The sequence below is a fragment of the Meleagris gallopavo genome, chromosome 2 (genome assembly GCF_000146605.3).
Source record: "Meleagris gallopavo isolate NT-WF06-2002-E0010 breed Aviagen turkey brand Nicholas breeding stock chromosome 2, Turkey_5.1, whole genome shotgun sequence".
Lineage (NCBI taxonomy): Eukaryota > Metazoa > Chordata > Aves > Galliformes > Phasianidae > Meleagris > Meleagris gallopavo.
This window is the reverse complement of record NC_015012.2, coordinates 17,124,715-17,196,803: the sequence shown is the minus strand read 5'-3', so window position 1 is coordinate 17,196,803 and position 72,089 is coordinate 17,124,715. Positions and strand designations below refer to the sequence as shown.

The 72,089-nt window shown below is 40.3% G+C and overlaps 1 long non-coding RNA gene across 1 annotated transcript; it reads right to left on the bottom strand.

Moving 5' to 3' along the window:
• Window positions 1-21,087: 21,087 nt before the first annotated feature.
• Window positions 21,088-69,007, bottom strand: LOC104909566. Its single transcript, XR_004159039.1, has 3 exons — window positions 68,892-69,007; window positions 28,255-28,313; window positions 21,088-24,059 (listed from the first exon to the last, which is right to left on the bottom strand). It is a non-coding gene; the product is annotated as an uncharacterized LOC104909566 (long non-coding RNA).
• Window positions 69,008-72,089: the final 3,082 nt, after the last annotated feature.

Genomic DNA, 72,089 nt, shown 5'->3' with positions numbered 1-72,089 from the left:
CATTATGAACTTTCAGTACAGGTCCAGATCAACTTGCATTGCAGTTGACTGAACATTGTTACCAGAACCATCACTGAGCAAAGAGAGAAGAAATTGAAATGTTGGTACAGATGTGACTTCTGAGATTTGCTCCGATTCTTTTCAGTCATCCTGGAAACAGGGAAATGAGACAGAGTTGCTGCCTTGCTTGCTCTGGTGTTCATAGTCATGATAACTAAATAAAGCCAGCTAGAAACCTGGGAAGGAGAACATTCCTACAGGTTATGCTGCTCAGCTGGAGGCTACCAAGACTTGATCGTGACTATCAGGCTCAATAATGTAACTGAAACTAATTATTTTTCTTTGAATCCCTGGGCCCCTGTAAAAACAGAGTTTGCACTGACCTCCTACCGCAGATTTTGTCAAAGATAACCAAGGGATTTATAAGTGTTGGTGTCACAATTTCCAAACTAAAGGAAGGATAAGAAGCTACATGCAAGTTAACTGATTAGCTAGGTTCACCTACTGAGTCAGTGGAAAACCCTATGAAAACCAGTTCTCCTCACTTGCAGTAAGCTGTTCTGGTCATTGGTTTACCGTTACAAACAAGGAATTAGTGGCTTACAGGTGTACATGCAGCCACCTGTAATAGTCATGTCACAACAAAATGGACTGCATTAATATCTGACACAAAACCCACACTGCCTACATTAACAGGAAGTAAAAATCTTAGTAACTTATTTAGATATGACACAGGACAGTTCTTGATTATGCAATCTTTCTACTCAGGGCTGCTACTGAAATATTATTTCACATCATTCACTCCTGCTAGGTGGCCTGGAAATAACTGGCTGGAAGAGGCTGGCTTAATGTTTCTTTCCTAGGGAGCGAGCACTTCTTTTGAAAGAGTGGTAGCCCCAGATTTAGACTGAGTCAAAAAGAGAGTTATATTAAAGTCAGTATCAATATACGTGCTTTCAAGAGATAGCTTTTAGATTTCTTTAGGATTTAGGCAGTACCCCCATGGACCTGCTCTAAATCTAAACAGAGTAGTGTGCATTACTGCAATGCATGATGCAGAATGAATGGTAACACAAACTTTCTCATCTTCTGCAACCCCCAAAGCAACATAGAAAATGGGAAAGCAGAAGATCATTATAACATCACCTCAGCCTTATGAAAAAATGCCATACTTCTCAGAGGCACTCTAATTCATGCCAGCTATGAAAGCCACCAGATTACTAGTTAGCTATAAGCTGAATATAGCAGATTCTTGCTACCATGACATGGGATTTGTGGGAGATTGTTGGATGGGGCAGAGTAAAGACTCATCATTGAATCAGGCAATTACAAAGCAATGTAGTGATTAGTAGCAGCAGAATAAACAACCTAAGTAAGTCTTAACAGCCCAATAATCTTTTGGTTATTCTTGACTTCCTATTCTTCTCCTACCTCATATTAGCCTCATGCTTATCTTCATTTCATGCTCACTATCATCATCAGAGACTGTAAGGTATGGACTACAGACACATGGAAAAGTCTATCCCACAACCTGTTTCCACCAGAATATTTACTAGAAGTTCTTTCTGTAATGAGCTGTTGAATATAACTACCAGAGTACTTTGGAAAGGCAAAGCTGGAGACCAACAGCAGCAGGAGAATGGGGAAGCCAAACCCCAGCTTTATATTTCACTCCAATCAAGAAGCTGCTTACAATCCCAAAGGGATGCCCACAACATCTGTAGTCTTGCCTTGCCCCAGCTAGGACACGCACTCAGACGAGCAGTGCAGAGAGGGAGCGGCTCCCTTGTGACTTGAACCCACATCCATTTCCAGACCAGAGCATGGCATCACCCCGTCAGAATTTACATTGCTGTTATCCATCCCATTAAGCTACATTTTATCAGATTAACTAACAGTGGCCTCTGTTTGCCAGTGAATACCAGTATTAACTGTAACACAAAAGGAACACGGGCCTAAGCCCTTTTTTTTTCCCCCCCCGCAGATAGCAAACTTGTCAGCAGAGTGGGAGTGTTGATGTCATTTTCTGACTCAGTGGCAGTGCCTGTTATGGGGTCACCCTACATTCCACCACCATCAGCAACCCCTATCCAAATCTCACCTATTATTTGCTCATTGTCATTAGATTTGCCTGGAGAAAGAAAGGAGGAACAAGTTGACATCACCTTCTTACTAACAAATGAGTAGAGGAGAACAATCTCCAATAAAGTGTCGGGTGAGGAGGGAGCTGATGTTCTCTCAGGATGCACTCAAGAGGACAACGTGACAGTGAGCAGTAACACTTGTAACCTTTCAGGGGAGCAGCTGCCTACCCAGAGGCTGTTTCTGAACCCTTGAACTGAAGTTTGCTGGTCTTTTAAAGGCAGGGTCACAGCAAAAATTAGCACCGAGGACAATCTGTAAGAGAAGAGTTTGTATGGAAAGTCATTTGTGCCTGTAAAGGAAAACAACATGAATCCTTAGGGGCATGTTGTGACTGGAGCTGCAGAGCAGTGTCTCCCCCCACTGTCCCCAAAGCCATCCGTGACAGCAGCTGAGGGATCAGCATGGAGCCTCTCATCCAGCTCCTGGTGATGACTCCTTCCAGCCTCCTGACAGAGGCCTGCAGCTGGATGTACACTGCAGCAGGCGAAAAACTCATGCAATCAGCTGACCTCCTCCTCTCTGCGTGAACATTTCCTGATGTGGTTTCCAACTGTTATCAGAAGCATTTGTTACTGATTTTTTTGCGCGTGTTAAAAAACCTTTGATGAAGAATTCTTTACTGCAGCTCAGTGTTAGAGGCGATTACTTCAAAGTCACATGAGGGTTTCTTCCTATTTAAGTAGTTATGCGTGACTCTTGCTCTTAAGCTTCCACAGCAAGATTCCACAGTGTTATAAGCTCAAATTAACTTGCTACAGATCAACTGCTACATTAAGTTCACATACATCTTTCCAGCAAGTTTCCCTGACAGGATGCTAATAGCAAAAAGCAAATTCAAAGCAGCAATAATTGGAGGCCACGCAAATTCATTAGAGGATGTAAATACACATTCGTACCTTTTGTTATTTCTCCTAGCTGATGGGAGGAACTGTTAAACAAGTTTAAGTTAGTCAAAAAAAGATTCTTTTTCATATTTCTAAGGCTTCTTTAAGACATCTCCATACAAATTTGTTACAGTTCATGTTACAGCTGGAAAGATTATCATGGTGAAAATGGGAAAAGAAACAAACAGGGAAGGAATATTCACCTGTATCCAAACATCTAGGTTTGCAGGAAAGACTCCACCAAGGAGGGATCTCCAACCAGAGGTCCTTCCCTAGTGGCAGTCAGGCCTTAAATGGGTCTAAGAGAGGTGCAGCCAGGCTCCACCCCTTCCAGTCACACAGCTGAATTGCCTTCACCTCTGCACCCACGGCGGACTCAGTCCTTGCCTCAGAAAATCAATCAGTGGTTCAGGCCATGACTCAACAGTTCCCATACAACATTTTTTCCCATTTTCCCATTTCCATGACATGGAGATTCCAGTACAGGGCATCATAGAATCACAAGGTTGGAAAGGACCTACAAGATCATCTAGTCCAACTGTCCTCTGCACCCTCCCAGCAGCACCGTTGTACTATGAAAGATGTGCTCGTTTTTCTCAGAAAAGGCCAGCATATTTCAGTGTTACTTCCCAAAGGAACAGACTGATTTACCCATGCATGGCCACATCAGCCATTCTTCATAAATTACCAGTACAAAAATTAAGCAGAGGACAAAGACCAGACCTTATGGCTCTGTGGTACAGTGGAAGTCTTGCACTCAGTAGCACCGATCACATCAGTGCTTCTGATACAGCACAGAGCAGTGCAGCTCCTTTAGAATAACCACACACTCTAAAGCACACACTAAAACTAGAGGCTCTCAGCAGCACTGAATCAGCAGGTTTTTTTCTATTTCATTCTTAAAGTACCATAGATTGAGTGGTGTAGTGAGGAGGAACACTTACTAAGAAAAGAGCTTGCTTTTCTTCCATCTTCCTCAGAGGGATGACAACTGCCCAGAAAGCACTTACAGAACATCCCTTCTATTTACCCTTCCCACTGTTGACTGCAGTCCCAAGCAGCAGCCTCCTATTCACTGACATGATACTCTGTTCCACATTTTCCTTGGGTACCCATTGCTGGCAAGCCTGCTGCTGCCTCTGCTTCCAGGTCTGGCACATGATTTGTATAGCTTAAGTCTTCCAGAAAGTCATTTTCCTTTTGCTAGCTGATTAATTTGCTTGCTTGCATCTATTTTCCTTGCTTAAAATCCTCCCTGGGATTTCTACCAGCCACGGTGGGGGGTGGGATGCCTTTTTCCAGTACAATGAATTCTGACCTTCACAGTGCTGCTATGCTGAGAGAGCTGGGCCATTTCCACACTGTAAGCAGACAGAACTGCACAGAAGCGACAGTGCTACCTCACACCTCAGTCATCCTTTCTGCAGGCACCACTCACACCTCGTGCAGTGGGAGAGGACAAAAGCCACACTACGTCACGCTGTATGCACAGGGAATGAAAATTCTTTTTCTCTACTGCAAAGAGGGACTGTTTATATCCCCCCAAAATGGGATCTGTCTCTCTCATCCTTGGTGTGTATAGCTACAAACATTACCATGGGTCATAAAATCACACATTTTCAGCTACGGTGCTCATCTCAGTAAAAAAAAATAATAATGAAATCAAATATCAACAGAGACGGCCATGTTTGTATGGCTGCATCTCTACACTGAGTATATGAAACAGGCAGCATTCTCTTCTGTCATCCATGCTGCTGCAGAAACCTGGATACAAAATGGGAAACCTTGAGATTAGCAACTCATACATCAGGCAAGGTGCCACAGGAAGACATGGGATGCGGGTGACAGGTTTCCCTCACGTTCTCATTATATACAGTCCAGTAAGGATGGATGGGAACTCAAGAGGGAAGACACAATAAATGATCATTCTTACCATTTGTTCACCATGGCCCCATCAGAGATACCGGTGTTTTACAAGGAACAGTAATAAAAATAGCAAAATAAATTCCTTTCGGTTTTCATACTGCTGGTGCAATACCATCTACTACACACTGGTAGTACCCAACCATAACAGAAGATCCGAATTTGCAGACTTTGGAGATTTCATATCTAAAACTAAATTCAGAGCTGAGCCAAGGCCATATCAAAAAAAACAAATCTGACAGATCCCTGCTCTTTGCTTCCTTGTGAATTTTTACATGGAGCAAATCTTACATAAAACGTTCTCATCATATAGCTTTTCACAGCTTTATTTTTAAGCTGGTAAAGTTTTATTCCACTCTAAAAGAAGCACACTGAGTGACAAGCTATCTGTTGCTTTCACTTTCCCTGAGGCATGGCTCAATTTAAACTCAGCAGTATCTACAGTGACCACCACTTGCTTGGACAGCCTCACTGACACCCAGAGCCAGGCTCCTGACTCAAACTTTGCTGCTAGCTCTTCTCTCTTACAGTGGCATACATCAAATCCTAGGGTCTGAGTATCTGCAACTGTGGAGGGCTTAGATCAGGAATTATATTTGAACCTGTTATCCAGATTCACCTTTTATCAGTACTAATTTTGAAAATGAGAGTCCTCAAAGTACATTACCCTACTCAGTAATGATAGTGCTGCTGGTTTTGGAAGAATGGAAGAAATAGGCGTTTTGAATTGGAGGTGAACTTAGGTAGGCAGAAAGGAAGTTTGGGTTTAGCCACTGCTACCCAAACATGACCATTTCAGTGTCTCAGCCTGCCCAACTCTCTGTCCCAGCCCACATCCATTTAGCAATGGACTCAGCTGCACCATGACAGTGGGAACATCCCATTGGGAAAAGTTAAAGAAAAAAAAAGATGATGTGAACAGCAGCCACATGAAGATTTCCTTCTGCTCCTGTGGAAGACATGACGGCTACAAAATTCAGATCAAGATTTGAATTTTCTGGTTGGAAAATCTGGTTGGAAAATATTAAGGAATTTCTTCTGCCTGTTGCTCAACTCAGCTAATGGATATATTACTGGTTTATAAGTCAGATGTCTTCATTTTGAATGTGCTGTCAAACAGCCACTAAGCTATTCCTTTCTTATTTATTGGGCTAAGGAACTGTTTACAGAGTTGTTCATATACTTTCGTGTACATTCATTTGCTCAAAGAAGCTTTGAAATTGGCCAGAGGCCAAGTGTTTGCAGATGAGTTTTATAACACAGAATAGTTCAGAGCCCGGATGGATACAGTTCTGTCCGCAAACACAGCCTCCTTGGGGTTCCAGTTTTGAAAAGAAGAGTATAATGGAGGGAAAAAGAGTACAAAGAAAAGAGCCTCACTGTCAAGCCTGTCATGCGCTCAGCGCTGTCCTTGCCTCTCGGCAAACCTGCCCCCTTCCATCCTTGTTTGCTTATTAGTAGACAATTCAATTTTCAAGAAAATGGAAAACTATCAAATATAAACTTCCATTTAGTCACTACACTGCCCCCAAAAAACAAAGATCGAGGATGCCTATTCAACAGAATTTAAACAGAGCATTAAATTGAATGCAGAGCTCAGTTTGGTCCTATAAAGCAATGCTCCATTCGCCTGCAGGATTTTCTATTTCTGTTCTGTTTAGGATAACAACAGATGGGACCCCTAATTCAAACGAAGATCTCAAGGCTTGAGGCAACAAAACTGGTCAAGAATGCAACAAAATAAGGTTGTTCCAAATGTAAGGGAAAATATGTATTCACAACTGAAAAAAGGGATGGAGTCCAGATGGCAGGAGAAGGTACCCTGCATTTCTGGAACATCAAGATCCCATTCTTTGCTTCCCCTAGAACATCAAGAAGTCCAAGTTATACTGAAATTCACAAAGGGGTCTTCTCTAGAAGACCAAAAACTGAGCATAGTAACCAGCTCAGAGAAAGAATACTCACTTCCGTGCTACAGTACAGAGATTTGAGAATTAGATGCCAATGCCTTCCAAAAAAAACCAGTACTTTTTCTTTCTAATCAGAAAATCAAAATGAAAGATTTTTTTTCTATGTCTTCTTGACCCAATTGAAACACTTCAGCTGACCCATTTGAAAACACTTCTTTTTAGGTCAATTTCCCATTAATTTCTCTCTCCCTCAGCTACCACACTGTCTCAGAGAAGCGATAGCTCACATTCTTCTTTCTTTTTATTTCTACCTCCTTCCTCCCTCTGTGTTCTCTGATCAGATTTCATCTGCGAATATGCCATGGGACATTGTGCCTAGCTGAAAGACTGCTGTGTGCCACAGAGATTAATCCAACCACAAATTGGCAGAGAGGCCTAAGGCACTGCTATTGATCCTCCGGATGTGGTCAATAGGAGCTGAAACAAAATGCTTTGACTTTCAGAATGAAAAGATAAATGATAAATTCATGACAAAATTAAGCATCTTCACTCTTTGCTGAACCACTAGACCAAAACCATCCACTGAAACATCCATTTCCCACAGCACTAGGATTCCAGTCTGTGAAAAAGCCTCACATGACCACCCCAGTTACCATGCCACTCAAGACCTCTCAGCTGCTTTCTTTACTGCTTGTCCTGGCTGCAGTGCTCTCTCCTGCTGCTGAACTAGTTCACCTGCCCACGGTTGCTATTCTTTTGGAGCCAGGCAATTCCTTCACCAACAGACATGGGCAGCTGACAGGCACACTTGAGTATGCAGAGTGAGGCAATTCCAGCCAAGGGTCTTTGCTGGATGGGCAGATCTCCCAGCTCAGCTAGACCAGGGGGATGAGACCAGCAGCAAGCAGCCATAAAAAGGATTTCTGCCCTGCAAGTTACAAGGAACAGGGCCAGCAGAAGAGCAGCAGGCAGCTTCTTGCCTCATGGTGATGTGGTTCCTCAGGCTGCTGTGCTCTCCCACAGCCATTTTAACCTGGGTACATTAAGAAAAAACCATCACGGACGCTTATGAGAGAAGTGGCACACTGAAACACATCAATTCATTAGCATGAAATTAGCATCCCTGCCACAGGCTTCCTGCATGGCCTTACAAGCAACACAAAAGAGTGGCACTTTCTCTGTGTTATAGGGGCTGGAAACAAACAAACAAGCAAACAAACAAACAAACAAAACACTTTCTCACTTTCTTCATTCCTCAGTTCCCTTTCCAAATGCTTGCCCACTGCAGACACCACTTAGGGAACATCAAGAGAGTCTTTCAGCAGGGTTAGAAAGTGGTTTGTCACAGTGTCTGTAAGGACTACTGTATCACTCCTCAGCATTCTAGTTTTGCATATTTTTACTTTATGAATATTTGCTTGCACTGTGTCTGTTCAACTGCGAATTACTGGAGAGGCAAGAGCACCCATAAGTGATATTTATTAACTGATATATTCTCATCAACGACTTAGATCTGTTCCTTCGCTGCTTGTATGTTTCTCACATTATCATCACGAGCACAATTATCACTTGTCAATAAAAGACAGCTGCCTCAGTGAATTTTTTAGTTCCAAGCGCATATGAAATGCATCCAGAAACACGTGCTTTACAACCGAAGTGATCGGCAAAATATTACGTATTTTGATGTTCCCGAATGGCAATAAAATGCCCACTGAACCACTGGCCGTCACAGAACGCGAGCTGGTGACCATCGGCACAGCAAGTTTGCAGTGCCCTCTGGAGGCGAGTCCCGGGCTTTTGGGGGGAGAGAAAACAGAGCGCTGCTCTTGAGATAGGCTTGGGAAAGGGCAGGGAGGGCATTTTAGGAAATGGTCTAGAAACACGATGAGCTTTTGATGTCAGGGTTCACAGTGGCATCCAAGAGGGCAGAATTTCTTGTACGTGTACAAATTTCAATTACTTGAAGAAATCCGTACAGAAAGTCATAGCTTTGTTTGACCTGAATTTGCTTTATTTTTTACATACTTGGATCTTCCAATACAATTCTGAGAGAAACCTGGGGAAAAATATTTGAAAAAGTCTAGAGCCCTCTGGACACCAGCACTGCACTACAGACACATTTCATCCACGATGTAACGGAATTCCTACGTGAAGGCTGTTTGCTTCACTGACATTTTTCAGTTTTAAGGACAATTTCAATTCCTGGGTTCTGGTTGGTACTGGAAGCAGAAGCTCTGAAATGCTGAGAGAAATATTAAACAGTTACTGTAAGAACCCTGCTTTCAGCTTTAAGGGATTTGGCCTAGAAAAAGTCTGAACAAGAGCATCACAGGCTTTCCATCTCAGATTTGCACTGTTTGAAAATGCTTCCATCCTTGAGAGTATCCCTAGCTCTCACAAGTCAAGAGAAGCAGAAAAAGGTTCAATATACTTCAGATACAAATAGCACTGAGATTTCCAAAGGATATCTGCCAGCATCCCAAATTAAAAGCCTTCCAAGCCTAGAAAGTAACGTGACTGAAATTAAGCAGAATATAAATAAAAGCAGTTCAACAGCTGGTATTGAATCTTTCGTTTGGCTAAGAACACTGCAAGCAGTACATTTTATTCCTTGCTCCTTGGAATTTCAGAAGAGAATTCTTGCTCTCTGTAACCTCACATCAGCTTTGTTGCTAGAGATGAACATTTAACTGGGAGCAGGAAACCAACCTCTAGCCAGGAGCTGTGATTCATATTTCTGGTGACTGTTCTTCACAGACACAAATTGTATTACAGCCTTCGGAAAACTGTGGGACAAAATCTCATATACAACCCTTGTTCTCTCTGACACATCCAAGACATCGTTTGTATAATCTTTAGCTTACTATATATACCACATCTCTCTAATTACTATCAGATTAATGTAATACATAAAAGGCTAAAGTAGGGATTGCTGCTGTCATAACAAGAATAGTCTATAATATAATGCCCACACTATTCAATCATTATATTTATAAAATCATAATAATGCTGTTTGTTTTTTTCCCCATCTTGGGCTATCCTGTCCACATGTGCTCTTTTCTGCATTTTGGGCTCTCACTGTGGATCTGGAATAAGAAATACAGAAATTGAGCTGGCACCTCTAGACTTCTTGCACAAATGTAACAGTGGATGTTTCAGAAAACTCTCTGTATATATCAGTGGAGAGTAAGAAAAGGAGAAAGAAACAGAGGAGAATGAAAGGGAAACTAGAGAAACTGTGTCCTTTATCAGCCTCTGTTACCCATCTTCTCCTCCTCTTGGGGCCATGGCATCAATAACCTCAGGCACCAAAGTGATCTAGAGAAACTGTCAGTTAAATAATTCATCTCCTTTCTTATTCTGATGGAAGAAATGTGAGGCAGCTGGTGATATCAGAAAAGCATCAACTTAAAATGTACATATCAATCTTCCCCTTACCAGAGCATGCAGATAAGATCCAGAGCTTAGCGTGTTCCTTAAACCAAGACCCAGGCAGTAACACAAACATTATCTAATTCACCAGCAAAGATAAAATGAGGGAAAATCACAGTTCCCACAAACCACAGTATATGAAGCAACTGCCCTTCCCAGCTGGAAACACCACCTTTCCCAGCTTAGACACACTTCAAAAGAGAGAAACAGAATTTCCAGGGCTCTGGTGATCATAGATTCCAGTTCACTGATGGACTGACTGTAGGACACACTCAGAACCACAAGACAAAGCCCACTATGATATAGTTCAACAGCTTCAGCCTGCCTTCTGCAAAGGGACACATGCAGCCCCTGTGATGCAGAGAAGCACAACTGCACCAAAAAGTCTGCCTCAGAAAGCAGACTATCTGATAGTGTCTATTTAACACAGCACATTTTGGTCCAAAGACTGTAATATGCTTTTAAGTGGACCAGACTTATGTCCTGCAATACTTCAAGAATCTGGAAGGAGAAGAAAGGTCACTTTCTAAAAGAAGCAGATTTGTCTGCTTGTGTTTTTCTGCCATCCGCTCTCTGTGTGAGATAAGCACTACAGCAAAGAGGAGGAGGAAATTTGCCAAGAAAGAAACAGTGCATAAGTGTGTTTTCCAAAGATGCATTAAACAGTTCTCTTAGACCTCAAAGAGACTAAAACTTAGCAAATGCTCATGGCCATAAAACATTGCATTAGGCAGTAAGATTTAAGGACAGCAGCCAACATTTCTCCAGTGTTTTATAACAGGGATTTAAAATCTTGACAAGTGTCACCAAGCCCCTTTAACTTGTGGTGCCACAACGGGCAGGTAGGGACTGGGTTACCCAACCTAACAAAGAGCCACACCAGTGAGGTCTCCATCTCAGGGTAAGAACAAAAGCATAGTCCAGGCCAGCAGATCTGGTAGCACAGATCTTCAGGACAGCCTGCTGCCTGTGTGCAAATATGTGTGTGACAGAAGGGCACTCACTGAGCTACAGTCCATACAGCCCAGTGCTATGGCACAAAGGACAGCAATACCCAGAGCATGGCAGCAAGCCCACACAGCACAATGCAGAGCTGTGCTTTTACTCAACAATTTTTAAATAGTGAAATTGAAATTGCATGTAATGATGAGTAAGGAGTTCACAGACACAGAACAAATATGGCTCACATGAGGAAGGGGCATGTTAATGTGTTTCAAGAACTACTAATGTAAAATCAAAATACATTGTTGCATTCAAATTAATTAGCCAAATCATACGTTGTGTTTAGCTTGTTTGTTTTGCATGTATCCCAGGGAATAGGAGGTATTCTGCAGCCACAGAGCAAGCCTTTAAACTAGTCCTAGAGTGCCACAAGGCCATGAAGTGATTGTGGAAGGCAACAGAGTTCCCTGAAAAAAAAAAAAGTTCAGAAATATTTCTGTAAGCAAACAAGTTTCTCTCCACAGGAGTAATAAGAGAAAAGAAGCAGGGCCTGCTGCACAGCACGTATTCAGGTTGGAGAGTTTTCTAGTCTTAGACTGGACATAAAATAAAATGCACACTGCATAATTGAAACCATATAAATCAGAATCATTGTTTTTCAATATAGCAAATTAGGCTGGCTTTACAATCCATGAAGAACAATTACAGATCTAGGAAAGACATTATGATCAAGAAAATAATGAAAGGTGGGACACAGTTTTCATTCCAGGTAACTGATGGGTTATCAAGGATAAAATGGTCCTGGAAGAACACATCTTCCATGCTTAGAACAACCGCATGCCCACTGCTGCAACCCTCCAGTGGAACAGAGGTGTGATTAACTGTGGGCTCTCTGGTTTCTCATTTCTGGAAGTGACTCACGAGTTATTCTACTTCTTAGTGGGAAAGAAGTCACCTAAAAACCGTCCCATGGTTGAGATAGGAGGGGAACAGCATCCCTTCATTTAACTGACTTACAATAAAGGCCGTACCCAGAGCCAGCCACTAATAAATAAATACACCATCCCGTATGTGAATTTCTTTGTGCTGCCAGATGAAACGCTGGGTCTTGGAGTATGCAGACTTGCTCCCTCATCTGAGCTCTGGCTTTGCAGCTCCAATCCCCTCCCATTGTGTACTAAAAGCTCTGGCTGGTTGCAAATGAATAAGGTCCAGATGCAGTCAGGCATAAAATGCTGCTGCCCCGGTAAGATCACCAGCTAGATCTGGTCCCTGTGCCTTTGTAGGGCTTCAGAGAGGCTGGGCAGCACAGCAGTGGGATAGCTGTTGTAAACACTGCCTGGCGGTCTGCCTAGACACAGGGGTCCCTGGCTAAATGAAACTAACATCATAATGACATCAGGTCTTCCATTTCCTTATCAAAATCATCAGGACGCATTCCCTGCTTCTGATAACATGTACCAACAACGTCACTAACTGACACAAGAGCAAGCAGCTCATTCTAGCTGTAGTGAGCACGGCTGAAGAGGTGGTGCAGCAGTGCCACAGTTACCCAGCTCTGCTTTGGCTGCTTGAAGGCTCAGGCAGAGGCCAGCACAGAACCTGCAGCACCTGCAGCCTGCCCTCTGGGCACTCCTTACTTTCATGCAATGCTATAGGCTCTCAGGACTCCCTAAACTGAACACAAACAAAAGTTCCTAGGCAAACATTACAATCCAGAGCTTTCTTGTGCGTTCCCACGTTTTAATGAAAAGTTTGACTACAGCTCAGAGCTTTGAGGAAGCTATTATACAAAAACACTTGGCCAAATATTTTTTGGCTTTTAAAGTCCTGCTTGTGTTCACAGCTGAGCCCCAGCTTAAGAGATGAATATGTCCATCCTTACAACGGATGCTGTGGTTTTCAACAGGCTTTCCTGCTTCATGCCAAAGAGGAAAATGATATCATTCGTGAAGACTAATAGCTGGGTTTAAAATCATTAAGGTTAGGAACAGGAGAAGACAGTCTCCTCCTTAGTACTATACAGCGTCGGGAAACTCATCTTGACAGTATCATCCATTCTGCATCACATGCAAAGAAGAGAGAGAAACTGATGTCAGAGACTGTACAGATCCAGCTTGTCGGTTCTGAAGATACATTTAAAAAGACATTTGTTTATTTGAAGTTCAGCAAAATAGTTCTGTATGCACAAGGTAAGGTTGGGAGCTCTCCGCTAGGAACAGGAAAGACTCTATCTTTCTATTGCACAGTTAAAGCACAGTTATAGTCATCTGTGACTGCAGATGCTCAGAATCCCTTTCCATCAGCATGAGGAATATTTCATAGTAATCTTTCTACATGTCCTCCCTTTCGTGCTGCACTGATGGTGATTTTTTTTCCCCTAGGGAAACACTGGTAACTCCATCAATTGCCTCTACCTCAGAAACCGCACTCAGCTGCAGCAGTGCTAATGCATCTATGCCCCTTGGCCATTAAGAGCATGTACAACAGATTCGGGTCACCAACTCATCCTTCCAGAAGGCTATAGCTCATGGTTTAAGCCACACTTCAGGTTACAGACAGCCAAGAGCTTAGGCTGCTCCTTTGCTTCATCATCTGCGAGGAAAACAAACATTTCTGCAGGAGTCTTCCAGAAGACAATCCCGTAGTCTTCTGCTGCTAAAAAATATTGACACTGCAATGCCTAGGAGAAGAGAGCAAATAAACACAGCATCCTTTCCATGTAACAGGAGCCTGTAGCTTTGTTGTTGTTGTTGTTGTTGTTGTTGTTGTTGTTGTTGTGGGCTTTTTGTTTTGTTTTCAAAATAGGACCAATCAGGCTACACTCTAGGTAATACATCCTATGTGCTTCAAAATCAGCTCTGCCCCAACATGTCCTGACATGGAAATCAGAGCTGGCATTAATGACTGATCATCATTTTTTTGCTACTGTTGTTATATACAGAATATCCTACAAACATAAATGTGCTTTTGAAGAGTAAGATAAAGACTATTGAGTATTTCAAAAAGTTGGACTTTGGGCTTTTTTAATCTTCACCTAGCAAGGAGAGTAGGAAACAGCATTGCTGAGCTAAGTCAAATAAATGGATTTTCTTTTTCTGTTGTCTTGCATTTCTTCCTTTTGCATTTCCTTAAATATGAAACAACAGCTATGCTTTTGAGACACGATTGAAACTTCCAATTTATGTTATCAATATGAATTTACAGATTTTAGAATTATAAGAAACATACTTGAGTTGGGATAAACCATGCACCAAGACCCAACCCAGCTCAAGTAATACGTTCATATCCTCTGGCCAACAAACAGCAACTGTTCCTGACTAGCAGAGCAGCCAGAGAATAAAGGCAATCTTTACTGGAAATGGTGCACTGGCCCTAAATGGATGCATGTAAGTGACCATACGAGAATGAAGCTTTGATACATTGGTTAGACAAACTCCTTCCATCCTGCTTTATGATCACAAAATCTCTGGAAGAAAAGCTTAAGAAAGGCATCTATAAAAACTGCTAAAAATATCTAGCCTTAAAGTCTATGACTTCAATGGTTAAAAGATTGCCTGCATTCCCTAAGGTGCAATAGAGAAAAGTATTGTATTTGGCATATAGCTTTTGACTTTTAAAAACATTTCTGCACTAGAGAATGTCAGGGAGAAAGTCCATCAGCAATACCATAGATTTATCTGCTGTTACTAGGGCAGGGTGCTCGGTTTTGCATTTTTGCAAAATGCAGTCACAAGAAAGAAAGAGTCTTAACAAAGAAATCCGTGTGCAAACATTCCCAAGCATTCAGTGGGAGCCAATGTTCTTAAGCACAATCGTGTAACATAATGAATAGAGCACTCCTTCAAACTATTTATTTCCAATTGGGGAAATCTGATATTAAGAATTCACACTTTTTAGAAAAGGTAAAGATAATTTCTTTCTTTTTAAAGTGGGTGTGAGAAGCTAGACTGAATTCTCTAGTCAGCTCACGGAACATAACAGAATGCATGACAGAAATGACCTGAACTAGGATGCATAAGTTGAGCAGGAATTTAGTTTCTGAAGAATACAGCTTTAAATATGAAAAAGGAAAAATATGGATTTGTTGGCTTAATGGTCACTGTCAAACAAAGAAAATTCTGCAATAAGCCAGGGTCACAAATTCTAAGCAGCTTAAGATAAACCCAGTTTACTAACATTTTTAAGAAGGAGATAAAAGCTAATTCCCTGTTGGGAAGCTAAACACTAAATTCGTATTGCAAAAGCACCTCTGTGTTACTTTTTACTTGACTTGGGTTTTCTGAATCCTACAGTAAGTTTGAGGTTTCCACTGTTTGTCCTCACTTCCTATCTGTGCATTAGTAGCTGAGTTTGCACTAGAAACCCATTACACTATAGCTCAAAAATGCAAGGGGGAAAACACTTAATTTCCTTCCATCTTTAATATCTTTAATGCTATTTCATGCCATCTATTTTATGTTATGTCTAGAGGTCTGGGTAATAGAAATGACTCATGTATCCCATGCTTAGTAAAAGAGCATGCTTTCTCTGGGTGGATAACCTGAACCATAGCAAAGCTATCTGACCCTTGCACTAAATTATAAACAGAAATTTGTTGCACAACCAGCCAGTTTTGGGTGGTCTTTGCACAGGGATAAGTTTTAAGGCTTAGCTTTGAATCTGAAAATGCACTAGATCAAGCAGTGCTTTGGGAGGAGCTTGGTATTTCAGAAAGCTTTTACAGACTTCCCAAGTGGCTGAGCAGTAGTTAAGGCTCAGCCTTGCCCCCATAAAAGCTGTCTCTTTTCTCCTAGTAATGCATCTACTCTACAATAGCGAAATCCTGTGGGGTCCTTCCTTGGCAAGCATAGCTCTGAGCAATGGCACAGTGAAAGCTGAGTTGGCTTGTTCCCTCTTGTGGCCAAGCCTGCAGGAAGAAGGAGAGGTGTGGAAAGTTTTCTAGAGATGCTTTTTAATAGCATTCCCCTTAAATATGTCCACAGGGGACAATAAGGGGGAGAGGGCTTTGCCTCCCTAAAAACTAGAAAAACTAATGGGATATACAGAAGGCTAAAGCCAGTTAGGCCTGTAGCTTAGTTCTGTCAGCTTTGTGCAACCAGGAACATATTTCACACCAGAATTCACAAGAAATGGGCCACACAACTGCAAATGTTACCACTTTCTCAGCCAAATGCAAAACCAAAGCTGCTTCTTGAATATATAAATACAGTACGTGCATATTTGTAACAAAGTAAGTGCTCCTCTGCATATGCATGAGGATGAGGAGGAATCCAAGTCATTCATCACCTGGTATGTTAATCCCACATAATTTAATGTGCTAGTGCACCCAGGCATCATAATGATAGCACAACCCAAAGATCAACATAAAACAAAAGACAAGAAGCCTATTTCCCTATGCAACAGTGCCTTTGTTATTTACTTCCTAGAGTAACTTTTTAATAATGGTACAAATTATCTAGACATTCATTCAGTATTCGAAGAATGAAAGTGAATGCATGCCCTAAAGATTTAAATGCTCCTACAGCTGACAGGCAGCACACAATAACCCCATATCTGCAGACCTTCAGAGGAAGCTGGGTCATTCTTCTACCCTGCAATAGCATGTCTGCAAAGAGGGAAAACACTTCTGTTTAATGATCCCAGACCTAAGCACAGTAGGTGGATCAACTCTTCAAAATTTCATACAAAAGCTTTTTCTAGGTTATGAGTCAACACCATTTCCTTCTATCAGTCTCTGTTAATGAAAATAAACTGCAAGGAGTGTCCTATCTGACCAAGCCCCAGCAAGTAACATTCTCACAACCTGGAGAAGCATGTTTAGCATCCAAGAGCTGTATGCATTTTTCTGAGGGAACAATTTATATTGAAAGATGGGGCTGAAGCTCCAAGTTGTCATCCCCCAGGCAGAATTAAGAGGAACAGAAGAAGCAGAGTGCAAGTGCATAGCAGAAGAGATGCGGTTTGTAGTTAACAAAAAGCAGAAAAGCAGTTTTGCAGATAACTGAAGAGTGCAAGATGGAATTTGGAATACAAAAAGGCTTTGGCTAGGATTGGAACTAGTATTCTCAAAGCAGAGCTTTGTAGCCACATGTTTTAAAAGGAATTCATTAGAAGGCCATAAGGCTAATGAACACAGTTTACAGTCAGAGGAGCATTGTGTAAATAACTGCAACCGCTTTACAACTCAGCATGCCAACATGAGGGGGGATAATTTCAGCAAATTCTGTTTCTGTGAAGAAAGTCTCAGTGCCTGAGCATTTTAAATCACAAATATTTTTAACAGTTTAACTAAAATGGACTAAGTCCATTTTGCACATTGCCACCATGCTGTAATATCGTCATTCTTAAACCTTCCTGTAAGTAGTTGTTCTTGTCTAGAGGGATTCTTTGCTGAAATCAGGTTCCTCTGAGATTTTTCTCCCTACTTTTGCTTGTCCCCGTCAAGCTAGAACCAAAGTTACTGGCAGGTATCCCAAGTATTGCTAGTACTTGGAAATTCTAGATGCGCTGCACAGTAAGGCAGCAAAGCCTAAGCGTGGTAGTGGTTATCAGCAGGCAGTATGATGAGACACTACCTACCTACCTACAAGCAGCTCCCTCTTCAAGAGTAGGTTACCTTTTTCACTGGACTATCTTACACACCTGGCTTCTTCTAAGCACTGTAGATACAGCTACGAGGAAAAAACCTGGAGTTCTAACTCACACCACTGTGCAGAGAGAAATTCAACACATGGGGAATGTTGTTAGAATGGTTATTTGGATTGACATCAGACTCAACACCCGTTTCTTTTTCAAATTTCAAAGGAAATCTCTGTCCTGTAATGACCTCTCACAAAATTACTCTAAGTTCTCTGTCACAAGATCTAGTAGGAAGTTAATATTTACAACAGAATTGTCAAGGGGCAACTTCTTATTTTTAAGACTGATGGATAGGTGCATGTCGTAGAGATAAGTTCATGACAGAAGGACACAAAGGAAGAAATTATCACACTGAACATTCATACAAAACATATTCTACATGTTTAAAAGTGGCACAATATCTCTCCTTATGTCTGTCAGACAGATAGATAGTAAATACACTGCTCCCTATTTTACAGGTTATCTTCAGGTGTAGCTTAATTGACTCCAGCATAGCTACCCCACTGTAAGTAGATGGAAGTCTTTACTCAAAGCTTCCACAAAGCCACCATGAAAAGGGTTATCAGTGACAGCACTTTATTCTCTGTGTCCCATGAACACTCCTCTGCTTAACCTCACCCAGCTTTGTTTTACGTCTCAGCAGGTAAGCCAGCTCCAAGGTTTGCCTTAGTGCTGGATAGCAGCCGTAAGAACTCACTTGACTTCAATTATGTGGTATTTGTTTCACATGTCCAGCACATTGAGGCCATATGGACTAGTAAGCATTTACAGCATTTTCAAAAAAACCACTTCTGCATACAGTGGGCCTTTGATTTTGTGCTGCACAACAGTGACTCCCACGCTTCAACAAGTGGCTGGTCTGTTTCCATTGACTGTGGGATATTAATACTGGCTGCCAGCTTGTTGGCAGACACTGAAGTGGTTTGAATTCAGCTGAACAGCTGTTGACTTACACTCCAAGTATCAGTCCTGGGTGCGAAAAAGCAGAACACTCCATTGGAAGGGCTTTTCATTAAGAACCAAAAGTGCTGCTTCGAGGAGCTGCACCCAGCCTCTGGCCCCACCAGGTTGCATAACACCAGATCTAAGGACACTAATTGTTTCCCCAAGCTTAGAGCAGATACTTAGGTCAGATAACAGTACTTCCTGAGTTACATCCCAGCTAGCCCAATACACCAACAGTTTTCGTTATTGATAGCACAGAGCTGCTTGGGTTCAAATTTTACATCAGCTGCAGAATTTCTGTGAAGTCTGATCCAGATATTTTTTGCAGCTTGCCACAACCTTACAGAGAAAGCAAATTATTTTGAAATGTATCCAGAGGAAAACAGTTGAGACCACATCTGTTAATCTTGGACCAAGTACTAAAATTACTTGAAACTCATCTAGATCAAACTTCCTAAATGTTTAAGGAGTATTTGTTACCTCGTGTGACTCTTGATAACAACAGCTACAAATCCAATAAGACTGTGCCATCCATGAAACTCAGAGTGGCACATATCAGGTTCTGCTCTCCTGAGGAGAAGTTCCCAAATTGGAACCAAAATTAGAATTACTTCAGACTGCCATTTCTTATCAATCGTTTCACAGGTCATGGACTTCCAAACAGTTTTGTCTTCAGATTCACATGAATTGTGGAGTGTCTTGTAGCCTGTACTGTTGCTCTATGAATTAGTGTCTTATAAGAATAATTGGCTTTCAATGCAACTTCCCAAAATGCCCTAGAACACTCAACTCTTTTAATCTCTCTGTGACTTCAGTGAAGAAAGAGTAAGTAACTTGTGAAGCATCACAAAACATCAGGAACACATCCAGAAATTAAATCTGAAGGTTCAAATACCCTACTTTGTTATCAACCTCTAAATCACCCCAATGCTCCCATGAAACCACTGCTTTTTCATGCCAGGTGACAATGCACAGTGTGCTGGCATCTACTTGCTGCTGGCCATAGCAACACGCTGTCTTGTCTGCATTAGCGTTGGGCTGATTTCAAGGTAAGTGTCATGATATGACAGCTCATAGACACATCTCTTGTGTACTACCAAACAAATGGTTCTTATTTGGATCTTGCTTCATCTCTTTGGGTTTCACACAATCTCACAAGGCATCAGTTTAACCAAAACCATAATCTAAACACCCCAAGATGGCAAATGCATCAGAAATTGTCACCCATGCTTTTCCCACATTGCTGTACTTAATTCAGTCTGCTACAAAAAAGAAAAGAAAAGAAAAGAAAAGAAAAGAAAAGAAAAGAAAAAGAAAAGAAAAGAAAAGAAAAGAAAAGAAAAAAAGAGTTGGTTCCCACTGACTCTCAATAAAGCTGCCATTTGGATGGTGATGTTTGCACCATGGCCTCTGGTTTAGCCTGACATCAAAACCAATGCAAGGTACCACGGTCATGATGTTTCAGGATCGCAACTTTTCAGTTGCATACTGGAGCAGAAATAACATCTTTTCCCCTGGGCTACCACACAGTGGCCTTAGCTTTCCTTGCAACAATGTTTTGATGTACTCATAACCTCAGTCCCTCTCATCCCTCCCTAAAGTTGTGAGCAGCACATTGGACAGTTTTCTCACTCATCTTTGGAAGGATTTTAACCAACAACCTCATCACTACATCTAGATGTCCAGATCCTAAAAGACATTTACTTTACTGGAAGATGATATGCTGAGAAAATCACCCATGGTTTTCCACTCACTCATTAAGGGAGCAATAAAACATCTGTATTTGTTTACTTAAATTATTAAGCCAGTAAAACAGAAGGAAGTGACTTATACCCATATTTAGAAACAGAGTCTGCTCAACAGATCACTTAAGGAGTGAATTTACAGCAGGCAGTATCATCATAATACTGGTATTAACAACCAGGAAGAGCTATAGCATCAAAGCAGAAGGCAGAGCATTCCTTTCAACTTCTCCACTGAATGACAGACTAATTCAGCAAAGCAGCCCAATTCTTTGTGAACTCACACAACTGTTTAACACCAAAATGACCCTACTCATTAGCAGAGGTACTGCCAAATTGTATCACAGAGTCAGGCTTTTAGAATTGCCATCCTCTCTTGCGAGGAAAGGAAGAAGCTTTCAGACAAAAGCAAACAGGGTAATTGTATGCTTAAACCTATGGCAAACAGCTTCTATTACAACACAGGACTTCAAGAAACATCAGCATTATAATAAAAAGACCTGCACCACACCAATTCAAAGATCAGAAGTCTTTCCTGCTGCTTTATTGATTGCTTAGAAGCAGTCTGATATATTTAACTAAGAATCAATAGGAAAAATAAAGGAGTGCCCATTTGACTCAGAGGAAGAATTTCATTCATGGGATAAAAGAGCCTAATGAGCCAATTCAGCATTCAAAGACAGCTATTAGTGATGAAGGAATGAAGTGGTTTGTAACAAAATGATGAGCACAGAGCGCAGATGGAGGAAATCATGTTTTGTAAATTCAGAATCTGGATTTTTTTAATCTGTAAATACTTCATTGGTATGCTTCTCTGCAATATTTAGCATGTTCTAGGGTCTCATTCAAGACCTTTTTTTTTCCCCAAACGTGGCACCTGCAGAAATATGCCTCAAGTCAGTAAAAGCACTTGCACACAGTTAGAGATCACTCCCTCATACTGGCATGTTCAATACATCCTCTGAAGAGAGTCAACATCTGGGGGATCTTTAGTGCTGCCCTCAAAAAAATAAACAACTGAAAGAGGCAGTGGACTGATACAGCTATAATTTGCAGCTCCATCTTGAGACAAACTGATTTTAAGAACCACTGTGCAATAGTTAAGTTTCTAGCCTGAGAGGAGGGTCAGGGTGGGGACTGACCAAATAGGAATCTGTCCTTCCAGTGTGACACAGGTGAGCAGGGGATGACATGAGGACTGATATTTCACATGGCAGTAATCAGTAAACTCAACCAAGCACCAGGCAAAGATCCTATAGAAGGTTTCCTTTTGGTTCTCAGCAATAGCCATTGGTCAGACTAGATGATCTTCAAAGGTCTTTTCCAATCTTAATGACTCTATATGTTCAGGTACCACCACATTGTTTGGGGGGGGGGAAGGGGGAAAAACAAACAACAAGAAGATATTGTAGGTACTTCCTGAACATCCACGTCACTATTGTGCCTTTTATAAACCATCAAATTGCTCTGATAGAAATCCAACCCCATCCAGTAATACTGACTCATTTACTGTTCGCTGAATAGTTCAGATACTAATTAACAAACAGATCCTCTAAGCAGAGATACCAACACAACATAGCTCAACACATAGTGAGGATATGCGCTGACTCAGAGAACACAAAGGCTTTCATAAAAGAAATTCATAGCTGGCCTTCCAGGGCTCCTAAACCTGAAGTATGAATGCAGATGTGCTTAATAGAACAGTGGTCCTGACATGAAGAACTTGGTGTAACTAAACTGCTTTTGCTATATGACCATTACTGTGACTCTCGGGAGCTATTTTGATACCTACAATTAAAGTTGCCCAACATATTCTATTAGAAGATGGTGCTCTTGTTTGCAAAGCCACAGGACTTTGTCAAAGTTGATAGCGCTTGGTGTCCACAACTAGGATGACAGTTACATGAGGAAAGAGTTACACAGCCTGACCATTGCTCTCAGCTCAACCACATGTTTATCTCACTAAGCTGGCCAAAATCCGGATGCAGGATGCACAGCCACAGTCTCCTCTACCCACGTCTCTCCAGAATGAGAGACCTGCAAGAACACAGCATGGCTCTGCCCAACATTAGCCAGTGTAAGAAGGGAAGCAGTTCAACAGGGAAAGAAAGTTTAGAAAGAGAGAATATCCTCATTTCACCACCTGATAAAGCTTGAAAAAAAAACTGTCTGGATCATATCTCCATATTTTCCTCAGGTAACTAACAAACTCCAAGCAATATATGGTTTAGACCTAACTACTCTAAAAGTTTACACCTCAGAATCATTCTCCTTCAGCAAGATCAGTGCACAAAGCTCCTCCTTCCTCAACTCCTGGCAGACCTTAACCCCAGGCTGCTCCCCACAGCCCCACTGCATTTTGCAGTGTCACTCACGAAGAGTTGCATCAAAGCAAAAGGGTGGGGCAAACGGGATTACCAAAATGCCCAGATGAAGAAACCTTCCCGATCAGCATGAAAGGAAAGCAGCTGCTGGAGCAGGTGGAGAAGTTGTAGCTAGGGGAGAGGCAGCTGGCTTCTGGAAGAGACAGAGTGTAACGGGGAAACACCCCCAAAGAAAGAAGAGGAGGCAGCATTATTTTTGATTTTCAGCAGGGATGCAAGAGTTTACGATGCTCATTAAAGAATGGAAGCAGAGAAATGGTTTAGTGAAATAAACAAGCCTTCTTTACATCTAGGTATTTATGCCTCTTTGCAGATGTCCGGCAATTCTTTCCCTGGCACAGTGAATGCCCTGTCTGGAGCACTGGTGACATGTCTTAGCTGTCTGGATTTAAATGATTCTTTTGGGAAGACATCAATCATGACTCCTATGTGACTGCATTTACGTTTTGAGCACAGATTGGCTTTGCCTGGAGTTTTGTGATCTGCAGAATTTTTGCTTCGGGTTATGATATACTTTGATTTTTCTCCTTTAATCATATGTATGCAGAAGTTGCATGGCCACAGAATGAAAGAAAAGTCCTTTCAAGGAAAAGCAACTCATTAAAAGACAAAAAAAACCCAAAAAGGTAAGCTTCCACAATGGAGAGAGATCATCAGCTAATTTCCCCAGGGATCTATACTGGTATTCACTGTGCTCACAAATAACTGGCAAAAGGTGAGAAAGTTTACTGCTAATAAAAAATTACTTGAGATGGTAAGAATGAGGGTAAATTAGGAAGAATTGCTAAGAAGCCATTGAATACTGGGCAACAGAATGGTAGATGAATGATAATGTAGGCAATGTTGCATATAGAAAAAAATTCATAGCTTCACATAGGAAACTATGGATTCAAACCTGATAATTATCAGTCAGGAATTACAGTTTGGCATTAGGATTTTAAGTTCCATTAAAACAGAAATTCAGTAAGAGTCAAAATAGCAAAAATAGAGTAGAAGAAAAAACAATACATATCAAAAAGACATAAACAACAAAGAAAACCTAATTATCTGACTATGAAATCTACAGCTCTTCCACATCTTCAGTACAGAATGTGGTTCTTTTCCCATAATCTGGAAAAAAAAAAAAAAAAAGCTGCATTAGAACAAAAACATTCAGAGAAGGCCAACTACAATGACCACAGCTACAGGACATTTCCATATGGTCCTTGTTACGAAAAGGGGTCATCTTAGTGCAGGTGAGACAGTGATCTACAGATCAAGAGCGGCTAGAATCAGATAGGTAGGCATCAATTGTGTGCTGTCTGCTCCAATACAGAAATGAATGGCCATAAAATGAAGCTAGAAGAAGACAGCCTGAAGATGGAGGAGATGGTTGGCAAGCTAACACAACAGGTAGCCAGCCTGCAGAATTACTTGACAAAAGATGTCGTTGCAAAAGGTTTAGAAGGGCTCCAAGTATTGGGCCCAAGCAAGCACCTGGAAGAGAGATCTACTGAAGAGAAAAAGTACTTGCAAGGCTTTCCACTTTTTTATTCTTTCATGTGCCTGTCCTCCAAGTAGCTGCCAGCGGCAAGCACTGGCAGATAACAGTGAGGCAGATATCCTTTGTTCTGACACAGCATTGCTATGCCTTGGTGCATCTCCTGTCTTCTTTCCCATACTTTTGCTGGGTGACATAGTACAGGCTGTCTGTTTGCTTCTGGATAGATCAGATGTCCTATTTTTATACACACTAATGAATAAAAATTGAAACGCTTTCAAAAGCTCATCTTCCACACCACAAGGACTGCACCACAGGCCCAGGAGTGACTTTATGTCCTGCCCGGAATATCTGGCAAACCATTTTGTACAGGGCTGATGATAATGAACTCGTTTTCCTGAGAAACAGGAGCTTGCCATTTCTCTGTCCAGTAGGAAACTCATATAGAATATGTTTAAGCTTGCAAGAGAAAGTGAGAGAATTGAACTTCAAAATCAAAGGATTCCTACCTAGATAGAAAAACCACCTGGGCCAGTAGGCACACACAGTGGAAGAGTTAGAAGACTGTCTATCTATGAAGAGGTTTTACCTTATCCTCTTCATATACCATATACCTAATTTTTCTTAGTACAAGAATGACCATACTGCTTCCCTGTGAATAGGATTAAACAAATCTTTGCCCAGTGAGGAAGCTGGACATGCACATATATGCAGCACAGATATTTAAGGGTAAAGAACATGAAGACTGGTAGAGGAACATGAATGCCAGTTTTTCAACTTCACATCTGATGTGAAAGGGCTGCTATTATAAATAAATGAATGGCTCAACAGCAGTCAAGCATCTTTCAGTAGGGTTCTGCAATGCAAAATTAAAGTCAAAATGTTGGCAGAGGTCTACTTGGATAGCGTCATATCAGGATACATCAAATAAATCGTCTTACTTTCACCTTCAAGCTCTGACTCTGATTGGCCTGACAGGGAATTAGTGAAACATTTTTATCTGCTGACTTATTTATTGCTGGAACACTCTTCTTATAGTCTTTGAAATGTTGTTCACAGTTCTAGCCATTTTCTGACTTAAATTCAGTGACATTCCTGCAAAAACATTCAGTAGCAAATGGCCATAATATGTTCTGCAGACATAAGAAATACCCTGAGGAGGGAGTTAATGGGAATGAACATAATAATGCTCTTTGAGGAGAGTGATATGTGGTATATATTTTATCTTAAAGGATTTTAACTGAATCCCTAAAGGTTCTTTATGTGGGAGAAGTTTTTCTGTTTGAGTGAAAGTCTAGTTGAATTTGAAGGGCACTCTCATTTTGTTCTCTTCCTCCAAAAAGGGTGTTGATAGATTTGTTCTATGCTATTTTGGTTCAGGTTTTTGTAGGATTCTCATTGATGTCCTCTACATGTTCTGTCTACTTCTTTACTCACAGTGCATCAGATGAACTCTATTGCTCATGTCTTTCTCCATAATTCGCCAAGAGCCAAAGTAAGTTAACTACCTTCAGATTGCAAATGCCTTACTTAATGCCCCAAATATTGTCCCATCATACTTTGGTAAGTGCTGAAAGAAACAAGGACTTGCAAATTTCAGTCTTGAACACATGATCTGCCCAGTGGCTTTCACCAGCTTTTGTTCAGGCATTTAACTTAGTATAGGTTTTTTGTTCAGTCAACCATTTCAACTTCCTGACTATCAGTGGTTTCCACAATGAAAAATACAAAAGTTCAAAAAAGAAGCATCTGACTTAGAAGCATTTTCACCAGTTCCAAACAGGCAGAAGTGAGCCCAGTGCTGCCCACACACTCAGTAGCTTGTGTGAACATGCTGGGGATGCAGTATAAAACAAGACCTGCATTCCTTTGGGCTGATTTGTCTCGTCTTTTTCATTAGTTTCAACTCTCTAGTTAGGGACATGAAGCAAGAAACTTTGGCATGTTAACAAGCCAATTTCAAATTCCCTTGTTAGGTTGGCATCTCTGCCTCACCTCTGAGGCAACGCTATGATTACAAGGCACCAAGATCGGCCCGTGTGCACTCAGACATATTGCAGAACAGCTCTATTTCTCCAAACCAGGTCACTGTGAGAACAGGGATAGGAACTTTTCTCCAAGAACCAAAGGGCAGTACTTTTCTAAGAAGCAGGACACCCACAGGGTTTTGCAGGCCTTCATAGAGTGTCTGTATCAAGCACCCAAGTGCTGCTTTCTTGGCCCGTATCTAAACCATTTCCTCTACCACTTCAAGCAAAACCTCTCGCAAAGCTGCAAAGCAAATCTAAGATCTCAATGATATATTGTAAAACTCTTTTATGGATCTTTTTACTGTCATGACTACTCATGCCTTGCCACTGTGAAGTTTCTGCATTGCTTCTGTGATCAGCTGTCAGTTAAGTCGATGAGAGGCTTGAAACTTCATCAGGATCAGCAGTTTAATTTATTTCTCAAATTTTGCAAAGGGTTGTGAAGAAATTGGAGCTGTTCTTCAAGCTGAGTACAATTCAAAAGCAAAGCTGCAGTGCAAACTTTTTCTACCTTTGTAACTTTGAGAAAGGAAAATCCGATCCCTTTAAAAAGACCAAGTGCTACAAGTCATGCTCCAAGCTTCTCAGATAGCCTTAGAGTTAACTGCAATAGGCAGACCAAGAGCTCATTGTTAGGAAATAGTTTTGTAAAGGTCATTTCATCTCAGAAGTAAACCATGAAAATTTAATGTTAGTTTTTTTATAGTTTCATTTGGTGACTTTTTATAGCACTTGCCCATCATTTTGCTGTTTTCTGCAGCATAATAATTACATGTCATAAACTGATGATTAACTTTAAGAGGGCCAAACACCATCAGCAGCTAAGATTAGCATAGGAAAGGGAAGAAAGCTCTTCCTCAACACTGGATGCTGAATGTGTTTCTCGCTCTGTCCTTCTGCAATATGGTAGTAGCAGGGATCCACCAGGTTCATCAAATACCCTTTTGCATAAGGGCTTTCCCTTTCAGCCCAGGCTAAAGGCAACACACCCAGAAGTGTTTGGTTGTACAGTATAATCACTGAAATGAGCAACCACTGAGAAGCATCTTTGTCCTTACTTACCAGTTAAAGAAGAGTACCAAAGTAAGTGACAGAAGGTAGAACTACACAATTAAAGAAAAAAGTAAGACAAAGTTCATATGAATTAAGCAGATTATCTTTTCTCTGAAATGATATTTCTTTCACTGCCAGTAAGCTGTTAGAATGCAAGCCCTTCTTCAATTATCTGATAAAAAGCATGAGACTTCAAAACATCAGCTGCAGGTGCTGCTACTTGACACTTCATTCTTAAGCCAGAGGACCTGACAGGCAGCCTGGGTTTTTCAGAACAGAATGACTCTACCAGTGGAGACACCTGGCCATGTGTTGCAGTGTGGGCACAGCATTTACACCAATGGTTCAGATCATAAGTCAGAAGCAGAGCTTGCTCCACTAGCAGTATATGGCCAATTCATTTAATGACCATTTAGATGGCTCCTACGTCAGCCTCTCAAGCCCTATCTATTTTAGTTTTTCTGACCAAGCATCTTATTAGCTTGGTAGCTGTCAAAAACTACAGTTCTGATTGAGAAGGAAAAGAGATGCCAGAAAATTAAGGGAAGTAAAATTATAAGTCCTTGACAAATAAATTAAACTGCACTTTAAATCTTGCATAGCTGTTTGAGAATCCAGACCAGTCATTCACATCCACAAAGATCTCCCTGACTTTCAACCTCAATTGAATGGCTGACACAGGAGCTTTGCTGGTAGAGGAGAAGGGCAGGCAAGTTTTGAAATATAAAACTGGAAAACTTACCTGTCTCCCAAATGCACAGGCATGCTCTTTTCTGCACATTAGCAGTTTCAGATGAAGGCCTGTAAAAAAGCAAATGATGAACATTTGAGACATTGATCACCAGATTAAGTAGTAAGCTCAGTACAAAAAAATAAGAGTTTAACTGCAAAATTCAACCCTATGCCCATATGCAGACTTTCCTAGAATCCAGTACCACTCACCTACCAGATCAGGCACTTGCTGCTATCCCCTTTTAGCAGCAGAGGTATCAGTTCCATCCTTTAAATTACAAACCAGGTCTGGAACCCAAATATAAGGATTCACAGATCTGGTGTTTTGATTTGGGCATCGCAAGCTCTGAGAAAAACAACAGTAATTTTCCCTTAGAAAAACTGTTCCAGATCTGTTTTAAAGAGACGAAAGACAGAAACTATTTAGTTTACTTCTAATGACTTCTACAGGATACAGGGACTGCTAAAGTAATTGCGTTTTATTTTATTGCAGAGGCAAAGGAGAAGTAATGCAAGTAGGAAGTGTCTCTAGATATCCACCTTTAGCAATAATGGGCAGCATATACAAGTGCTGAATTAATGAGAGTACGGTATGTTAATCAAGTGAGGTCATCCTGTGATACTTGGTGCCTCATTTTTTGTGTTAGAACCACCTCAGAAGGATACTGCATTTCATTTTGACAGGGAGATCTAACCTGGAGAATTAAAAAAATATTGTGGAATGGTGGTTGCATTAAGGCAAAGGCAGTCACTTATCCACAAGCACACTAAGAGCAAGAGCAACTGGAAAGAACCAAGTTCATATTTGATGAGTGCCAGGTCCATGGTTATACCCAAGCCCTCTTTTTTTCCTCCAATCAGGAGGAAAGTCTTTCCAGACAGTCTTTCAGTGAAGAACAGTTTTGCTATAAGCCATGAGAATTATCAGATTAGGTGAAAAATCACAGCAGCCCTGTAAATTCCTGTAGAGAGCACCTGAACACATATCATGGGTTCAGACATTTCCAAAGAACAACCTCACAGGCAGCGGTGCACAGAGCGCTTGTACAAGGCACAAGAGATTCGTCTCTAGTCATTTCTCTGAGCACAGAAGGAATCAGAAATTACCCCACTGACTGTGTTTAGATAACCAGATTTGAAAAGGAGTAGAGAAGTATTATGCAAAACATGCTCAAGACAAAGCCAGTTCAATAGCAATACAATCGCCGTTGCTTTAGCTTTACTGAAGTCTCATGGAATTCAGCAATAATAAAATTAGTTAAAACTGACCAGTGAGGTAGCTTGAAAACCACTTTCTCTACAAAACACTCACCTGCAGTTTATTCAGGAGAATTTTTAAAAATGGCAACTTAAACCAGTATTACTGTGGATACCTTAACTTTGAAGCTGTCCCATTTCTCAAGCCATAAAAAAGACAGATAGCAAGAGAGAGAGACTTACATAAATCCATTCCCATGGCACTCAAGAGCATGAGAGAACAATGTCAACACTTGTCAAGCTAGATGTAACAGATATGAGAGACTGGCCACAGATAAAAACAGAACTGGACAACTGAATTAATACCAGCACAGGAAAAGCATTCAGAGCCTTTTACCTTTCCCTTCTTTTTGACAGTATAAAAATAGGAAGGAAGGTTACACCAGGGAACTGGAGCTGACTACCACTGGGGAAGGATCTCTTTTGGAGATTGCTCCTCTTAAGAGTCTTTTCAGCAAGCCCAGGACAGGGGTCAGCTTTTCATCCATTCTACTTTAGCGTGGTAACCTGTTTAGCCTTTCTTGTATATTTCTTAATTATAACATCCGCGTGTTCATTGATCATACAGATAGTATGTGGCATTTGCTGGATGTTGTTTTTAAAACTGGTGTACCCACATGTGAATTCAAATTTGTGCTAAGGGAGCGTAAATAGAATCGAGAGAAATATGTGCAAATTCATCCACGGTGTGGGATATGTGATGAAGTCTTCAACAACAACAGGTGGGAAATGTAGGTGTCACATGGCAGATGCCAGTCAGGAAATGACACATCTGTAAGTTCATCTGAGGTGAAGAATTTTGCTGGAGAATGCTCGCAAATGAAGGCAGCACTTTGTGCTTGGCCTCTGAATTCAAAATGATAAGACGATTAAATTAGTTCCTTCAGCTCTCTGAAATGGCTCAAATTAATTAATGTTTCAACTTCCTCCTTATGCATGATAAGATGCATGCAGTGAGGAGTGAATTAAATGAGAAAAATGCAAAGGACTAATTATGTTTACAATGCTGTGCTGTAGAACAGCAAGTGAAATGATTATCTAAGCACCAGAGTCATCTAAGAGACCTGTGTTTTGTAAGAGTTTTTCCTCTTATTAATAGAAAACCCAAACAACGCAATTTGTCAAGTGGTGCAAGTCAGTTACATAATTCTCCTCGGGTAGCCTCCTGACATTAAAAATGGATGGTCTAAACCTAAGAGAATTCAAGTCTGTTGGGAAATGACGTATTTGTCACTAGCACAGCGTATCCCCATACTGATGCTTTATCTACACCCCTCACACTGTGCTGAAACAGCTCCTGGCAGTCATTCGCTCTTTGTCTCAAAGCCCAGAACCAGCAGCTCATTTTCACCTCCCTGGAGCTGCCCACCTTCTCACCGGCAGCAGCATTCCTCTCTTTTGAGTATGCTTCCTCTTGCTCTCCATGCCTGAATTCCCTGGGTTTACCTGTTCTACCTTTAAACACCTTCCCAGGCCTCTCTGAGCCACCAGCTCAGTCACACCAAAAGATCAAGCCAGGAGTGGGTCCTTTTAGTATGGAAAGGTGAGAAATGTGAGTGAAGCATGATCAGATTGCTGATTGGATTTGCAATCAGATAGCTGATTTGTTTGCAATTTTTGGCAACTGCCCTGTGCTACCAGTTGACTGGACAAGATACATTCTACTTGTAATGCCATTCTGTAGCTATCGTGATATCAGTTGCCTCTAATCCATTAGCAGGCTTGTCAACAGAGTTGTGCAGGTGCAATTAAACAGTTACAGCCAATGTACCAATATGAAGTAGAAATTAAAATTTATCAGCCTCTCCACTAGCAGCACCTCACTAAGAAATAAAATTTTACAATGCCAGTTGTAAGAGCAACACTAAAAGTGCCTGTTCTGTGACCTTGAGACTTTATCACCAGGCAGCAAAACAAAATCTAACAAATCTTCTGGAAAAAAAAGTTATGAGTAAGTATTTCAGGGAAGGGGTCTAAATGGACAATACATACATAACACAGATCCCCCCTTCCATTAATACTAGCTTAATCTTTAATGAAGTCTTTTGGCTGCAGCAGAGCCCCTTTTTATTATTAATGTTTGTTTTTATTGCAGCCTATTCTCCAGCCTCCAGACCACATCCAGGAGGCCATAAAAACACGAGAGTACCCTTGACAAACGTGTTCTACAAGATGGTCCCTGTCTGCCCCGAGGTATGAATAAACTAAATAGACAGTGTGGATGGAGAGCATTATTTTCACAGCCATTCTGTCAAACGAGGTACTAGATTCTCCTGTTTATTTCTATGGGAATTACACCTGAAGCGATTCGTTTGTGATCATGTAAAAAGCTAGTAGCAGAAGCAGATTTCATTCCCAGCCCATTTTTCTAATCTCCCTTCTCCTTGCACCCCTCTTTTGATATTCAAATTATATCTACCAAAAACATACGGCAAGATCACGTCACACTAATGTGCGTCTTTCCCTTCATTAAAGAAGGCTTTCCTAAGACTTTTCCTCTGCAAGGAAATGTCCTCTGCAGGTCCTTGTGTTGTTCCTTTGTGCTGTGATCGTTCATGAATGACAAGGTCAAGACCCTATCAATCCCACTTGCCTTCTGGATTAGCTTTGTTTACACATCAGCATTTGGTAATGTATGTATGTGGCTGATTTTGACTTTCGTGCAGTACTCTGTCCACTTTGCTAGGGTTGTATCTTTCTTTCCTTACGACCATCACCACAGCACGCTGAAATCTCAAGCCCTTCCACTATTCTATCACAAAATTTCATGTTGGCTGACCTTATAAAGAGCTCTTCTATTTTGAAACCACATTTCTCCACAGGAGACTCTTGGTGCTGCTTCTACCCTTTGCTTTCTGGTACGTGGCACTATTCCTACTGGGTTCTAGTAGGCTGCAGTACAATAAGGACCAAGGCTCATTCTTAAACAATGTATTCATCTAAGCAGTAAAGCACATACGCTAACCATTCTTGTTGCAAACTCTGGAACTGGCACCACTAAGACATCTCCACTGAATAGCATAAAAATACTCTCTACTAACATCACCTTATGGAACATCCCAAAATGTCATCAGAACTGAAATCATTATGTAGCTGACCATTTTTATTGCTTTGCCGAGGAAAACAAACATGCTACTTGCCAGAAAGAAAACATTGAAAGTTCAAGCTATCAAGTCCTGATGAACATTCACATGAGTAAAGCAATTTGAAATCTGCATTGATTAGCTAAACCTCTGGCACTAAAGATAGAAATTCTCTCCAACTCTACGTGCATTGAGTTACATCTGGAAAAACTGATCCTGGAATGATCTTGAAGCAAAATGTCAGAGATTACCATTCTAATTCCAAAGCTAGTTCCTATTTCAGAGGAAAATCAGAAAGTTAGCTTCTAAGTAGAGACTACTATATTCAGGAATAACTAAAGGAGTGCACTGTATGGAACTGCAAGTCAAGACAAGAAATGCTAATTCAAAAGTGAGATCAGCTCATAAGGCTCATGAAGAGTTTATATTGTTAGCTTTGTGACTGCACTCCAAGGGGTTGGTTTTTTTTTGATTTGAGACAATAAACTCTACCAACACTTCTAGCTTATTCACTAACAACATAAAATCAAGAGCATTTCACACTGCGCTCTTCACCTTTTTTGTGGCTGAGACTTGTTGGTAGTAAGAAGAGAAAAAGGGGATGGTCTTCATCTCAGGACTTCTTGGGGCTTCATCCTGTCTCCAGCACACAATGGACTATCCTTATAGTTTTCTTTCCTCTCTGCTTGGAACAAACATTAAACCTCTTTCCTCACACCATCCCAAAGGCACATATTGCACTTTACTGATGTGCTGCTTAAGACAAAGCTCTGTATTGGCCATGAAACTTCTGCTCTGCTAGAAGAATACAGGAAACCTCTAAATATGGAAACAATAGCACCTAACTAAGCTACTGCCCAAGGAAAACATCACACATTATCCCCATCATCTTTTACTTTCAGTAGCCTCAGTATTGCTCCTTGAAATAATTCTCAAAGGATACTATGATAGATAAATTTCCAGAATACACAGCAGCGACAAGAAAAGCATACTGTGAAAACACATGTTATTCTTAGTATCAGAATTGACAAAATCTCACTACTATTTTATAATAGCCTGTTAAAGCCATTAAAAAGACAGTGATGGGGAGGACATCTGTCTACCAGTGCTTTGGCATCAAGTTCACGGTACGGAATACACAAAAAGTGTGCTATTACTCTGGTCTCAAAGCTCACTGCAAAATAAGATGCTATGGAGGGATCTGTCAAGATGCAAATGTTTTTACAGACACTCCAAAGAAGAACTTTTTTCATTCCAGTGTGTTGAACTTGTGCACTGGCCTGCTCAGAATAACACTGGTAGCCGCTTCTTCTAGTACCATCAATTAAACAAACGCTATTTAGTTTGGGCAAAGAGATAGACTCTTCACCGGGCACAATAATATCTCTGTAAAGGCACTGCTTTTGAATTTTCAATGTGCTTCATAGATTAAGGACAGAAATTGCCATCTGCTAATCTGCTTCTGATGCATACAAAGAGCCACTGCGTATGCTGTTTTCTGCTGCTCTGAGGTTATGGTCTCTCTTCGGGGCTCAGGGAAAAATATGTAGCACATGTCATAAAATCAGTTACACTATCTTCTTTGTAGTTTATCCCACATTGCCACTGTCTGCCAGGGGGTTTCCTGCTCACCAACAGCCAACAAAATGGTTCTCCTGTTACATATTGCATGATAACCCAACCAGCTGTAATGGTTTTACCAGGCACTGGTGTACAGCAGTGCCTGTCAACTGCACAGCTACCTGCTGTGCTGCCAGAAACAAGTGCTTATGCAATTCACCTAATTTCTCTGGGCTTCAGCTTGCCCTTTTGGTCTGGAACATAAATGGATGAGGAAGGACAAAGCCTCAGCACTGGCAATGCTGTCTCAGGGCAGTCACCCATTTGTGAGAAAGTGTAAGGATATGCACAAAACATGGGAAGAAGAAAACAAACCTCGATCAATCTGCATGTGACTTGGGAGCGCCTGCTCTTCGGCCTTTTATTTCTTCATGAGAAATAAATCAAATCACCTATCTTGAACTTCTAGTCATCATCAAAAGATAAGGCTGGAAGAAAAAGTGGAACGGAGATATGAATATTTCAGAAACTTAACTAGAGCAGATACGTCTGGAAATGGGATGGGCAGAGAGGGAGGATTATTATTTTTCTGATTAGTTGACTATCTCCAGTGACCACCTGAAAATCAGCCCTCTCCAAACTGTCTCAGGATGAGTACTGCAAATCACTACTTTGAAAATGTTGACCTAAAAAGCAAATGTGTAGTTTTAAATAATTAATAGCATTCTCTAAGTGGAATTTTCCAGCCCAAAATGAGATGTACAGTTGGAATCCCCTGAGACGAGTATTTCTAATGGAAACACTGACACAACCAAAATGATAACGTATTGAGTAGCAATAAAGCTTAGCACATACTCATTTATTTCATTCTTCTTATCAGATTGGATCTGGTCCCATAAAACATGGCACTTTTCTTGTTTGCTTGACCTCAGTTTCAACACCTCTACAGCTTAAAAAAAAACACTGCCAGTCCAAATGCATTAATAAAAAATACAACTTGATACATAAATAAAGAGAAAGGCTTGCGCCCAACAAAAAGGGCAATGCTTTGGTCTGTGTTGTTAATTTCTTACTTATTCTTTCAGGAATCTGGTCATCTTCCTATAGAGTTATTGTGCTAAAAAGTTAAGAAGCAAAGCAAGACTTTGCTCAGTCTGGCCACTACCTGTTCTGCTTTATCCCCATCTGTTGGATCAAATGTCTGTTTCTGAAAGAAGTAACATCATCTTTTTGGTAAATGATCTTTACACATTTAGGGCCCACCCTGCCTTTTGCCATATATGTCTACATACATATAGATATACACACCTCTAAGCACATTTTGGAAGACTAGATTTACCAAAACTGGCTAGACCCAAACTTGGACAGCACTGCCACATTTTCTTCAGTCCTATAAATGTCTCTGTCTAATATGTCCTCCCTGCACACTGGAAGATGGGTAACTGGGACCTTTAACAAACGAAGGTCATTTTAAAACTGATCTCCTATCTAAACCTTATCTGGGTCAAAACTGGACTTGCAAGTCCCTGAAAAGACACAGGATATATTGTCCCACTAGAATTATAAACCCACTTTCAGTCCTGATCAGATGGGAGAGAATAGCAAAGAATAAGGAAAAGATGCAGGGACAAGCAAATCACAGGCAACAGATGACCAAAGCATGTGATTACTTGGTATAGAATACAGAGATACGATAGTATGAAACACTAGTATCTTTGTAGTCAATAGGATGTTTTCATGGAGATCAGAGAAATCAAATGGAGCTGGTGATAAAGTTTGGAGAGAGAAAGATAAAACATTTACATTAAAATGTGAATTTTTCAGTTAGAAATCAAAATGCTGTAGCCAAAACGATGAACAGCATATCTACTTCCTTTACTTAGGAGCTACAGGTGACCCCACCTTACACTAACCATATTTAGTTCCCAAAACTTTTCTCAACTATGTACCAGGTTCACCATCTCGCTCTCAATTGTGAGCTAGTTTCCTTTTGGTGACAAGAACAGACATATTCTGGGAAACCCAGTGGGAAGCATTTGTCACAGCTACGACAAAGTGCATTAAATTGAGACAACAAAATATTTCTCTTCAGGAACTTAAATGATCTTCTGTGGATACAAAACTACACTGTCACAGAAGTTCATCTGGTCATCCTACCCATTAAATTCCTGTTCGACTGTAGTCAAAAAAGCTCATAGTAGCTCAAATCAGAACAGGAAAAAACACATCTGTAGGCACACTCTATTTCAAGAAAATACTCTCCTTTTGCATGAAAGTATTCAGCATTTTAAAGTATGAAAGCATAGACTTTCCCAGTCCAATATATACCGTGAATTGAGTTATTGACTAAAAAGCAACTGATTTACAATAATACATTTGTATAATCTAACAAATTGCAACAATATTTCTTTAAGGCATATCACACTGGCTACAGACAAGAAATTCCTTCATTATCAGAGAAATGTTGAACGATGAGTCAGGAAACTTCTACACCAGCATTATCATGAATAATAAACTACACGCTATAATATTTCCCAGCAGTACTCTTAAGACAGTCAATAAGGTGGAAAAAAAAAATCTTTAACTGTGTAACATCAGTCTTTAGTATAGCGTTTAAATTATATTAGCACTGTGTTCTGTAAATAAATAAATAAACAAGCAGAAGGTTCAGAAAGCACAGCCAAGCAAGTTTAATCTTGACGTAAGGCCGTGATGTTTTATTCATGTGATGAGAAGAGAGCAGCTTGCAGCTGTCTGGGGAGAGCTGTTACATACTCGTGGGGAAAGGGAAGAACAGTACGCAGCTGAGGAAAGCTGTTATGCAGCAGGGATGCAGGGAGGGAAGTGGAAAGGAAAATAGATTTTTCCCCTAGATGTTTGGCTGGCTTTACTGGGTATTTGTTAATCAGGGCAAGATCTATTTATTCCAGACAGGGAGCAGCGCAGATGCTGATGCTCTATCAAAAGTAAAATAAGAGACACTCAGGACGAAACAGGCAGCTGTCCAGAGGCAGCCATGTGGTGTCACTGAGCCATGCTGTTACTGGTGGCAGCCACATGCCTCAGCGAGAGAAGAGACTTTGCTCTGGCCTGGAAGATTGTAACAAAAATCTCTCCAGATTTGAGGTTCAGAGTTGGACGCTTTGATAATGAATATTGCAAAAGCTGCTGTTTCTTCAGTCGTCCTCTGTGGCAATACCAAGAGAGATCAACTGGGCAGTGCTGAGCCTGGACCCCCTTGAATACAGTCACACTGTATTCTTTGCTCTCAGAGAGTTTTTCAGTTACTTGGCCACAGTGGGTTGCAAGGAGACCCAAGCATAGCACTGACCCTTATGACAGATCCTGACAGTGATACTGTCTCAGTTACAACTCTCCCAAATCTGCAAACTGGATTTACCCTAGTTGCACAAGCTGCACCGCTCTTCACACAAAACTTGCTTGATTCCCTATGTGATTTATTTTCACAAGGCCATTTGCACTCACCTGCTGCAGAATAAAGAGGTACCTATCAAACTAATGGATTTGGAGAGGTGCTTCTCAGGCATGTAATACTTATCTGAATAGATAGAAGACCCTACCCTACAACAGGATCACAGAGGAAAGGAATGGCATTTGCTACAGCATGAGATAGTTTTTTGGGTAACATCTACATACAGTGCCTGTGGGAAGAACAGTGTTTAATAAACAGAGCAGGCTGCAGAGACAAGGGATGTCATATCTTTTGTAGATTAACATCATTTCAGAAATGACAGCCTGCAAAACCTGAACTCAAGAGCAGCTGCTAACAGCACTTTTGAGAGGCAGGCCATGTTACACAAACAATCATGAACCTTTGGAGATTCGAATATCACAAGTAATAAGCTGAAAAATGCAGATGATAATAATAAAAAGAGAGAGAAAAAAAAAACAGAAATCTTTGGTATGAAGTAATGGCAATAGAATGCAATGACGAGTTCTCTGTAGATTACAGCATCACCTCATCTCCCTTATGCACCAGAGGCAATAATATCCATAAGATAACTCCATTGACCGTATGTTCCAGCTCACCAACCCTCTGTTTTGTTTACACTAGCCACACATAGGTGTAATTTCTTGTGGGGACTTATCTGCACAATTTAAAACGAAAAAGGAAAGAAAAGAAAAAAAACGGCAAGGGGAAAAAAACAAATGGTAATATTGCTTCTAGACATCTGTGTAACTCATATTCATGTATGCAAAGAACGAGTTGTAACAGTATGAGGTGTGCGCTTCTACAGGAGTTCTGCAGAAATACAAACCACAATTCAACATGGTGGGTAAGGAACTGTCTGGAAAGTCACCCTTAATGAGTTGTGGTCGATGGCTCAGTGTCCAGGTGGAGATGGCAAGGGGGTGGGACTAGACAACCTTCCCAACTCAAACAATTCTGTGACTCTGCTATGGCACCTAGGCTGGAATTCAGGGTTTTCTGTGGCATCCTGGATCCAGAGAAGAATGAAATCAGTCAAATCATTTACTTCATCCTGGACTGCCAGACTCCAGCTTCACAAGCAGCTAAGAGGGAACAGGCAGACTATCCAGATGCACTCTCTCCTCCTGTCCAGGCTGAAAACACGCAACCTTCTGAGTCATTCCTCGCACAGAGGCCATTCCATATCTATGGTAACACCTTCAGGCTTATGGCCCTTCTCTGAACCTTTTTTTCCTTAGAAATGAGAGGGATAGCACATAATAATCAAAGAGTGATAGATCTATAGAGTGGCATAGTGACATTTTCAGTTCTGCTCTCAATTCCTTTCCCAATCATTGCAAACATTTGATTTACATCTTCAGTGATGCTGAGATTCAGGTATCCCCAAATGAGGTTTGCAAAAAAAACTGTATTGTGTGCTACTCTATTTAAAGAATTCACCTTGGTCAACATTGCAGAAGAATGTTTTTCTTTCAAAAAGAAAGGTTTCCAGACAGATATTCTCCCACCTCTCTTCAGTATTGAGTACTAATAAACATACTAATAAGAGGATTCTGAGTGCAAGAAGGAAAAATTCCAGAAGATCCTCAGTTCTCCATCCCTGGCAAAGCTAAAATTTTTGAGGATGAAGGAGTGGTGTGAATAAGCAGCTTTAGCTGACATTACTAACTGAAGTCTAAACAAAAAAATGAGGTTTGGTGGAACCTTTTTCTCTGCTGGCATTAAAACTCCCAAGCCTCCAACTGTCCTCTTGTGTTGAAGCACTGCATGCTATTACCTATCAGCAGCATGACAGGAAGACTGTATGAGTGCGTGGTTGACTATAAATGTTTTTACACCACTTATATTACTATCTTCCCCCAAGAGTCACAGTCACCAAGGTATGTGACAATTTCCAGACAAGCTGATGTTATGCTGATGCATTTCTTTTACAACTCTCCTGTCTGAGTACAGTGTAGATTTAGTTCCCTGCAGCTGAGGGATATGATAGAGTAGTGATCAGTGCATGCTAGAATTTGGTAATATAGAGACAACGTAATAAAATAGATAAAGAAGCAGTTGACAGAAAAAATAGTTATCTGCTGAAGCATTTCCTCTTAGTGCAAATAGAAGCCAAAAGCAAGAGACACAGGCAAGGAGAAGCAGCACTCTCAGGTGATAAAGGCCAGGAAATGAGTGCCAAGAGCAACACCAGTGGGACAATTTGAGAAACATCTTGTTTCATCAGATTTCAGCAAATTACTAGACTCAGAATCTTTTGCAAAAATGGGCCTGTTTTACAAAAGCAGCCATAGCAGACAGGCAATTTTCCTTCTAAAGCCTGGTTTCTTGGCATTATTCCTTCTCAAATCTCTGACAGACCCTACCCTCTCCCCTTGTTGATCCCAAGCCTGACATTTCCATAGCAAGCATCCATATAGACTGTTCCTTGGTCCAGAGACACTGGAGGCCGCAGTGCCTGTGAGCCAACAAGAGATAGACCACATCAAATGAATTACCCCACAGCTTTCCACAGGTCTGTCCTTAAATGATTCTAGCAGGCACTCTGATAGGACTTACCTCTTAGGGGAATTCAGGGGAGCAAATAGCCTGCTCTCTGCCAAATAAACACAACAACCCAACCCACAGCTTTCTGCTCGTACACTCATTAACTTTTTCTGCTTGGTTCTGGTAACAGGCCTGGGTTCTGCTCCACACCAGAAGTATCTGTTCCTTCTGTGTTCTACGCAAGGCAGGCAAGATGGATTGTGGACAGACTGAATTTAAGGACTGATATTCACAGTACTGGAAAGCTGAGTGATTTACTTTTAATATTCTTTAGAGCTCCTTTGTCCACCTAGCAGCTAAACAGGACCAGATTCCCAATGACCTCATCTTCATTTATGTTGAGGTCCCTCACATAATACAGGAAGTACAGATGGGCCATAAATAAGACTAGATCATATTACTTCCAGTTAAAGCCCATTTTAAGCTGGTCTGAGTGGCATAAAGGGGCTTTTCTGCAAAGCTGAATCTGGTCCATTAGTCTTTTTAATGCCCATAAGCAGATGATAGCAAGCTACAGTGCACTTTGCAGATGGCTAGCAGCGTGTAACACAGAGCAACACACTGTAAATAGAGCCACTACATTGTGAAGCCATCACATGCTGCAAACTATCAGAGGAGTAATGCTTTTAGCAGTGAGCTCACTGTTAAATATGGGGTTTAGATTATGTACCAGCTCTGGACTTTCACATGGGAAATGACTGCTAACAAATGCAAGATTGTCACCTGACCTTAAGTGAGTTGTTGGATCAGATGACGCATTATTTATGCTGTTTTAAAATGAGATGTAATAATCATTTTGCTATAGTCCATCAGCTTTTAACTTCTTTGGGGCATGAGTATGATTGCAGTCAAGAGATGTAATTCAGAATCAGAGAATCCCAACATTGTTTACGCTGCCTCTTTGCCCCAGCTCTTGATGGAACGTGTCTGGGATCTGATCCAGCCAAGACCATCAGGTGTCTTCTACCTTTTTGTCTCACATATCTTTTAAACTAGGGTTGCACCCCTGTAAACAGTCAAACTATGCAAACAGAAGCCTGGGCAAAGTACCTGAAGAAAGACCCTGTACATAAATCCCTTGTGCTTATATACAAGAAGCTACCAAGAAAACCCTGGTGCTTTGGTGGACAGCTCTCCCCCATTCGTTCAGGCCATCCCAACTTAGCAGGACAAAGCACTGTCATTTCAGATTACTTTTCTGAATGAAATGCATAGGCAAAGACAATATACCCATTCATTTTAGAAATAGCTCAACTACTTCAGTTTAACTGGTTATTCAAGATTAATCTTAATCAATAGTTTGACATAGGCAGAAAAAAACAAGTGCAAATATGCAGAGAAATAAACCAGTTAGGTAAGATAGGGAAGAAAGGCTCATTCTGCATATTCTCTAAGGGGATTTCTGGTAGCCTCAACAAGTCTTAGTGCAGTTTCTTTTTGCCCTTTTTTATTTTCCACATCAGTTCAGCTATGATCCTTCCTTTCATAAGGAAGGTTTCTGTGTTGCCATAGCAGAAAGTGACCTTCAAAAATCAACCATGACAAGTTCTTACAGTAAGGGAACCTTTGTTTTATGAGCTTAAATTAATCATTTATCTACAGCAGACATGTTCATGTTCCAAAGCTGTTATTGCTTCCAGTGAGGAAGGATCCCAGGATTTGGGTTCAAAGCTCATTAAAATGGTGTCCTCAATTTGAAAAGCACCTTACTGCTTAATAACACTATAAATGAAAAGAGGAGTATTTTATATTATCTGTGTATTAGAAGTGTTCTTTTCATGGGCTTCCACCACGGCATAGATTCAACATTAGTAACGTTCACTCAAATCATATGCATGTGTGTACTTAAGAACTTCCTCCTGTATTTTCTGTATTATTTGATACACTCTCTGGTATATGAAAATACAAAGGAAGCTCTTCTTTCACGAAAAGCCATAAAATAAGCCAAAACAGTTGAGATTGGATTTGCATGATGCACTTCTTGCATTACTTGCACTTCTCATTAGAGAAGTGATCTGTGCCTGGTCCTCAGAACCATAATAAACAGCATTTGATTGCAATAGGGAATGATAAAGAAGTGCTACAGTTTCCAGATTTTTTTTGATGGTTGAAAGAGGCCCACTGGTCTGAAAAAAATGAGAACCAAGAAAATACATAGATAAATTGGAGTTTCTTATTTGATTAAACTTCGCTGAAACAAAATGCATACTTTGACTGGATTTTTTCCTCTTGCTTAAAACCTGGCAGTAGATGGGAGCTAGTACATCATTCAGGAGGCAGTTCTGAAAGGTAATAGAGAGTGAGAAGGCTGGACTTTCTTCAAATAAAATCCTGAAGACATAGGAGCAGGTTGCCTGAATGCACGAAAAGTCAAGCCAAAAGGAAAGAAAGATCAGCCTGGATGAACAGAGAATTTTTTCAGGAACTCAGGAAGAAAGAAAGTTTATGAACTCTGGAAGAAGGAGCAGGCAAGTGAGGAGGGCTACAGAACTAGGAAGGCAGAAAATCAGAACTCAGATTTGCTAGTGCAGTAAAAGACAATAGAAATGCTTTTATAAATAGAACCAGGGAGGTTCCAGCTCACTGGAGGTTAGTGAATGTGACTCCAGTCTACAAGAAGGACAGGAAGGAGGAGTCAGGGAATTACAGACTTGTCAGTCTGATCTCAGTACTAGGGAATATCATGGAGCAGATCATCCTGAATGTCATCACACCATGCAATTGGGACAGTCAAGTGATCAGAAGCAGCCAGCATGTGTTTATGAAAGGCAGGTCCTGCCTGACTAACTTGATCTCCTTCTATGAAAGATAACCCACTTAGTAGGTGAGGGAAAGGCAGTGGATGTTGACTCCCTGGATTTTAGTAAAGCATTTGACACCATTTCCCACACTAGTCTCCTGGAGAAACTGGATGCTTGTGGCTTGGACAGTTACACAGATCCCTGGTGAAGAACTGGCTGAATAGGTGGGTTCAAAGGAAACAGTCTCAAGTTGCACCAGGCAAGGTTTAGATTGGATATCAGGAAGAATTTCTTGGGAGAAAGAGTGGTCAAGAGTTGGAACAGGCTGTCTGGGAAAGTGAGAAACTTCCCGTCACTGGAGGTATTTAAGAAATGTGTGGATGTGACACCAATAAACATGGTTTAGTGATGGGACTCAGTAGGTCAGGTTGATGGCTGAACTTGGTGATTTTTAAGGTCCTTCCCAACCTAGATGATACGACTAATCCTCCAAGAAAAAAAAGAATTAAGATCTTTCTAGTGTAAAACCAGATTGACGAATGCCACAGCTTCCTGAATACATGAGGTAATAAAGTATAATTCTCAAAAGGTACTTTACCACTTGAAATTCTAAATCCTGTTAACTTTCAGTGAGAATTAGGATCAAATTTTCATAAATACTTAGTAGCTTATGTACCATTTTTATACTTCAAATTATTACGAGCTTAAAATGATGTACATTGATGCAAGGCCACAAAGACTGAATTATTTTACCACTGCTGAGAATGGTGCTCAGCAATCCTAAGTCACGTCAGCAGCTATGGAAAATTTTACACAGTAACATATCGGGCTAATCAACATATTCACTTGAAATATCTTGTTCTCCTAACTTCCCAGTACAAATCTGGCCATGTCAGCCAGGTTTTCACAAAGAAATTAACTTAAAAATCAGAATATAGTAAGACAGATGTTCTTAAAAACTCAGCCTTCTCTTTTCCAGCTCCACCTCATCACACTGATCTATTAGTTCCATACATCATCCTGGCACTGTTCTCCTGGCAATGACTTAAAATGCATTTGGCAGTGGCAGAAAGAACCCCAAGGGAACCTATTTTCTTTTGATATCATTATTTTTCAATGTTATAAATGAAATATTTAATTAAAACAGAAGAACACAGCGTGGATAACCATGGGAGGAGGAGATGTATTAAATCATGGTCCATACAGTAGGTGGCTCACTGAACTGAGATGCCTAAAGCTGATAACGAAAAATGAACAAAACGTTTTCCCAGCTGTAACCAAGGACTAGTAAGCACCAGGCATTTGAAAATTAGGATACCTGTCTGCTCTGGAGTAATCAGAGGCAGACCTGAGATATACAGCTGGACAAACTGTGGAAACAACTGAAAGTGCCATAGAATTCCACTCAAGTCACAGCCAAGTCCAAATTGAGCTTTTCTGGCACACCACAGTACATCAGTGCCCAGGTTGATTTTCTAGAGATCGGTTTATAAAATTAAAAATGTCTTCAGCTATATTTTCACATTAAACTGTGTTCCTGCCTTACACTAGCCCTTTGGCTGTTCCAATAAGATAGCAAATTGGGTCAAAGTGTGTAATAATGAAACATAAGCTATTGGTAATAAAAATACTTCAGTTTTCAGACCGATGAAACTGTGTTTCTAGTTCACATGCTGGAAAAAAAAATTTCTGAGGCAGGTGCTGCTTTAACACACCCATGTTGTTCAAATCTAGAAACTGAAAGCTATCTGGTTATCAGTATAGTAAACAGCGGTACTTTCTAGTCCCATAATATTATTGCAGATGTCTTTTCTATTGACAAATTTCTCTGTACTGTGACTTTCCACAGTCTGATTTACCAGTGAAACTGATCTTGTCAAGAGATCAAAAAAGGTGTCCATAGTAAAAAACAAACAAACCAACCAACCCCAACAACAACAACAACCTCACACATTTCAAAGTACACTTGTGGAAGAAAGAACACATGGACACCAACGGACATTTCTCTGGGAGGAAAAATAAAAATATGCTCTGGAACAACTTGCCAAGTAAATTATAAAACTGAAATTCAAGTTCACTGGACTTGTCATTTCAAACCCAGCTACAGCTGATTAAATCTGTACACATTTCACCACTAAACACTTAGAAAATGCAATTAAAACCTACATGCATTGTTATTCATTACAGTTCCATTTTGAGAGAACTAGGTTTAAAAAAACAGAGCCCCCATCAAAGTAGTGGTCACTCTTGTCTTACATTTGTCTTACATGACAGTTTCTGTCCTTGTTTTACCTATCCTCCTGAGCCTCCTTTAATCTCGAGCTCCACTCTTTTTTAGAAAAGAAATTAACCTTATGTAATTTTCTTAAATTTTGACTGCATTTTCAGGAATGTACACCCAACTTTAGAATCCCAAATTCCTAGCTAGATGCCTAAATAATGCCAGATTTTTAAAGGAAAACTGTTCAGCAGTTAAAATTGCAACTAGAACCCAACTGTTGTCAGCTTCACTTTTTAAATCTTAATCTGTGGCTAGATTTCACAGAAGAGCTCATAATATAGCACTAATTGTGTGATATAATTCAGCTTTAACTAGCCATCTCTTTGACACTTCCTGAAGTAATCTGTCTGTAAATCATGTAAACCCATTTAATTACAGAATCAGTCAAATAACTGTAACCACATATCAACAGCCTGGAATTTTAAATAGCTCAATTTCTACTCATAAATTTAGACAAACCTCACCAATCACCCTGGAAAACACAAGCATGGACAAGCTGGATGTTCTTGAATGTTGAAGGACTCAAATATGCTGGTCTAAATGGCAGCAAAAGAAGGAGCTTGTGATGACGGCATCATTTAGTGCTTGGCCCACAGTCAGAACAGAAATTGATAGAAGGTAGAAAACATCAAAGGATATAGATTTATTTCTGGACATTTTAGTTACTGTTTAAAAAAAAAGTGCCTTTACTAGTTTCTCTGTGAAATAGCAATCTGTTACATCGTGAGAAATAAAATGCACCATAGCAGTCCCCTTTTTAATTTCAATTATCCATTCAAGAGGAAGCTATTATAATTCTTCATTAATGTAGGATCAACAGGGTCAACACCATTTAAAACAGTGTTAGAGGCTGAGCCTGTTAAAAATACATTCACACATTTTGTGAAGAGCTTTTCTCTTTAAATGGGAAAAGAGCAAGCAGAGTCCCTTTACATTAGCTAATCCTTCAGGCTCTCATTTTAATAACCTCATTAACTTTATCTAGAAATTAGACTGAGTAATACCAAATCATAACAAAGGCTCCAAGCAAACACAGGACACTAAAAAATATGTATGTTATCAATTATTACTTTCCTGTGTTGGATTGGATTTGGCACATACCTAAGTAATATCCGGTTTATCCAATGCCTCTTCTTGGTAACTCTTGTGTGACAACTTCTAACTATGCTTGAGTCTAAAATAACAAGAATTATTTGAGTGAGGGTACAGATGATTTTTGGGCAGAGAAGTGACTAATTTCATCCTTGCAGTTCTACATCTTCTTTCATACCTGATCTATCTAATTAAGAGCTGCTGTTGAAAGTATCGTGCTGGGCAGAGGACACAAGAATATCCCTGACTCCTGCAGTTAGAACTGTTGTCAGGATCACTCTCTCCCATCTATACCTATGGGCTCTATTCCTGAAAGAGCTTGGTGTTGGCCTGATTATTTAATCCAGTACAAGCTGGGATATTGTGTACAGGTCATCTTAAACGAGGAGTGGAAGAGATCTAAATGTCTGTAAAGCAAACAAGTCAGAGAAGCAATGGTTCTGCAGAAGAAGTGATCTATATGTGCTGCTATTGTGGTAAGTCAGTGTACTACACTAATCACCAAGTGTACAGTAAGCGTCTTAAGAAAATTTTCTAGACACAAGTTTCGGAAAAGAACCTTTTCCATCCTTCTGCCTGTCAGAATATGAAACATTCACACCATCCTCTCTTCAGTATTTGGATGATTTTCAGCGTACCAGTTCACTTTATTCTTGTATCTGCCTGTATTTAAGGAGAATAAAGAAAACATTTTCAGATGGGATTTTCAAAAACAATTTACTACTGTGAAACATTCTACAGACGTATAGTTAGAGCCTAGGCCCTTAGCCATGCCTTTTACATTAAAATGAATGCATGTGATGGTTCTTCACATTCAGAATCCAAGACAGGGCCAGGAAACAGAAAGTATCTGAATTTGGATAGAAATGTAATACTGTCCTCCAAAATGTTCACATGTTCTGGAGTGGGAATTATATTGTGTTCCCATTCAGGCCTATTTGAAGCAATGGCATTTAAGTGATTCCAGATTTCACGCGAATTCCTTTGATGTCTTTCTAAATTGTTTTTGTATTGCCTTAAGCACATAGGAAGGTTTTGGCTAAGGAGATCTCCTCTTAGCTTTCCCTCTCAGTTATTCACTCTTTGGCTGTACGCTGAAGTATCCAGTACTATTCCTCCTTCCCCAGTCAGCTTCAAAGGCAGAAAAGACTGTGCCTTTTTGTGGTGTTTATTCACCCAGATTTGTGTGGAAACCAGAGGATAATAGATCAAGGGAATCATTTTTAGCTGCAGTGCTGGAAGCTGCTCAGGGCAGACAGGGACTGGATGCATCTTTTTTCCATCCAATTCTTACTGTAAATCACTCCATGTTCACTTTTGCCCCTTTTCTTGCAAGCAGCACTGACTTCTTATAGCACTGTCGGATGGCACCAGAGAAATACAAATCTTATTCACTGGAAAATGATCTTCTATTTCTTCTTTCCAGATAGCCCCAAATACACTCATCTGGAAGACTTCTTGATGCCACACTGATTATTCCCATCATTTATCCTCCAAACTATCCTTGCACTCAGACAAGAAGAGCTCCCACTGTGCTCCACACCCAAATCCTCATACTGGGACTTAGCCCCTATTCTGAGGAGCATGAAGTCAAAATGAAGGATGAAATGCATGAGCAAGTTACAAAGTGATTTGCCAGAGTTCACACAGTCACTGTACAACAGAGCCAAGACCTAAGCCTAGCTCTCCAGATTTCCAGTCCCAACTTCTAACCACTTTCTCGATTCAAGTAATCCATTTTGGAATAGAATCCACCACATTTTTTCCACCTCTCAAGTTAAATTCCGAATCTTTTGCTGCATTTCATTTGAAATAGGCCAGTTTCATTATCACTTCCAAGCCACACTTGAAGACATTCTCAATTAGCAGCTCTTTGTATCTTACCCTATAGCACAGGCTGTGAATTAAATGCAAAGTCATAAAAACATATCCAAGATAAGCAGCTCTGCTCCACGTTCACTTTTTTCCAATACAGTAGTTCCCATACACTATAATAAAGACAGATCTGTGTTTCTTGACACTGTGTACTTTGTGTCATATAGACTCAGAAAACAGCATGGGAAATCATGGGAGTGTACAGGCACAAGTGAGAGCAAACTATAAATGAGAGTTTGGGGGTTCATAATATATTGTTATAACATATTCTTTTTTCTGTCTCTATTTTTGCCCTTTGCCCCATCACTTCTCTGCCTTTCATATCCTGGCTGTAAGATGCACTCTGATAACATCAGTGGTACCGACATATCACGCCAGAAGCCAATTTCCTGAAACACTGTAAAAAAAGCTTTTCTTACAGTATTCTGTTTAACCAGAGAAGTGCTAACGAACAACACAATTTGTTGAGAACTGAATATAAAATGCTTAACTCTTTGAATTAGAAAATACTCGAGATACTCATACTATTTTTCCTCTCCCTGAGGCACAAAGAAGCCCTTCTCGTTGCCCTCCTCTGGACAATTTGTCAGTGTTTTGCAGTTGTTAGCATTTTACAAGGATCATTAGGAACAATTTGATTATAATCAAATTTTGATTCACGTATTTATAATAAAAGCAAAACCTATTGTTCTTTTTTGACAAAAACAACTCTGCTGCCTTTCCTGTCATTCAGGCCTGAGTATCCTTGTGTGCCTATGATGCCTAGAAAGGTATCAATGGTTCCTTTACAGAAAAACCACAGAGACCAAGTCCAGAACGAGCATAAGGGGCAGTCTTGATCATTCTCCATGCCATTCCAGGTGCAATAAATGGTACCTATGAATTTTTTTCAGAAATATTTTAGCCTTTAGCACTCAGAAAACTCTATCAATAGCTTGTGCAGTCCTGATGTTAGAAAGCCCTTCCCACCATCTAATACAGATTTCTTCCAGTGGCATATTAGCCTACTACCTCTAATAGCCTACTACCAGATACCTGGTACTGCCTGCACTAGGCATGGCACACATCTCCTTCCTCAAAGCAGGCGTTTTACTTCATGAAGTCTCACATATCCTCAGCTATCTTGTCTCTAGATTAAATAAACTCATCCTTCCAATCTTCCCTCACTGCCTGTGTTTTCTAGATCTCTCATATCCATTCAGTCCAAGTTTCCACATGGGGCCAAGAACGAGACAAAATGCTGCAGCTGGCGCCTGATCATTGCCAAACACAGTACAAAGATTGTTTCCAGTGCTTGGGCACAATGGATTCTTGTTTACATTTCCTTGCATTGCTATAACAGTCTTGATATACGTTCAGTTTGTTATCCACTGTAACCTCACATCCTTTCTTGAGACTGCCAGATAGGCAGTCATTCCTCATCATTTAATCTTGCAAATAATTTATACTGAATCATAGCATTTTGTACCTGTTCTAGAATTGAACGCCACTTAATTTGAGTGAATTCTTCTAATTATGAAGATCTTTTTCAATACTGACCCTTTCACCAGAATGCTTACAGCCTTTCCATCTGTGCTATTCATAGGCTATCTATGAATGTAATAAGCATATTTTCTAGTTCCTTGTACAACTCATTGCTGTAAGTACTGATGTGCACTAGATACCCCACATACTCCCAGAGAATCCCACACGCTGCATCCTCCCCACTTGGCAGAAGATCACAAAAAGCTACTTTTCAAGATTCTCCTAATTACTAATTACAATAATTCTTCACCACTTTGTGTGCATTTATCTCATTTAGGAGAATGTAATTCAAAAAACTCTTCCACAGTCTTGAATATTGTTCGAGAAACTCTTCTGCTGTGAAAATGCACCTTGCCTCCTTCTTATTTACATGGTCTGGTATCCTAATGTGAAAGGAAATAAAAACTTGTCATTGTGATTTGGTGCATTGGCTGTTTCTTACCACCTCAGCATACTCAGCGTGACTTTACACTTTTTATCCCACTGGCCTTCTAAAAACTGATTTTTAGCCTAATTGCTTTTGCTCTCTTCTCTGAAGCACTGTCTCCATTTTCAAAGCTGCTTTGTCTCTGGGACATCACTCATCCTTTACAAGGATGGAAAATCTCACATGCTCCCTAACCTGCTTCCTCCTCTCCGATTTTCCTTACCTAGCACTACTTCCTTTCACTTCTCACAGCATCATTCAGCCATGTGATTTATCCCATGGTTGCCATGGTTTATCCCAACCAGCTCCATTAAGCTAACTGAGCCATCTTATTGACTGCATGTTAAAATGCCTGGGTCTTCCTCTTAGAGTAACTAGTGTTTTGAGAGAGAGAAAATTACAGTCAGAACAAAACCTCTGAATAAACCACCTACTCTTGGAATCCAAAGCCAAAACCTAGTTCATGCAATTTAACTCACCTAAATCATAGGTGAATTAAGACCTCCTGTTAATGCACTCCTGATTATACTCAATAAAATATCCCAGAAAGCAGTACATAAACTATTTTCTTCATTGTGTTTCCCTATCTGTAAGTCTAAGTCATTCATATTATTTTCTTCACTAATGACCCAGTTTGTCAAAATTGTTCTTTTAATTAGAATAACAGCAAGATAGTTTGGTGTTGTGTTGTTGGGTGTTAGTTTTTTAATTTAATCCTTTAAACACTGAAATCCATTTAAACACTGAAAAACCAAAGGCTTTCAACAGTCTCATTGTCTTTCCATTTGATATAATCAACTCTCAGAATACCACAGATCAGAAAATATACAAATTGAGACAAACTAGGTAAATGGCTATTAACTGCGAAAGGAATAAAGAGCTAAAGACGTTAAACACCCTGGTGTTTGATATAGCTACCTTTGCCTTCCTTTCACACAATCACTGAATCTTATTTTAAAAGAACTCCTTCCCATGTGTATTCACACTTGGGTGTCATCCATTAAGAGCACTCACCCAAAGCAGTTTACAAGCACTGCCACAGTTACAAACCTTTGGCTAACATGGATTAGTAGCAGGTTCATTTTAAAAGGAAAAGGTAGCACTTGTCCTGGGGGGAAGAGTGAGCTGCTTTTAACTCCACACCTGAGAGTTAACTTGCATTAACTGCATTGTAGGAACTTAGGTCTGCAGGTCATGGAGCACTCACAGGTGCACAGGGAGCATGGACACATTTTTTGCCCATCTGATGTGCACACAAGCTTTTTCTGGCTCATGACCACTCATTTCCTTTAGACAAGTGACTAGTTTTACCACCAAAAGAAGTTATTTGCTGAAACTTTATTCATCACAGCCATTTTTACTTCTCCTATGAGGAACTCAACTTACAAAAGGCAAAACATATCGCTGCTGTTTGGGATTATTTCCTGCACATCTCTTTCTATTTCCACATACTGCATTTACAGAGCACTGCTTAACTTCGGAGGTCCCAAACAATTGACTACAGACCTGAAAAAAAGTATGTTTCTACAATCAGCGCTCCCTGGACACAAAATACAGTGATAGCCATCATCAAGCAATTCATGAACAACTCCCATGCAGAGATGGAGCACGTGCACCCTTCCTACAAGTCAACTGTCTGCTGTTACTACTGTTCATAACTGCAGTGGTGTCTCTGGGCAGAATTGCTTCAGCCATTGCCCAGAGATTTCATTCTGCCTGGAAGAATAGGAGGAGTTATAAATTGCATTTCCTCACGAGTCCTTAACTAGCTCTTCCACAGAAAGGTAGATGAGTCAATGAACTATAACAGGGACTCATGACAAAGGATTCAGCAACTCCCTGAATTTGTCCTTGTCTTCATGATTCAAAATAACATAAACATCACAGAGGAAAAGATCTCTGGTCCAATAAAGGGAGAAGATTATAATATGATTCCATTTAAATCCATGATGGATTTCATTTGTTGGTCCCACTGAAAGCTCATTGAGTAATTTTTCATCCTGTGCTATCAGATTTTTATTCCAGAGAAACAACAGAGGTCTATTAATTGAACTAAAGAACAAGATAGTCCCAGCCATTTGGTCTCTGCACCCCAGCTAATGACAGAAACAAAAGAAAATGTTTAGTTAAGTGTCTTGGCCTGCAAGCTGGATGCAAACCAATGACATTAATAGCTCTCATTAGGACAGACATATGGACTAAAGCCCAAGATTATATTTCTGTCATTGTGATTACAATAGGTTTCTAGTCACTGAAATGTGTGTCCCAGTTTATCAAGGTCTCTATTGTTACTATTTTTTAATGAAGTTAAAGCAACAAACAGTTCAGCACTCCCCATTTGTGATTTCAAAAGAAATAATCCTGATCATATTTCCATGGCCTTTTCAACATCAGACTCCTATCTGTCTTTAGCTTTTTTATTACGCTTCAGTTAACGTATTACAAGACAAAATTATTTCTCCAATTCACAACAAGACACTAGCAATAGCAGTTCTATTTAATTAATCCTGGGCTCAACTTATTTCATTTAGTTCTGTCGAGTAGCAATGATTTTCTATCAAGCAAATCTGTTCTTTCTTAGCCTACATTTACTCATCATCATGACCAAAATGCATTTTGATTTTTGTAATTTCTGAAGATACAAGCTTAGCTCATCTTAGAAAGACTTGTCACAGCAAAGCATTTTATAAAGGAAGATATTAGCCCTATCATACAGGTGATAGAGTCACTGAGGCACAAAAAGATGAAGTGATTTCACCACAGGAAGTCAATGCAGGAACTGAACCCAGCTCAAAGCACTTCTGATGCAGTGCTATATCCCATTATGTGATGTAGATCCTCCTTGTACTGTACTGAAAAAGCTGCTTGCTATACTCATGAAAAAGCTTCTCAGATTTGAAAGGCTTGTTCTGGCAGCTCTGAAAAAAGAACAGGATCTTTCAATTCTATGCCAATTTCTGCTTGAGCTCACACAGTGGATAACCTCCTGGAAAAGAGGAGCTGTGCCTCTTGCTCATTAAGTGATACACAGCTGTTTATTACCTGCAGTATCTATGCTTCTTACAGGAGACAGATTGCCTAAATATGTAGAGATATAGATATAGATATATGAGAAGAGCACTGATGAGATGCATCATGAAAACTTGCTTGTTCAACCAAACTGAATCCGAGACAGTAATAACACTAAAGAAACAGAGGAATTTCAAAGCCTCTGTTCCCGTTCTCTTTTTCATAAAAAGCTCAGCTCTGAGGGTAATACACCAGGGCAATGTTTGAATGCTACAGTGCACAAATGCAGTCACACAGAAAATTAGAACTGTTACCAAAAAAAAAAAAAAGAAAGAAAGAAAAGCTATAGTACATAGCTGCATCAGTACCAGCTCAACAGTGGAAAAGTACTTCATCAGTTTAGCCTCCTTTCTTTCTTCTCTGTTGGTGACGTCAGTCAGGCACTAATGAAAGGCCAATTAACATATCACCTCGTGTGCTTGAATGTACAAGTAATGCAGCTGATGATTTTCTTCTGAGATTTTAAATAACCACCAAGGCTGAGCCAGAGCTGGAAAGATTTAGCATCATAACATACCCAGTTTCCTATGCAACACAGACAAATAAATGTGCCAACGAAGGCAAAAAAATAAAATAAAACAGTCCAGAACAGATGCATTTCTCTGAGGGAAGCAATAGAAACCATCAGGGAAGCAATACAAACGAGCTTCAATATTGAACAGTACTCATTTGGACTTTAGTCAAGAATAAAGATTTTAATTCCTGGTTGAGTTTGAAATCTAAATTGACTATTTGCTCACAGAAATGATGGCACAGACCCTGGTGGGATTTGGAAAAGGACCTCTTCTAAGGTCCTGGTAATGTTTCAGATGGGAACACCTGAAAAGAGAACCATGGACTAGAAACTGTATCCTTTTGCTGTAATACAGCAGCCTGCCATCATCCAACACACACAAAAAAAAATTAATTCAGGCGTCCACCACTCCTCGTGCTCCCCATTTTGCTCCAAATCCACAAGAGATAACAGCAATGTATGGATCTTACCCTGTCCTTACCTGAACACCGGTACGCAGCTATTTGTACCACAAACACAAAAGTGAGTGCTGCCATCTAGGGTGCCAGAAGTCATTTTCAATACGGAAGTGCATCAGTAAGTGGCACTAGGTTTCAGTTCTGATCAAAATGAGTACTGGGGAAGAAGGTGAGATGTGAGGTCAAAAAGGTACCCAGGGTGTCCAGAGAAGCAATATAATATCAACAGATAAGAGTGAAAACATGAAAAGCCTAAGCCTATTTCTCTACTGAACACCCTGTGTACAGACAGAAAGCAGGACTAGAGATTGCTGCCAGACTTCACATAAATCCTAAAGGGCACCATGGTTTTGCAACATTTTGGAGCTAGAAACTGGAATGTCTGTCTTTATCAGTCCAAGAAATGATGGGAAAACGCAAGCATCTTGTAGTGCTCTGACCAAGAACTTCACCCCTGACCTAGACAAGACTATTTAAAAAAACAAAAATACAAAACAAAACAAAACAAAAAACCAAACAACCAGAAATTCAAGCCCAGCTGGACTCTTTGGCATATCTCTTGAAGTGACAAGGCTACTTATGATATCAACTGATTTGTAAAGCACTAGCATTTATCATTCTGTCTGATAAACGCCTCTGTCGAAATCAAACCCTGACCACAACAAAATGCTCCAAAAGAGACCGATCAGTTCACATACCTACACCCCCGAACAGCTGCCACCCACATCATAGTCTCACAAGGTACCACAGCTTACCTATCTAACCATGGCACTCTGAGGACACAAAGCAACCTGTAATCACCAGTGAATGCTCCGCAAGTAGGCAGAACTATGACAGTTTTAGAAGGGTTACATTAAATGAGCTTGTGACATTGACTGACTTTCAGCCCTGATCTATCTGCACTCTTACTCATAGTCAATCACATCAACAGGTGCCAGATTTTACAGAGAAAAGGCAAATGCTAATAAGTCAAATAGAAGATGATACTGCATCTAGACCTTTATTAAGTGTGGCTACGTTGTGCACAAATGTAATTAAAGCTTGGGCTTTGACTTGGCAAGCAGCCTCTATAAATAGCCTTTCTGTTACGCTGTTCTTTTTCCTCTGTGCTTCATCAAAAAGAAGAGATGTCCTTCAGCTCGTCCCCCCTCCTTGGGATGATCAAAAGTTTTATAGCCCTGCAAACCTTAAAATGGCCAAATGCTATAGCAGTAATATTTAGATAACTCATTCTGGGAAGAAAGAAAATTATCTTCAAGGTGATTTTCTCTCAGCAGCAAATGTTTTCTGTTTTCTTGCCTGGGGTGGGGAAACTTAGCAGTTAGAACAAAAGAGTGAGGCCCCATTCCAGCATGCAGAGTAAGGACAAAGACTCAATACTGTGGCTCTTTCCAAATGGTGATCTGTCTTCTGAGTGATCTATGGGAAAAGGAGAGATTTTTATTGAAAAATAGAACAGTGGAGCTTGCTATTCTTTGCTAGCTGATATACTCCATCTCATCGTTTCTCATGGCATAATTTTGCTTAATTATATGTAATTTGTTTGTAGGAATAGTTCATTCTCATAGCACTTAGAAGAACCTGCCATGATGATTCAAGCCCGTGTTTAAGTTTTTTAGCCAATAAAGAAGACAAATAGGTTTTTAAAAATGCATAGATCAATAGAAATATGGTTTACTTTTCCTTCTACAAAAAACCAAATCTTTCTTTTCTTTTGAAAATTTCCTTCCACTTCACCAGAAATATGAGTTGAGCTGAACTCTTTTAGCATTCAGTAAACTCAGCAAACAACAAAAATCAGGAAAACAAAAGCCAGCTGCATAAACAACAAAAAGAAAAGATGACATCTAATAGTATTTATTTTAATATCAGAAATAGCATCCAAGATCAGCATTTTCAAACATTAGAAAGCAGGAGTGCTTCTTTATCACATTCTAATGCTGGGGAAGATTTAAAAAATAAAAAACAAATGCATTTTTGATTAACATATCAGCTGGCAAATCAATTCTGGTAAAGGGAGATTTGAACTCAGCAGCAGCCCAAGCTGGTTCTGACCTTTGGAAAAGTTTTCTCCACAAACAGCCTCACAGCCTGAAAATCCCCAAGAAATAGTTAGACACAAGAAAAAGCAACAGCAATATCACAGCTGAGACAAATGGCATGAGCTCTTATGCCCAGACTGATTTAGAGCCATAGGGTATAAAAGATTTGCAAGTGCTACCGTCCATTTTTATGTCAGTAACACTCTCAAAGAGTGGCAGTGAGCTGCTGCCACATTCAAATACAATGCTCTGTACTAACTTTCCTGATGCTACAATGAGTCCAAATACACTTCCAAAATGCCTCCAATTTACCTTTCCCCAGTATGTATGTAGCTAGTGACCTTCCTAATTCTAGGAAAAGAATTCCAATACAGAACACAGTTTCAAGTGAGTAAAACTAAAAGAGAACTGAGCTTCTCCTTTCTAAATTGACAGAATTCCTGCCTCCCATTCCTAGAGCTGGATAATGCATGTGCACAGAATATCTGGGAATCCAGAAGTCCTCAAAGATCACTGCTTAAAATGACTAATCTGAATCAATAACGTGGACACAAGTAGTTCTTTCTTTGCTTCCAGTGGCTGCCCTTACTGACTTACGTGTACTACACTTCTAAAAATCACAGGGTTCTTTGCTTCCAGAGAAAACACTTATTTCAGAACATCTTGCCTCCACAGAGTTATTTTTCCATTTTCTTCAGTCACATCCATGCTTGCAGGAATGTCTGATTATCCATAAAATACCTTCTGACAGCTCAGATTCATTACTAAATTACCACATTTAAATTTTTCATGTGCACAGACCAATTACTTCTATGAATGACTGCCAGCAACATTTCACTAAACCTGAATGAATTTTTAAAGGATTCAAATTGCCACTTAGATGCCTCTATAACTCTTGTTCTAAAGGTTTTCATTTCTTTTAGTCCTAAAGTTACCCCTTGTTCAACAAAAATGTGTTCCATCTCACATTTTATATCACTGAAAATTATTTACATCAGAAGCAAAGAAATATGAAACTGGTGGTGCTACATAAACAGTTGGACTGAAGAGTAGAAATGATTCATAGCCTAAGACATGAACATGAATAATTACCTGTTACCCTCATTTGGAGATTTTACATCAACTTACATTACTCATTTGGGCTTTGGCAGGGGAAATTAATGAATACCAAGCTGACAGACACCTTAAAAAAATTAAATTTTTCAAGTAGTTGGGCCAAGATCATGCAACCAGTGAAATGAAAAGAGATGATGTTCAAGGAATGCTCTTTTAGTTCTGAAATTTTAAAAGGCAGAGACGCAAAAAGCTGTTCAGAGAGGACAGGTGTGCTTTTAATTACACTCTGAAGATGGGCTGGAGTTCTGTCTTATCTCCCAGCGGAGCATCATCAGGAAATTGCATTAACATGGTCTATTTTTTATGCCAAGGTTGTTAATGAAAATGCTAAACAAGATCAGAAATAAACTAATCATTGATGAACTACTCCAACAAACTCCAGCTAGACTGATGTTTCTCTCTGCAGTTCCACTTTCTGTGTCCTGATTTTCAGCCAAGTGCTGGCCCACTTCAGATACTTGCTATGTCTCTTTCCATTACCCCTGTTCCCTGTGAGTTTGTAGAGAGGCACCAACTCAAATGATTGCTTGAAAACAGCTGGATTAATGCCCCTCTACTTTGCCTAGAAAGTCAACCATTCCATTTAAAAGGAAGGAAGCAGACATGTATGTCTAATATGTCCTCTGAAAGTTGCCATGAGTTTATTCTCAAAAGCAAAACCACCTGCTGCATGAAGAGCAAAAGTGAGCACAGAGCTCCATGCAGAGCTTGCAGGTTAGGACGCCACTGAGAATGCTTGCCCAGGTCATCTCTGTGGATGTGCCAGTCAGTTAGGCAGAAAATAGGAGGTACTGCAGGCAGGGCATTGGGCACAGAAATAGCTGCATCAGTGACAGAATTACAGCACCCAGATTTATGCAAAGAGATAACTAAACTGGCTGCAGGACCTAAAATGACTCAAAGGTAAGTTGAAATTAAGGAAAAAAGAGGTCTAGGAGAGAAGTTTGAAGAGGACTCCCTCAAAAGGAAAATATTGCAAAAAAAACTTTGACAAAGGGCTTCATTTTCTTAAATTACATATGAAGCAAATGACTCACCATAATCTAAGACTCTTAGATTGGCTTGCTGCTTTTGCCTCTAACCAACTGCAAAGATGTAGGCAATCCAGTGAATTTGTCCCTGTCCCTTCTCCTATTTTTAGGAGGAAAAAAATGTGGCATATTCACTTCTGTAAAGATTTTGAAATCTGCAGATGAGTGTGCTGCAAGTCATTCCTAAGCAATGTAAATCATCTGCTACAGTAACCTATTTCACTGCAACTTTCAGCAAAGACCAAAACCTTTGAGGGATGACTGCCAGCCGTAAGCTGAACTTCAGCATTAAACCTTGCACAGAATCCAAGAGGAGTCTTCATCTGCATCTAAGCTCTAATTAACAGCTCTCATAAATCTGAATTTGATAACTTTACTCCAACACTGAATATTGTCCTTAACACTTCTCTATGTGTGTTACTATACAAAATACACACAATATGAAGAAAAGTGCATTGTAATACAGAGGCAATAAACGATGGGTCAAACCGGTTGAAAGCAAGGGAAGCAGTAAACTGCCAAGGCTATTCCCTGCTTCCCGGGGGTCTTGTGTGCAGGAACTTAATGAAGCCCGGTCTTCTGATCAGTTCCAATACAGGTAAGCTTAGTTGTGGCTTCAGCCTCATTTGTGTGCTCAGATACAGATAAACAGTACTTAGATGCAATTTCATTCAGCAGGTAGCAGGCTCTAGTTTGCAATTATTATGGCTTGATTTTAAAGAATTACAGATTGTTATGAAAACTGTATATGTAGAGGAAGAATTGTTGTTTTTTTTCATATACATCAGGGCACAACCTCACATTTCCAAAGCTCTCCAACGTTGTGCAAATCAGAATCCTAGCATAAGGACTGTAATAGTTTGAGCAAGCTGCCTCACTACATTCTCTTGATTTCTTTCTACTTCAGGTTCCCACTTTAAATTCCTTCCAGATGACCAGCAGTGAATGGCTGTGGTCTCAACAGCTTTGAGGATCTTGCCTGTCCTGTTTCTGACAAGAAAGGTCTTCATTACAAAGACTACTATTTGTCCCTCTTACCACCTCAATAACTGTCCCAATAGAAGGTGAAACACAAAACGTTTGCCAGGTTTTCACTGAGACATAATTACAGTGTGGGAATGCCTGTAATGAAGACATCCCAAACGGTAACTATCCGAAAAATAGAGGTCATTCCTCATTTGCCTGTAAGTCATGTTGCCCAGACATTAAAATAAGCTGCATGCATTTACTTATGAGAACACCGCAATAGCAAGAAAAGATGCTAAGTTAAATGGCACCTGCCATTACTTCTTGTTCCATAACCAAAACTACTTCTTTCCTGCTAAAGCCTCAGTGTAGCAGATTATCACAGGCAAAACAGTGAACAACCTACAGCAGAACTGAATACTGGGGTTTATCTAAGAAGAAAAGAGGTCAGAGCTTTTACCTGCCTGATTATCTCACACATTCACTTGCTATCCTCCATGCTCTACTTTCTCAAAGTCTTCCTCCCCACAGGGAGATCACTGATAGTCTGGGAAAGCTGGGCAGAAGTTTGAGCTCTTGCTGTGTGGCTGTTGGCAGTCACCAGCCTCGGGAGTGAATGGCCAAAGTCCCTACGCACCCCCAAGAATTTGCCTCCATGCAGCTTTCTGATCTCCAGGATCTATGCCCACTCCTAGGATCTTTTCTTCAGCCAGGATCTTCACCTTCTTCTTTCCAGGTCTCTTTTTTTCCAACACTTCTTTTTGGGAAGCCTTCTGATTGGTCTCCTCTTTCTTCTAGCATCCCAAGCCTCTGATTTTTGCAATCTAAATAGTCTAATGCAGAAGCACAACCATGACTCCTCACTTCTTGGCTCTGTCTCAGGCCTGTTTACTTATTGGAGAATTCGGGACAATAAGTGGAAGATCTATGATGTGTCACTATTTTTCAGTCTAAATGTTATCAAAACTTACAACCAGAGTGTAACGATAGTAGCTAGCAAGTAACAGGCTTCTGCTTAAGAGCCTGAAAGTTCAATTTCAGACATTCCCCCTACACACACAATTATCTGTCAAATGCTTACATTCAAAGTTTAACCTATTTTTTCACATAAGATACAGAGAAATCTGTCAGCCATGTTGAGACAAACTGAACTCTGCAGATCATTTCCACATATGAGCCATGTATCCCAAGAGACCAGCATGATAACCAGCTTAGGTAATGTGTCATCCTCTGATCTTAGTTAACTCCCTGCACGTGCTCTGGAATCAGTTCAAAAGAAAGAAAAATGACCTTAATGCAAAATGCACTGATGTTTGAGGATGGGTTTCTCTACTGGAAACAACTGGATCATGTCCCCATCTAGGGCTATCACACTGCTTGTGCTTTTGTCTTGCTTGCTCAACACTCAACAGCGGTAAAGTATTGGCCCTTGAGAATGAGAACCTTTACTTATTTTGATTTTCTGCATGTCAGTAGGAAAGTAAAAATTAAAAATATGATAAAAATTTACCCAACTGAATTTTAAAAAGTTTATGACTGGATCAAGATTTTTCCCAAAGCTGACAATGGTAATTTATAATAGCTCAGGGTAGGAAGATTAAATGAATTATGTAAGACCAGAAAAAAGAAAAAGAAACAACCAGAAAAGCTTCAGGCCTTCTACAGAACCTATTATGCTCCAGTTAGATCAGTGGACCTAATAAAACTTTATCTGCCTCATGTCCTCAGGCTACCAAAGCTACAGGAATTCTACTATGCTTAATAACTTAATATCTTACCAACACTAAGAATCAGACATGTTTCCTTTTAGAAAGGATATGCAAACAGAGGGAATTTTGCTTTGGAAGACTTAACCTGCCACTTACATATCAGAGGCATTTTCTTTCCACGGGATCTCAGAGCTTTCCAACAGTATTAAGTTTACGTGATAAGATTAATTTAAAATTCTCAAATGTAACAATAGACAGCATAGCTGATATAACTGCCTTTTCCCCAGTAGACTGGAAGAGTCTATCTGTTGAGTTGATCAGTGGCAGAAAATTTCTTTAATGTGCAAATAACCAAACATTATATGCACAATCAGACCAGAGGCCACTTTACCCTGCAGCTTCCATCTGTCAAGCTACAACCCCAGTACTGCAATACCCAAGTCATTCAGAACTCTCTTAATATAACTCCTCTCTTTGAGACTGGGGATATTCCATTATCCCTAGTATGCAGGCAAGGAATTCAGGCAGAGAGTGATGCCTAATCAGGCTAAAGACATCTGAACTCTACAGAACTGCTGCAATTAAACTTTACTCATCTGAGTCCAAGTTGACAGTTCTCAGTCCTTACCAATCCCAACCAGTCCCTCTTGGTGGATGGTCTTTGCCTCCACAATTCACCTTGGCAGGCCCTCTTCCTACCTTGCTGAAAGAACTTTTATCCACCACATTGCTCTTCCTCTCTTCACAAAGAACTGAAGAAAGATCTTCAGAGCTAAAAATCCCTAAAATGTAGCTCTGTTTAGCATGGACAGTCACAACTAATGGCCTTATACTAGGACAAACAGGAGACAACGATAATAACATGGAAAAAAGAACATTCTCAATCTAGCAATGTGCTGCTTTCTCCTTCTTTAGACAGCACATCTCTGTCTCTTTAATTACAGCAGCCAGGATGTGAACAGATGCTTACTACACCCAGCAGCCCAATGATTCAGGCAAACTTTTAGCTATTAGCAAATCCTTTAGGTAGCTGACTCAGGCAAACAAGATGTGCAGATTCCCCCCAACTGATTAACCACTGGGTTTGCACAGGCTTGGCTCATTCACACAGATGTCGGAGATACAAATGTCCTCGGTTGATAGCCCTGTTCTCAGTTATATCATTGTTTTGGATTGAAAACAAAAACATTAGCATTCACAGACATCTTGTCTGGAGTTGGGACAAAATTCCCCCACATTAGTAGGTGAGATGAATCATAATTTGAAGTTATTCAAATCAAGAAAATAAAAGATAAAAACAAGATAAGGGCTACAGTGATAACCAGACCACATTTCTCTTAAATATATCCCACAGATTTATATACTGCTTACAGAAATCTCAGTTATGAGGTCAGGCTCTGTAACTGCCTCCCAAGGAAACAAAATCCACGCAGATTTTCAGTGACATCTAAACTGGTGAATTCAATTTCTTCAATAATCAAACCTAGCTCCTAGAATTTCCTGCCGCTGCCTCTATTTTCAGCTTCCACAGTCATTTCATCAGCTTTCATTTACAGTGATGACAACACACCCATTGGCTACTTCTCCCTGAGTGCCTCCAGTTTTACACCTTTTAGAAAGAAGATTCTCCCAAAATCCCATGCCACAACACAGATGTGCCTCTTGACAGCCTCTCCTGCACCAAGCGTGCACAGACAGTTCAAGAAAAGCAGAACTGATCTTCCAGTCCTTCATCTCTCATCACATCTGTGCCTGTTCTTGTCACATCTTTTACCCTGTCTTCTCCCACTGCCATCTTTCTGTAATTCATAGAAACACAACCCTCTACTTGACAATTACAAGGCTTTCTTAACTCATTTGTTGATGAAGAAAAACAGAAATGGAAGCAAGTAGACATGTCTTTTTCCTTATTTACTTTTAGGGTGCCACAGGATTTATCTTCAACTCTAACTGGATGGATCTGAACACTGGAAAGATCCAGACAGCCTTTGGGGTGCCTGCTGCAACTAAACAAGCATTTATGTTTGGAGTGGAGATGCTGGAAGACTGAAGTCACATTAACTGTCAAAGCTGAAGTTCCCCAACACTTTACAGATCTTTGAAATACCACAGACTTCCACAAGACAGCTACAAAAATGTACAAAGGATGTAATTCATTTTCAACTCCATAGGCTCAAACTGTAAGACCCTATGCAAAAGAAACTACCCACTGTTCAGTGGAGTCACACCCTGCAAGGTGCAGACCATCTCTTTAAACTTCAGTTACCTGGGAATAGTCATTAAAACTGATGCAGAGCACAACTTCTAGGATCAAGTCCTAAAAATGGCAGTACAGAGTGCCAGACTGAAAGATTATCAAAGCTAAGAAGTCTCTTCCTGCAGGCATTGTAAATAATCTCTAAAGCTGATCTGGGGACAAGGAACATAGAAACTTCTTCCCTCAAAAACTATACTTGCCATCCAGTGTTGCACATATCTATTAAAAGTCATGTGGCCTTAAAGGCATTTGTGAGTCACTTAAGCTAAAAAGTTCATGTGGTCCATTTGCTTGGAAGACAAACATTTGATCTTGATGACAAAAAAGGGCAGAAGGGGAAAGTGAGAAGAAATCCTCCTTCCCACCAGGAAATAAATCACTCTGGATTAGCAATGGGAGTAAAAGAAAACTGCATTGCTAGTCATCTCTGCAAAAATCCATATTCTCATCTTGCATATGCTAATGCAGTGCTGGACAGTGACTTTCTAGATGTACTGCTTACCACTTTTGGTTCCTTTTATTTATTTCCTCACTTCAGCATAGTCTTCATCTAAGAAGCAATTTATTGCAGGCATTATTCCTACCATGTGTCATGCTGATGTAAATTTTCCCTTGTGATCTTCAAAATTCCATCCTTTGAAGACCTCTAATTTCATGTGACTGGGTCCAGAGAGGGATAAATGTTTACAAGTTCTGCCTTGGCAAAACATGTTCACCTCCAGTCCACCCTATGTAAGCAATAGACCACAAAAAGTCTAACACACCAGTATTTTTGTCTGCCCATTCAATGTCATCATTGCCATCCTAATGTTAACTCAGCTGCTGACAGGCAGGTATTGGCAGCAGTGGGCTAAGTGTAAACCTTAATGTGACTTATTAATCAGTTCCATCTCACAAGCCCTAATATAACAAAAAGAAGCATAAATTAATGCCTGATCTGTTAGTATACGGCTTTCATATAGAGAAGTGCACCTATTTTAAGTTTCCTGACAGTTTTAGTTCAGGCTTTGGAAGATAATATAGTAGCTAAATGTACTAATGGCTTTAGTTTGATTTATGTTTGGATTTAATTTGCAGGGAAGTTCAGCACTGTTGAAAGGTGCTGTATCAATAGTGCTGGTTTTCAGCACATTTGTCTTACTGGCTCTCAGATGCAAAGCAGGATTCAGCTTCGCTTGTACTCAGTACTTGCTCATTTCCCAACTTCTGAGGAAAAAACCTAACTAATGAATAACGTGGAAGATAGCAGGCATGAGAAATAGGCACTTTTCAGAGGGGAATTCAGCCACCTGAAGTCTGCTCGCTTTTTCCCTGTTGTCTATAGAGAAAGCTCTAAAGTAATTTTCAAGCTTCAGGTACCCCACTCCAACTCTGTAAGCTGGCAGCATTTACAGCCCCAGGAACTTGCCCCATTCCTATTCCCATGCTGCTCCCCTTATGCTGCCAGAGGAGGCTGTGTCCCCACTGTGGGGAGTCAGATGGGAGAACTGGTTTAAAATAAGACTGCTCATCACAGCCACACAACCACAGGGAGCTGTACAGGAACGAACAGCCAGAGGGTGGTTAGGTTGTACTTTCAGTAGCTCAGGTGGCTTCTTCCCTGGTTTAAGTGCTTGGACACCCTAATGTCTGTTTACTGCCTAAAATCTGACATGGTGAATCCAGATCTCCCTCTTTTTTCCTTTGTGGTATGCACACAAGCTGAAGTGGAACTGTGAAGTTCAGCTTAGCTTTAATATGAAGTAATCACAAACAGGGCTAGGTAACGCCTGCCACATTCCTTGTAATGACTGTGCACAGATGTTCTGTATTAAAAACTAATATTTACTGAAATACTTTCAAAGTTGCATCAGAGCTCCTCAGAGTATGTTAAAAATAAGCACATGCAAAATATTACATGTAGCTGGGATCCAGACTCCTGCACCAAAACTACAGACAGGTATACAAGTGTTTCTTTGCTAATACAATAGGCCAAAATCAATCCCCTTCATCTAAACACCTCTGAACTCTGAGGCTGTTTTTATCCAAAACTAAATTTGGCCAAATGATTGTTACCCTCCAGTGAGTACATGACCACGTACAGAAAAGTTCACTGCATGATCAGGTTATTATATGAAGTAATGTAATAAACTGTGATTTAAACTTAATAGCCTAGGACAAATTTGCCTGTTTGTTCAATGGAGTGAACTCTTAACCTCTGCTCATTTACAGGGATCCAAGATTCCTCAACTACACAGAACAATCCACATTGCCTCAGCAATTTGTTAAGAAATATTTGTTTCCCCTAATAATGAGTAATAATAAAACAGCACATGTGGTTCTGATAAGAATGAGCGAAATAGGATGGCCTTGAATTCCTATCTGATTAAGAGACCATCATATGACAAATCCAGCAGAAACAAGTATCTGCCTCAAAACCAGGGAAAGTACTTGATTTACAGTGCTAGGTGGATGTCTGCCACGATTTTCACACACTTGCCTATTTGGCTGACCTCTCCCAGACTTATTTTCTGCTCACCAACAGATTTCACATGTTTTTAAATATGGTGACAACTGGGAATTCATAAATAATATATCTCCACAGAAATATAACTGCCATGTCTGAGGAGTTCCGGCTTCAGGCTGGATCTGCAGCAAAAGCCAGACAGCTTAAGTTTATAGCAGCACTCCACATTCTGTGGCTAACCTGTTAAAGTGACCCTGCTTGTACTCTGCTGCCCAGAAGTGGGAGGCTCAAGCAGGTGGCACCTATACACAAGCACGAAGTACTGCCTCTTGTCAGCAGAAGTTACTGTAATGCATGACAAATTTAGGCAGGTTAACACCAGAGAAAAAAATTGAATCAGAGAAAGCATGTACATGAGCACTATTGTTTAAAAAACAAAAATGAACTTGTTGAATTTCTACTTGCATTGTCAGGAGACCTTTTCAGAGTCATTCATGCCCTTCAGATAGGAATGGCAATCAGCATTCATGGACTGGAGCATCACTTCACTCCTGCACTACAGAGCACACTCCCTGCACTGCCTACGCTTTCCTGGAGAAAGCAAAGCACAGCAGAATCACTTGCAACGGGGCAGTTTGGGAGCTAACTGTTACAAGTCTGCTTTGCTGGCTATCCTGCCATTCTCTCTTGCCTCACAAATTGTCTGAATTACTGTCTTGGATAAGAAATCTGAGGAAAACCAGGATTCACTCTACACCCAAATTTTTTTGTTCTAGATTTCAGTATGAAATCAGAAAAAATGAACATAGAAGGGAGTTTTCACAGATGAAATACATAAATAGATATTTCGACCATCTTGCCATCTTCCCTAATCTTATTAGGAAAACTCCTATTTTTCTTCTGAAGGTTTGTTTTGTTTTTGTTTTTATGTTTATTGAGCTACTGTTTGCTGTTTAAAACACCCCATAAGATCTGTCCTGATCTGAAATCATCAGTCACAGACTGATTGATGCTAAAAATCTCTTCCTATGCCCCCTGCTCTTCTCCAAAATCATCAGAAGCCACCACGTTCTGCCTAATTACAACCATAAGGCACCATCTGAGCAGTAACTGCAACCATACTCCCTCGTTACTCATTCCAGATTCAACAGATTTGCAATTATAATAAAGTTCCACCCCTCTCCCTGTAATATACAAGACATGGCTCACTCAAAGAAAACTGTTCAAAATGCTAAATTAACCCCACTTCAAACTGTCAGGTGAGGTAAGACTTCTCAGTATGCATAAAAATCTTGCCATTTTTAATAACTTAGATGCTAAGAGCAACTTCTAAACTTATTTTAAATATTCCATGTAGTCACTACCATGCAAGTGACTTATGAGTGTCCTAAATGTTTTTTAAATACTGGGAAAAAAGATGAAAAGCAGCCACTGCATCGCATGGAAGAGCCTGGTATTCTGTGGGTGTGAGAACTGCAGCAGACAGCCAAGGCCGTCTGGCACAGAGGAAGAAGTCCTGTTACTCTCTTCACCCAAACATACAATCCTTGAAACTGGAGATGGGAAAGTCTAAGTCCATCTCCCAGTCTAACAAGAAGCATCATTCCCCAGGGCTTACCTACCCATCACTTTCCAATTACTGAAGCAGGGGATTCTTCTACCTCATGTCCTGGGAAAGTAGACGTTGGTGTAATGAAACTCACAGCTACACAAATTTCCTGCACATTCAGCTTGTTTTCCTCTCCTTTGTCTCATTCCATTACTTCTAAACATCATTCTGAAAGTATCTTCTCCTTTCTGTGGCTGTCAACTCCTTTTCTACGCCTTCCCAAATCCCATGTGACTTTCTTATGTATGGTGTGGTTTTCTACTGTTAACGTTGTACTTGGACTTTCTAATCTTTCACTACAATTATCACTGTAATCTCCAAGTCTAGCTAGGGTAGAACTTTTCTGAGACAACTATCTAAGAAATACTAAAAAAACACTTCCCAAGTTGCAAGTTAGCAGACAGCATGAATTATTTTGCCTTTGGAGGACTTTGCAATGTAAGAATGCCGACTTCTAACTGCCAGAAAAATGCTAGGTACCAGACACTGAGGGACACCATCGGTGACCACCTCACAGATGTTTCCCATCCTAGCTGCCCCATGTTCACACTTCAGTTTAAGAAAAGGCTGCTTTCAGCACCAGTCTTGGGACTCGACCTCTTAATTCCCTCCTAAACCACCAGTGGTCTGGCCTAGCAGAGCCCAAACAGACTATACTCTAGACATCCTTTCCACAGAACCACTAACACATTTAGGCTATGACGATCCTAATACCTTGGTAAACTGTTGAGACATCACAACAGCCTTTAACCTATCTTAACCCCAGCAGAAGAGACTGGCGGAGTTGAAGCACAAAAGAACATGAGCACAGAAAAGCTATTATGTTACTGCCACGTCTGTAACATCTGAGCCCCTTTTCACTGTACAAGCAAGTACTGAACTGCAAGCAGCTTCTCCTCCTGTAGTCTGCCCTTCCATCCTGTCCCAGAAAAAAAATACAATGCAGAAGGAAGTTTCGATTTGGTAGAGCTAATGGTCCTGTTTATTTTATTGTACCTTTGTCGTGCATCTGTATCAGTCAAAGAAACAAATATTGGAAATAAAGAGCAAGCTAGCTTGTAACAGTCACGTGAAGTCTGGGGACATCGTCAGGACAAGTAGGGTAGACTGTGAAATGCAGGGCAAGGCCAGATGCGATAAGTGAGTTAAAAAACATGCATCCTTCCCCACTTGCAGACTAAGAGGGTTCATTCACTCCCTCATCTGAGCGCTGCCCGTGCTGTGGAGAACTGGGACAACTCATGATGATGTATGAAAGCCCAAGTGCTAGTGCAGACACATCCACCTATCCTCTGAGCACAGGACAGCTCAGACAGAGCAGCCATGTGGTCGGCTGAATGTATTAAGTGTTTCCTCTATGCTTACTCCATGCATGCACTGGGAAATGTGATGGCTCTTTGTGAGACATTTTCCAGATCCTGTCTGACTCTTCTGCAGATAGGCAGTTCATATTAACATTTTAATAAATCAGGTCAATAATTGCAGCAAAATCCCCAGCGCTCTGATGTAGTGCTAAGATGAAAAAGCACAGGGAACAGCTCTTGTTTGGAGCACATCCCAACATTACACAAGGCCACCTTTGCACTTACCCGGGTTAGTACTTGTAAATCTCATCAAACTCAGTCAGAAGGTCATATTCATCTTCTTGAGAAATCCCGTGGTGGTAAGAGTTGCAGTTCCTTGGGGACAGGCTTGTTTCAGGACTTGTTCCTAGGAAAAAAGTCAGTGGCTGAACTGCCCAAGAAAGGGTCGCAGTCAGGCAAAAGTCACAGGGGCTGCCAGGCTTGTACACTCCATCAGAATCACTGCAAAACAGGCAGATCCCAAAAAGGTCCAACCAGCAAATGTGCAGGGTAGGCACAATGGTCTGTGAGGGCAAGGTCACGTTCCTCTCTGACCCACAGTATGTCCTGCTCTTTGCTGATGGGTCAGAAAATCTTTCCCAAATCAGAAAGACAGATCCCACATCCTGAAGTTCATGTATTCCTCTCTACTTGGGGAAAATGCTAGGGGCCATCTTTTGGACTGAACCCATTTTCCAACTCAGAGCCAGTATCCCAGTCACATCAAGCAGACACACATCTTAGGATACCTGGCACTTTCCTCAACATGGCAGCAACACAATACATACCATGCAATCTACCTGCTGCTGACAGCGAGCTTTATCTGGCATGGCAAACCACCCCAAATAATTTCACTCAATAAACCGTATTTCAAATATCATAAATCTTTTCTCCTGTGGGAGAGAGACAAAACATAAGTCTAAACAAACAAAGTTCTTGCTGCTCTTTGAAATTAAAGCTTTCTTCCTGCTTTACACAGTGTCTTTCAAAGTTGTATCGTTGGTGGAAAGACCAGATGCTTTTTCAACACAGAAAATACTACAAATTCTGCCTGTGAAGCTGCTCTTAACTATTTGCCATATGCTACACTTCCTCCACTGGCTGTATTTTGCCTTGTTGGCTTGCTAAATTACAAGGTACAGCCTCCTGTACTGCTGTGTGGCTTATTGCCTTAACTGCTGCTGAAAAGAGATCCTGAGGGAATGGCAAAGCACTGTGCATACAGCACATTGGAATGGCTGTCCCTACCAGTAATGCCTCTGCAAAATAGAGACTCTTCTTTGCTTGAGGGTGTAACAGAAATGTCTCTGATCAAATGCTGTTATGGCTCGTTACTTGGGGAAATCATACGAGCATTTATTCACTACTGGATTCCATGGAGTAAGTAACTTTTTTTCTTTTTTTTTTAATATAAGTAGGCATTCATACTTTTTTTTAACCTAATCCTCATATGCAAACCTGTGTCAGGAATTTGTTTCTTTTGTTTTCTGTCTTGTTTTCAGGCTTAAATCATTCTTTACAGAGAATAACTGCTATGGTTTTAATATAAACTAGTCCAATTTTATGGGAGACTATTGTAGAATTGTACAAGGAAGAACGTGACCACTTAAAAGTATTAAAAGCTCTCCAAGATTTAGACTTCCACCTCCAAACCACTCTAAACAATGACAATACAGTTTATCCTTTTGCTCAGAGTATCAAACAGCCTCTCTCTATAGTTCAGGTTATAGATGTGGACAGAATCAGCCTCTGCTCTAAATTTGCAAGATTTTGATTGATATCTCTCTAAATATGTCATTTTTCAAAATGTAAATCATGAAAAATACTTAAGAAACAGTAGAGTAAACGTGAGATAAAGCCCTGTCAGGTAAGCGGTTTTAAAAATCAATGCTTTTCAACATCTTGAATATATTCTGTGACAGAGGAAATTTTTTCACAGAGGAATTTTTTTCCTGCATTACAGTATTGATCATGCTCTATCTAGCTTCCTTGTCAGACAACTTCTCTGATGTTCCAGTATCTTGCTCCTACTTTATCAGTGTGCAGCATGGCTCTTGACAAAAGCAAAGACATACTTGACAGAAATTCACCTCTTCCAACAGGAATAAAAGCTGGCATCCAAAGGTATGTCTGCAGTGGATTTTCACCAACACAAAGAAAAATGCCCTGAAGTGGAAATTCTGACTGGGAAGTTTGAGTTTAAAAATTCAAAAAAAAAAAATGACATCAAAAACATGAAATTGCAGAATGAATGTACAGCAATGCCAGTTGGATTTTGCTTTGAAATAAGCCACTTACTATGCTAGGGATAGGAGGAAATAGAAAAAAAGGTATATAGGTTGAAGCTCCTCTGAAAACACCAATAACAATAAAAAATAACAGTTTGGCCTATGGTGATGAAAAGTTCATATAAAAAATCACAACAAATTAAACCAAATGTTTTCATTGCAGCAACTTCACGATTTGCTTTTTTCTTGAAGGCTTACCAGAAATGGGCTCAAATAGCAATTCAAGTTCTGGTTTTGTTTAAATGCTTTTTCACGATAAGGAGCATCTGATAAAACAATGCAGTATAAATGACATTCATATTCATTCACGTTGGGTCACAGCCAAATTCAGCTCCACATTAAAACTCCAAACATGCCAAAGTTTAGATGCGGCCAGCGTTGTTTTTTTCTATTCATTCTAATTCTAAGAAAATTATTTCTAATTTCTATTTCTATTCCATTTCTGCTTTCTGCTGGGAACTAGGAGAAGTCCCAAAATAGGTGTATGCTGTACCATCCATTTATACACTCAAACAGGAAGGGAAAACGCTAAACCCAGGAATGTTCAACAGGACTGTGAGTCAGAGCTGCAACTGGAACCTGAGTTGTGTATTTCCAGGCCTTTAGTTATTTTAAACACAGTCTCAACACGGAGTTGGCATGAGATATTGCATTTCTATTATAAACCAAGTACTCAGTAGCCAAATACAGCTCTAATTCCAGGAGCTGTGGAAGGATATAGAAGTTTCCTGTAGCCTTGCTACTACTACCTGCCCGTATTTGTTTTGTGGTACGACGAGAGATGTCTGATCTCCATGAACCGCAATATGGAGAGAAGAGTTGAGAGAGTAAGGAAATTAGTCTCTAGGTATTCTTCTAATTTAATAAATATTTCCATGTCAGGATGCCTCTGTCTTTGTCCAACAGGGTTCTGGGCTCTTGGACAAAACTGGCATTGCACTGGTGTTGAGGGACTGCACCCTTGCTGGTAAGGACCCTACACCTCCCAGCAAATTTCTCTACCCAGTTCTTTTTGGGGGGAACAACTTCCCCCTGCTGCTCCCTGACATTGTTCATGGACTTGAACAGCAGCCTCATAGCTTTCCCCTAAAGCTATGATTTCATCTAATCCCATACAGCAAGCAAGATCTGACACAATCTGAATACAGCAGCCACC